This window comes from Chrysoperla carnea, chromosome 5 (genome assembly GCF_905475395.1).
Source record: "Chrysoperla carnea chromosome 5, inChrCarn1.1, whole genome shotgun sequence".
Lineage (NCBI taxonomy): Eukaryota > Metazoa > Arthropoda > Insecta > Neuroptera > Chrysopidae > Chrysoperla > Chrysoperla carnea.
Genome location: NC_058341.1, coordinates 66,430,778 through 66,486,590, shown reverse-complemented (window position 1 = coordinate 66,486,590; position 55,813 = coordinate 66,430,778). Strand labels below are relative to the sequence as shown.

General features: G+C 30.6%; 3 protein-coding genes across 3 annotated transcripts in view; 2 read left to right on the top strand and 1 right to left on the bottom strand.

The window, feature by feature from the left end:
• The first annotated feature begins 15,078 nt into the window (after nt 1-15,078).
• On the top strand, nt 15,079-21,319 carry LOC123301339 (retinol dehydrogenase 11-like). Its single transcript, XM_044884076.1, has 6 exons — nt 15,079-15,096; nt 16,798-16,969; nt 17,692-18,021; nt 20,278-20,567; nt 20,632-20,793; nt 21,266-21,319. The coding sequence occupies exons 2-6, from the start codon at nt 16,837-16,839 to the stop codon at nt 21,317-21,319; spliced, it is 969 nt and encodes a 322-aa protein (XP_044740011.1). The 5' UTR covers nt 15,079-15,096; nt 16,798-16,836.
• A 5,868-nt stretch (nt 21,320-27,187) lies between these two features.
• Nucleotides 27,188-40,632, top strand: LOC123301337 (retinol dehydrogenase 12-like). The gene is made up of 7 exons (XM_044884075.1): nt 27,188-27,283; nt 27,575-27,753; nt 29,951-30,280; nt 32,631-32,920; nt 32,982-33,132; nt 40,451-40,549; nt 40,610-40,632. Exons 2-7 carry the CDS (start codon nt 27,609-27,611, stop codon nt 40,630-40,632), a joined length of 1,038 nt encoding a protein of 345 aa, XP_044740010.1. The 5' UTR covers nt 27,188-27,283; nt 27,575-27,608.
• Nucleotides 40,633-51,783: 11,151 nt separating this feature from the next.
• LOC123301336 (cytochrome P450 3A19-like) overlaps nt 51,784-55,813 on the bottom strand; it is a 17,885-nt gene continuing 13,855 nt past the window's right edge. The window contains exons 5-7 of the mRNA XM_044884074.1: nt 52,679-52,919; nt 52,022-52,201; nt 51,784-51,950 (exon numbers count right to left, since the gene is read on the bottom strand). Of these exons, the coding sequence (XP_044740009.1) occupies nt 51,784-51,950; nt 52,022-52,201; nt 52,679-52,919 (588 nt within the window). The remainder of the gene's footprint in view (nt 51,951-52,021; nt 52,202-52,678; nt 52,920-55,813) is intronic.

Here is a 55,813-nt window from a genome sequence, read left to right as displayed (position 1 = left end):
TCCATTTGCTTTTGCAAAAGTTTCCCCAAGCACAATATTAAAAGTAGGCTGACTCAATATTGCCTGAAACACCTCAGGATCGTACGCTTTCCGATACTGTAAAGACACTTAAACGTCGTTTTGGCCATAAAGAGACCAAATTCGCCATGCGTCATAAATGTTTCAACCTTCTGAAACACGATGGGGAAGATTTCAGTGAATACGCAGCGCGTATCAACAAGCATGCAGAGAAGTTTGATATTGGCAAATGCACCGCTGACGAGTTCAAAGTTTTACTTTTCGTGAGTGGACTTAAGGCTTCTGAAGATTCAACAATTCTAGAAAGGCTGCTCATAAAACTGGACAAACAACATCTAGAAATCGAAAAGGCAAAAGACGATGATGCACAGAAGCTCATTCACAAGCTAAATCTACAAAATCTCGTAAATGAAGCCGAAAGTATCAATTGTTTGAAAATGGATAAAAGAAAAGTTGGTGGATCAACAGCAGTCGAAGTACAAGCCATTCACCAGCAGAAATTCCCCAGTAAAGTAAAATCTCCAAACTATTCAACACTCCAAGGTACAAAATCTCCGCCATCACCATGTACAGCTTGTGGTGCAAATCACTGGAAGCGCGAATGTCCTTACAGGGAAAAGAACTGCGAAGAATGCTCGCAGAAAGTTTACAAAACCGGGTTTTGTGATATGATGAAATATTTCAAGGCACACTTGAGAGGATACAGATCACAAACTAACCAGGTAACGACCAATGTTAATGTAGTATCAGACCGTAAATTTGTCAGCCCGATTGTCAATGGAGCAACCCCGAAACTTCAATTTGACACTGCGTCTGACATGACCATCATTTCCAAGACTAATTGGACTCTATTGGGACAGCCAACGCTCTCAAATACGTCGCGCCTAGCTCTAGCAAATGCAGCTAGCTCATCGGGCACAACTATCTCGTTGATGGGTGATTTTCACTGTAGTATCAAGCTCAATTGAAGAAGGGGGTTTGCTATGCCACACCACTCGAACTCAATTTATTTAGGATCCCATGGATTAATGTGTTTGATTTATGGAGAATTCCTATTAATGCTGTCTGTAATCAAATCAGCTGCGATAGTGAACTAGCTCAAGATGTTCAGAATCTATTTCCGAAACTTTTCGGTGATGGACTTGGTTGGTTTTAAAAAAAGAAGGTGTCACTTCAACTCAAACCTGGTGTCAAGCCAGTATTCCGAAATGCTCGACCAGTTCCTGAAGCTGCATGCAATGGCATCTCAATCGAACTGGAACGCCTTCAACATCTGGGACTTCAAATACACTTCGCCAACACCAGACCATATCTTCGCAAAGTTTGCCGGAAAAAAGGTTTTCCGTACAATAGACCTGCCTGGTGCCTTTTTCCAAGTTGAAGTCGATGACGCCTCTAAGAAAATCATGACAATAAATACCCACATAGAACTGTTCCAAGTAAATCGTCCACAACAAGGAATCAAGACTGCACCTTGAGAATTTCAAGCGATAGTTGACATGATGCTTAGTGGAATTTCTACATTTGGTTTTTTAGATGGCATGGTTGTAAGGGGCAAAAATGATAATGATCATAAAACACAACTGTTAAAAACACTTGAGAAAATTCAAGAATTTGGATTCAAACTGAATATTAAAAAATGCAGTTTTGGTAAGAAATCTGTAAATTTTTGCGGTCATATCATCGATGATGTGGGTATTAGACCTCAACCTGACAAAATTTGGGAGTTCAAATCAGTCTCTCGACCTGTTGACGCTAAACAGTTGCGTTCCTTCTTGGGATCCATAAATTATAACGGGAAGTTTATTAGATCAATGAAGGAAATAAGATGCCCTTTGGATGAACTGCTTAAAAATGGTATTGTGCGAAAGTATATAGTCCATTTCCGGTTGTCCGCCCGTCCGTCCGTCCGTCTGTGGACACGATAACTCAAAAACGAAAAAGGATATCGAGCTGAAATTATTACAGCGTACTCAGGACGTAAAAAGTAAGGTCAAGTTCGTAAATGAGCATCATAGGTCAATTGGGTCTTGGGTCCGTAGGACCCATCTTGTAAACCGTTAGAGATAGAACAAAAGTAAATGTAAAAAATGTTCCTTATCAAAAATGAAACAACTTTTGTTTGAAACATTTTTCGTAAACATCACTGTTTACCCGTGAGCGCGCCAATTAGGCGGAAATTTTATAATATGTACTATACTTGATTTACAGTTATGTAAGTGTCACATGTTTGCATGTGCAATGTGATAAAGAAATCAACACTGGCTATGCATGGTATTTCAACAATTAACTCAGTCAATTGTTTGTTTTCACTTGTTTTTTTTTTTTTGTTAATTCGGGTGAGAACAACTTTTTAGCAATTAAAAAGAGGGAGGGATGTAATCATCTCGAACGAGACTCATCATATAATTATAATCGAACTTCACTTAAGGTAAGTTCGTTTGATTTTTAATTATATTTCTGAGTCTCGTTTTTCAAAATTACATTGTAGATGTTTAGAGCACACTGTCTAGTATCAAATTGATTTTGATTTTCCAAAAAAATCCAATTAAATAATTAATTTTATAAATATTTTCAGTATTTAATAACAAAATTAGCTTAATAACATCATAATATTTGTATTCTCGTGTTATTTTTAATATTCTTGCTCAGAAAAGAGGGTTTTGACGAATAATTCTTTCCTTGGTTCTATTTCCGTTTGCAAAAAACTAGTGATTTCGTTGACCATCCTGCAGTGCTTTTAATTATATTTACGTCAAAGCCTTTTGATTCCGCAACTGAAGTAGACACGTGTCTCGAGCTATGTTCTGTATATTATTTTATCTATACTTGCTTCCATTAAACACCTTTTTATCCATCTGCTTATGGAATGTGAAGTTGTTTTATGATACGGTTTTTAAAAATTAGTAAATAAGTAGTCTTCATCTCCTCTTAGATTTTTGGTTTTTCTTAGATTTTTGGTATGGCATGTTTATGATGATATTCTTTTAAGATATTAATATGTTACATATTTTTATGAGTGACAATGTTATGTACTCTATGTGTTATAGCCAGGGCCAATAGACAAACAAATTTGAAAGTATGCAAGGGGCAAATAGGTCAATTTCTGATAGATCCCATTTGTCTATTATTCTTTGACAAAATCGATTATCCAATTCTCATCCTGTGTCTATATTAACTTTCCTAGACTGTCTGCCCGCATCGGCATTTTCACGTGACAGAATATAGGATGCTAGAATCCAAAATAATTTTTTCGCACTAATTCCAGATATCTCTAGCCAATTCATTAAGTTCTACGTATTGTTTTCCGCCCATACGATTAATATACGAGATTGCGGTAATATTATCAATCTTAACTAAAATTTCGCAATATTTATACCCCTAGCGAAGCACTTAAACGCTAAAAATGCTGCTATGACTTCTAAATGATTTTTTCTCATTTCACTACAATTGGCGCCCCAACCTGTGAGTAACGATCGGAAAAAATTTATAGTACAAGGTTAAAGGACTTAATCGGGTTTTTTGCTGTAGACATATTACTTAGCCACCAAATAAGTTCTTTTTTCACGCAGATTTGGATCCTCATCTTCTTTTCGAAGTTCTGGTCGTTGAGTATTAAAGCTTTCATTTTTTCCCTTTCTAAACTTTTCGTATAAAGCATACCGTAATCTACACCTGGGCACGCTGCAACTAATGCCACAATAAAACTAGAGCTCTGATACTGCATTCTCCGTTTCGTATTTTGGCCCCTTCGGTTTAACTATTACTAATTTACTATTCACAAATAATGGATTGATCCAAGAATATAGATAAATATTGATAGATCCAACAATGTAAAGCATGCACGGTATAGTATCCAATTATGACGTCACAAATCGAATGTGTTCTATGGGCGAAAAGGCACGGCGCGCCCTTCTTTTGCGTCATAAAATAATGCTCAATGGTTCGTAACATAGCAAGTTTCCGAGGATTTTTCTCATTTTGTGAGAGGGGGGAGGCGACAATGAAACAGTTGAAGTTTTCATTCAGCGAACCATTAAATCATTTACTATTCATCAACCCACTTCCCCTAATTATTCCAAATCATGTTTCTGTTGATCCTCCTAAGGTAAACCGAGGAGGAATCTATTGGGAAGACAGCTCAGGACGCAAGTAGCCTTTTATACCTTGAACGAGAGAGAAAGCCATCTCTCTTTTTCAAATTTTATTAACAAAAAGTAGGTCCTACCTCAAAGGAAGAGTTGGAACAATTAGTGAAAACCTTCATTATGGCATGCAATTAAGCAACCACAACTTCATGCCCGCAGAAATTAAAACTTCTATCTATAATAACAGAAACGGGTTTATACCTGTTTGTTTTTTAAAATTGATGAACCGCGGCTGACAAATGAGGGGGCTAGCGATCAAAATGAACCCCCTCAGTTCAAAGTAAATAGAATTGAAATTTTTAGTTAGTAATTCATTTTTTAAATAAAAATATTAAAATCAAAAAAAATGGCTAAGATTACTTTTAGACAAGTTAATAACGAAATTTGATTTTTCGGAGATATTTAGTCAGACTTCGACCTGAGGGGGTTCATTATGGTGGCTAATTCCCTCAATTGTCTGCGGCGGTTAATGAATTTTAAAAAACAAACAGGCATACAATTTCAAAACTTCAATTGCTTTTACTTTCTATTATTATTTCTTTTTTGTTTTTGTTTCCCTTCCCGCTCCCCCCAGTTTATAACGTTCCGCTTGTGAATGACGTCATCACATACCTGTTTGAATTGCAAATATTAATTTTAATTAATTATGCAAAAATAATAGATATTTATAAATCGTTATCGATATATCCCGAAAGAAAGAAACGGGAGCAATTTATTGATAGCAAAAATGTTAGGAAAAACTATCAACTTACTGAGATATTAGAAAATATAATTTAATATTCTTAATTGCAAATATTTTATTAAATGATAATTTAATAATTGGAGCAATTGTGAAATCTGATGGAGCATTTAGCGAGCAATTTTTTGATATATTATTTAATAAATTTTATTAATATTCCACGCTAACTATATTGTAGTATGTATTTTATAGTGTGAAGTCCGTGTGACTTCAGTCAGTTTTGGTTGATAGAAGCTGTTGTGATATATACGTATATCGTAAAACGAAATAAAGTACATTATCAGGACATTCAAATTGGTATTTGTGTGGAGACATTTAAACGGTTCTTATATTAGTGATAAAATTTGTGGGTTTTTAACTAAAAAAATACCGAGCAAAGCACTGTCATCCAGATATTAATAATTAAGAAAAAACTGTATAATAGACGTGGTCACTTGTGAATCCTAGTCTTTGATTCGAATTTTTTTACTTAATTATTCATTAAATAATACTTAAATAATTATTTAATACCTTATATTTATAAATATTGACCCTATACTAAGGTACGTATAACTAAGTGCTCCATATTCTGCGTCCTCTATTTCAAAAACGGTCCAACGTATAAAAAAAGGTTTCAGTCAAAATTTGTAGACAATTTATCCTCTGCAACTTTTATAGTACATGTTAATACGGTTGAAAGCAAAGACATATTCTCAAAGAACTGATTTGCGCTACCTTTGACATTGAATATGTAACTTTCGAGCCAACGTTTGTAAAAAAATTCAGCTTATTTCGTTACATTTTGGGGCAGAGTACTTTTTTTGACTAAGATGATCGGGTTAGAAAGTGTTTATAGCTATTAGTAGATATTATGTTAATGCTCGGTCGCCCAGGAACTATTAATAACAAGTGAAAACAAACAATTCACTAAGTAAATAGCACAAGAGCCCATAACGGCCAGAAATTCGTTATTTTATAAAAGCTGAAACTTTCTCTGTCTTTGCCCCCAACACAGGCAAGAACGACCATCGACTATAGAATTTGGATTGTGGTTACTTGGGCAGGTAACAGGTAGTAAAGCTGTATAAAATAGTACCTTAGTTTCCTTAAAGTATAAAGTTCAATTTTTTTATATTTTCTTCAGGATAATTTTAGAAATCACGTTATTCATTGCCGGACACTTTTGACGGTTTCAACCCCTTGCCGAACACCCCTAAATTGTAATAAATTATAGCGCAAGGTTAAGGGGTTCACTGGAAGTCTGCATCTTGGTTTTCGGGAATCTAACTCTGTTGATTCTGATTTGAGGAAGAATTTTTGTTTATTGAATAATTTGTTTATTTTCAATTTTACACGAAATTTTACATGTTTATTAAGATCCGAAAAGCGGTGATCGTGAATTTTTACCTCTCTTTTTCGGGTCTAAATCGAAAAATATGGATCCTAGGTAAAAATTGATAAGGATCAAAATTGTAGAAAATTTATCGTGTATAATTGAAAATAAACGAGTAATTCAATAAACAAAAATTCACCCTCAAATTCAAGATGGTGGATGAAGCAATAGGGCTAGAATCCCGAAAACCTAGATGTAGACATCCAGTGAACCCCTCCAACGATTTCCGAAAAATTTCTGTTACTAATTCCGGGTACAATTTAGGGGTGTCCGGCAAGGGGTTGAAACCGTCAAAAGTGTCCGGCAATGAATAACGTAATTTCTAAAATCATCCTGAAGAAAATATAAAAAAATTGAACTTTGTACTTTAAGGAAACTAAGGTACTATTTTATACAGCTTTACTACCTGTTACCTGCCCAAGTAACCACAATCCAAATTCTATAGTCGACGATCGGTCTTACCTGTGTTGGAGACATTTCCCGCTTTTATAAAATAACAAAGGTCTGTCCGTTATGGACTCTTGCTCTAAAATTGCATAATACTCTACTGTATAGAAAGTGTTAAATGTCAGTACTTGCAACAATTTTTTAAAATTAGAATAGTATAAAAAAACAACACAATTATGGCAGCCCATCGGCTGTCATTTATTTAGTCTTCGGAAATTTCAAAAATTTTCAAAAATATAAGTTTTTCGAGAATGTTTTACAAGACTATTTGAAACTACAAATTTTCAACTATCTTTTATAGTTTTGAAGAATAATGGACACAAAAGTTTTGTCCCAATTTGTGGCCTCGCGAATAAACAGTGAACCGAGGGTAAAAAAAAATTTTTCTCATCATCGTGTTCACCTTTCTATAAAAATAGTTAATAAAACTTTCTAAAGCAAAAAAAATTAATCCGATTGACCTAATTTTAAATATAAATAAAAACTTTTGACTGAGTTAATTGTTGAAATACCATGCATAGAAATGTTAGTGCTTGTATATTTTTTTAAATTAGAAGAATTTAAAACACCAACAAAATTATGGTGGTCGCCATTTACATGGTTATCGAAAATTTTCGAAAGTATTTCTAGATTTTTTTTTTTCGTCTTTTAAGAATATTTCAAAAAATTATAAGAAGCTATCTGCAAATTTTCAACTGTCTATCATTTATAGTTTTGGAGAAAATGGACTCCAAAATTTTGTCCTAATTTGCGCCCTCACGAGTAAAGAGTGACGTATAAGACTAATGCTTCAAATAAAAGTTGTTTATTTTTTTATAAGTATCATTTTGTACACTTAAACTTTTGTTTAACGGTTTACAAGATGGGTCCTACAACCTCAAGACCCAATTGGCCTATGCTCATTTACGAACTTAACCTCACTACATCCTTAGAATGCTTTAAAAATTTCAGCCTGTTATTTCTTTTAGTTTTTGAGTTATCGTGTTTACAGACGTAGGCTAACGGGTAAACAGTGAAGTTTACGAAAACATGTTTTAAACAAAAGTTGTTTATTTTTCAGAAGAAACATTTTTTATATTTAAATTTTTGTTTTATCTCTAACGGTTTACAAAACGCAATTGACCTATTTTGCTCATTTAGAAACTCGACCTCACTTTTTATGTCCTGAACACGCTATAAAAATTTCAGGTTGATATGTCTTTTCGTTTTTGAGTTATCAAGTCGACAGACAAAAGGACAGACAACCAAAAATGGACTAATTAGGTGATTTCATGAACAGCTATACCAAAATTTTGAACATATCATCAATATTTCTAAGCGTTACAAATTTGGGACTAAATTTAATACACCTTGATATATATTTCATATATACAGTGTATAAAAATGATCTTGCTGACCTTGCGGACCGGTAAATCTGGTTTCTGGTACACACAAAATGCATTCAAAATTTATTTCTCTAAATGTATGTAAATATAGAGAAATTAGGCAAAAACAAATATTAAAAATTTTTGCATGTTAATCACCTTGGAAAAAATAATTTTGAAGACCTTATCCCCATGAAAAAAAAAAGTTCATATCTACTGAACGAACGCATGATATGATTATTATTAGAAAGTATTTATTTTTTTGATATGTGTAGTTAAACTCTGTTATCTGTTATCATTGTTATTGTTTATTGTTGTATATTTTGTAAGTTATGTGTATTTTGTATCGGGTCTAATTTACTTGTAAGTACCTTTAAATTATTATTATACTCTGTAGATACATGGTTGATCACACTATACGTCTCAGAAGGTTATGACTAAACGGCCTGATTTTAATCTCATTATAACCAGCCACTTAGTTCATTTTTATATCACTTGATAACTTTTGTCTTAAATGATATGGGACATTCATTTTTATTTTTAAATGACGAAAAATTACAAACGATCACGGGAATTTTGAAAACTATTACGTTAACTTTATTTTTAAATTTAAAATTATCGGATAGTTTAATATTCAATTCAAAATTTAAAAAAACCAAATTTTTTTCATCTGTCAAGTGTGATCAACGTTTGTGAAATATTTTGTGCCATATATGGGATAAAAGTTATAGTGAGGTCATCAAAATTTTCTTTCAAGGCTAGATGGAGGGTTATGATTGTAAATTTTAAAATTATTTTCGTAATAGTTAATTTACATGTGTTGTTGAGATAAGCCATAATTTATCTTCTATACATATAAAATGTTTTGTCCTCAATGACTGACGGATCATTGCACAGCCTAAACCGCTTAGAGTAGAAATCTTAAACTTGGAGGGGTGTTCTTTATATAACGTAGGCATCCGATAAGACATCATTTTTCGAAATTCTACCCCTAAGGGGGGTGGAAAAGGGATGTGAATTTTGTATATGAAAAAACCATGTTAATAATTTTATAGACAAATATAGATCAACCTTTGCATATTTGTCATGTTAAATTCATGTGTTTTATAATATTTACGATAATTATGTGTTTTATAATTTTTTTGTAATATTTTTCTCACAAGTGGTAGGTATGTAGTAAATGCTTCTTTATAATTCGCAAGTCTGAAACAATTTATATACAGCTGTATACTAAGTTCTAACCAGCAGAAAAATTCCAGAAAAACCATTAAAGATATTTTTAAAGAAAAAACAGTATAATAGGTTTTCTTACAAAATCAATTATCTTAGAAAGAATATTTAATACAGAACTACTAATAGAGTTACGTTTCTACTAGATATTTACGTTTCTATAAAAAATTTAGTCATAGTTGGCATACTATGCACAAATTAAATAAAAAAATAAATAAAAAAATAAAAAACCCGACTTGTGTCGGGTAAAAAAATAAAAATCAAAAAGAAAAATGGTCCCCGACTTTTAAAGTCGGTATTTAAGCTACTTATTTTTTTTATTTGACACTTTGAAGCAAGGATTTCAAATACCTATTCAATGATACCGCATTTTCCATCCAGCCATTTGGATGATACGAGGTAATATAAAATTTACAAACAAGTATACTTATATTCAAGCTTTCCTTGCGTGGCAGTCGAGTAAAACATGTAATTAATATATATTTTGGTAGTCTTTTTTTAATTGATACCATTATCCATAAGTTTGGTTAATCTTTTTTTATTACTATTTCGCGCAGAAAATCCGCTATTTTTTTCAAACACTTATCTAAGGATACTTTGGATTTTAAGAAAAATATAACGATACCTTAACTATCGAAACCAATCGAGCCGTTTGGAAGGTACGAGGTTATAAAGAAATTAACAAACAAACAAATAAACATAAAATATACGCGCGAAAAACATAAGCGCGCACTTCTTTGCAGTCGGGTAAAAACTAGTATTGAAAGTTAATTATGATTTGTTTAAAAGGATTATTAATTAACATATAATGAATAATAATGAATAGATATGAAAGTACATGAATGTAATGAATATAAATAAATATAAATTTGAAAGAAAAGCAAAATATTTCTTTTGTTAACAAGTTTTGTAAAACAAGTTTTTATAGTTATCTAAATATTTGCTAATAACTGCTAATAGGCTAGTCAAATTTTACATTAACAAGTCAAAACAAATAATTGACTAAGCTAATTGTTGAAATACCATGTATAGACAATGTTGATTACTCACATTACATATACATACATGTCACACATACTTAACTAATAATAGCTGATAAATCCATATAATACATACTATTATCCATATAATACGCCTAATTTGCACAATAAAATGTCACACGCATATAACTGATATACCCATATGAAACTACCTACAATTTGCACATAATATGCGCCCTCACGGGTAAACAGTGATGTGACGAAAAAATGTTTGAAACAAAAGTTGTTTAATTTTTGATAAGGAACATTTTTTACATTTAAACTTTTATTCTATCTCTAACGGTTTACAAGATAGGTCCTACGGACCCAAGACCCAATTGACCTATGTTGCTCATTTACGAACTTGACCTCACTTTTTACGTACGCTGTAAAAATTTCTTGATATATCTTTTCGTTTTTGAGTTATCGTGTTGGCAGACAGACGGACAGACCAACGGAAATGGACTAATTAGGTGATTCTATGAAAATCTATACCAAAATTTTGTTCCTGGTATCAATATTTTTAAGCGTTACAAACTTAGGACTAAACTTAGTATACCTTGCACATTACATATATACATATATGCATGGTATAAAAATCGTTAAAATCGCAAGTAAACGGCTAGTTCTGATTTTTTTATATGTTGTTAGGACCACTACCAGTAGTATATATCCAAGTTTGCAACTTCGAAAGACCTCTGCTAACTTCGCAGAACTCGAAAAACCTCGAAATTATTGCCCTTTTTTTAGTTTCCTCAATTTAGAAAATATTTTCTTTAAGTTTTTAAAATAAAATAAAATTGCTACAATTTGAAATCAGAACCAGCTCTGTAGGTTCAATACTTACTGAGAAACAGCTCTGCAAAAATCCTTTCAAACTACCTTTAAACCATTGTGAGAACTAAACATATATTAAAACTAATTACATTTGGTATAACAACTTTGCCTATAATTTCAACCATAAAATGAGTATTTTCTCGGATATTAGAGTAGAAAATAGACCAAGTATTAAAGTTTCACTTGTTTCAAAAAAATTGCCAATTTTTACAGAGCTGTGTCTTGGTAAATATTGAATCTACAGAGCTGGTTCTGATTTCAAATTGAAGCAATTTTTTTCTTTTTTAAAAACTTTTCTAAAACAACGCATAGTTTTGGACTTATATTCAGAAAACTAAAAAAAGGGCAAAAATTTCGAGATTTTTCGAATTCTGTGAAGTTAGCATAGGTCTTTCGAAGCTGCAAACTTGGATATATGCTACTAGTAGTGGTCCTAACAACATATAAAAAAATCAGAAGAGCCGTTTTCTTGCGATTCTAACGTTTGATATGACTGGTCTATAATAATTATGTAACTATTAGCAATTTTGATTATTTAATTTTATTAATTATTTTTTTATTGAATAAAAGACTGTTGAACATTTGGGGACTGTTAGGGACCCAATAATTATTAAAAAGTAAGGTACTACCCTACTCTTTACTTTTCATATAGACTAGCCGAGTATAGTTTATGGTAACTAAAAATTTATCATTTTTATTTATATTAATTGATCTCATCGAACAATTTAATTTGTAATAAATAGACTAATATTTAGCCTTGTCAACAAGTTCAAATTGTTGAATTATAGAAATACTGGTCGTAAAAATAGGTGTGATAGCTAGTTGGATTTGTAATGATGTCTTGGAAAATGGGCTAGAAGCGTTTTTAGTACATAGTACAAAAATTGCAAAAGTAACAAACAATCAAAGGTGAAAAAACGGTATTTTGTTTTTTGCTATCTATTATTTATAATTTTAATTTAACGCTGAAAATAGATCTTTTTGCGTCTTTTTAAGATTATTCTAATATTGTTCAAAACGAGTATCTCACACTAAATAATTTTTTTAAGGTTTTATTATATTAATTTAATAATTTGAAAAACTTATGGTTTATTCTGAACATTCTTGCAAGAATTTATTGTATTTGGAAATTTATCTTAAAATTAATTTTTCAACAAGTTAGAAAATTGTTTATTCAGAAAACTGGATTTTTCGTTTTCATTGTATATACTAAATGAATGCTTAAATAATTGGCGTAAAATTTTTTGGCTTTGTGGAGCTCTGCTTATATATATACTTAACAAGATTACATCAAAAGAGTTTTACAAATTTTAATACTTTGTCTATAATTTTTTATTTAAGTGCTCGACTTATCATTTTTTATGTAACATTGGCTGATAAGTCCCCGGTCTGACACATAGATGGCGTCGCTAGTATTAAATGCATATTATTTTTATATAATAGGTTGGCTGATAAGTCCCCGGTCTGACACATAGATGGCGTCGCTAGTATTAAATGCATATTATTTTTATATAGTACCAACCTTCAAATGATTCGTGTCAAAATTTGACGTCTGTAAGTCAATTAGTTTGTGAGATAGAGCGTCTTTTGTGAAGCAACTTTTGTTATTGTGAAAAAAATGGAAAAAAAGGAATTTCGTGTTTTGATAAAATACTGTTTTCTGAAGGGAAAAAATACAGTGGAAGCAAAAACTTGGCTTGATAATGAGTTTCCGGACTCTGTATTTTTTCCCTTCAGAAAACAGTATTTTATCAAAACACGAAATTCCATTTTTTCCATTTTTTTCACAATAACAAAAGTTGCTTCACAAAAGACGCTCTATCTCACAAACTAATTGACTTACAGACGTCAAATTTTGACACGAATCATTTGAAGGTTGGTACTATATAAAAATAATATGCATTTAATACTAGCGACGCCATCTATGTGTCAGACCGGGGACTTATCAGCCAACCTATTATTTTTAACTTTATTTTTATTTTTATTTTTTTACAATGTACACTTAATATGGTGTTATTTAAGTGGGCTACATATGGAAAACTTTTTATACCATACATATATGTAATATGCAAGGTATACTAAGTTTAATCCCAAGTTTGTAACGCTTAAAAATATTGATGCTAAGCAAAAAATTTTGGTAGAGGTGTTCATAAAATCCCCTAATTAGTCCATTTCCGGTTGCTTGTCTGTCTGTCTGTCGTCTGTCGTCTGTCGTCTGTCGTCTGTCGTCTGTCGTCTGTCGTCTGTCGTCTATCCTCTGTCGTCTGTCGTCTGTCCGTCTATCATCACGATTACTCAAAAACGAAAAGAGATATCAAGCTGAAATTATAGCGTGCTTAGGAAGTAAAAAGTGAGGTCAAGTTCGTAAATGAACAACATTCGTCAATTAGGTCTTGGGTCCGTAAGACCCAGCTTGTAAACCGCTAGAGATAGAACAAAAGTTTAAATGTAAAAAATATTCCTTATAAAAAAATAATCAACTTTTGTTTGAAACATTTTTTCGTTTCAAAGTGTATAGTATGTAATTATGGGAATATCAGTTCTTATGTGTGACATCAATGTATGGGTAATGTGATGGAGTCATCAACACTGTCTATGCATGGTATTTCAACAATTAAATCAGTCAATTGTTTGTTTTCACTTGTTTATTATAAGCTTTACGGAAAAAAAGTTATTCCTTATAATAATCTCTGCTTTCGAAAATATTAACATTCAGCTTGGTTGCTGGTTAGGTGTTAGTATTTTAATGAAATTATTAGAACCATAAATAAATTCCGTGCATGCTCGTTACAATAGTATCTTCATTTTCCTTATAATTGTATATTTTGTATGAATCACATAGACTAAAAAAAAATTCGTAAGTTCGAAGATTTTACTTATCATAACAATTTCATATGAAAATATTTTCTTGTTTTCATACTTTTAAGAGCAAGATTTTTTAAAAGAGTCGGGGTTTTAGTTTTCGAACTTTATTTTATTTATATTTTGCTCAGATGTTTTTCGAATTTCAAAATTTATAATGCTTGTTTTGTCAATATTTAGCAGCCATTTGTTTGCTGTGAACAAAGTTAATAATTACTCAAGTAATAACATATTCTGAGCTAGTGCATCATGTGTATGTTGGCTTATGTTTAGGACTCTTAGGTCATCTATCTATATCTATAAAATGCTTTGTCCTGAATGACTGACGGATCATTGTACAGCCAGAACCATTGATCGCTCACCGACTTGAAACTTGGAAAGTGTGTTCTCTGTATGACGTAGGTATCCGATAAGAAAGGATTTTTCAAAATTCACCCCCTAAGTGAGTAAAAAGGGGGTTCGAATTTTGTATATGGAAAACCCATGTTAATAATTTTATAAACAAATATAGATCTTGTCTAGATTACTAGACAAGATATTTGTCAATATTTAGTTTACGAATGTGTGTAACATATTATATCAAAATTAGTCGAATAGACCACGATGTAAATATCGTGTGCATAATTAAATGTAAACAACAACAATAAGTAATAATAATAAATAAGTGGATAAACAAATTTAAAAAAAATTCATTGAGTTGAAAAAATTGCATTCGTGTCTAGAACTAGAATAGCCTAATTGGTAGGGCGCTTGAGATGAATCCAAGAAGTCCGGGTTCGAGTCCCGGTTCGAGTGTATTTTTTTCAATTCTCTTTAATCAACGTATGCATGTTTGTCATGTTACTATAGTTTTTTTTCTTTAAATTCATGTAGCTTTTTTTATATTTACAGAGAATTTTAATTTTTCTACTCTCAAGCCGTATGTTTGTAATCATTATTTATAAACTCAAAGTCTGAAACTTTATTTTATCGATGTACGAAATATTTGAAACGATGATTATACTGCTATATATTTAAGGTTTTTTTTTTTTTTTTTTTTTTTTTTTTTAAATCATTGAAGGTATAAATTTGAATTATTTTTAAAGGAAAAATAGTATAATATATTTATAACAAAAATCAACATCTTAGAAAGAATATTTAATACAGAACTACTAATAGAATAACGTTTCTATAAAATGTCTATTAAATTTTTTTCTCCTCTCATGAGCACACTATGTTCCTATTTTTATTCTAAGTGTTGAAATTGGAATTCAATTTATGTTCATAAAAATAAATAAACACGAATCAAAAATAAAAATAAAAATCAATCACTCCAGTTTTTAATCCAGAGACGGAAACTGTATAAGGTCGATCTTTACCCATCTGATAACCCGATGAGACATATTTTTTATAACGAAAAGTGTTCATGGCTATTTTTAATGAAATAAATTTTAACGTATTTTTTCCACGAAGGGTGTAAGCCTATACCATTATTTTTTGTAACTAAATTATCTTTTTTCTGATATTAATTTGGATTGGTTAACAGATCGATGTAGTTACCTATATTGGCTTACACCTGTTCATTTGAAGTCAACAGATCTACAACGGTCTGTTAACCAATCCAAATTGATATCAGAAAAAAGATAATTTAATTAAGAAAATGATGGTATTAGCAAGCGTTCATGGAAAAAATTGATTAAAATTAATTAAAAATAACCAAAAAAAAGTCAAAAGTTAATTAAAAATTTTATTGTCTCATCTAATTATCTAATGGGTGAAGATCAAAAAAACACCGTCTCTTGTATTGAAGGTATTTTTTAAAATTTATTCAGTGAGGGGTTCTAAATATAGTTGAAACTTTGCATGAAACTTTATCAATATTGAAGTTGCAAAAAATGATATATGAGCTCATAGTTCAAAAGAAAAGTTTACTGTATTAATTACTATTTTCAAAAAATTCTTTGTTCAAGCGGCTAAAATAGGAGGTGAAAGTTTATATGAAACTTTGTCATTTTTTAAGGCAGGATTGTACAAATTGATATATGTGCTCATATTTTGAGAAAGAAGTATACTGTATCACACTTTTATTTCATTTTTCAAAGGAGCACAGCGAAATACATCACCGTATGCCGCCTTATTTTCCAACGGAGTGTCAGCTTCAAAGCTGACATTGTGTATGTTGCAGTGTGTATGTTCATTCATTGAGTTGAAAAAATTGCATTCGTGTCTAGAACTCGAATAGCCTAATTGGTAGGGCGCTTGACATGAATCCAAGAAGTTCGAGTCCTGGTTCGAGTGTATTTTTTTTTCAATTCTCTTTAATTAAGATTACTAGACAAGATATTTGTCAATATTTAGTTTACGCCTTGTATGTAACATATTATATCAAAATATAGTCGAATAGACCATGATGTAAATATCGTGTGCATAATTAAATGTAAACAACAACAATAAGTAATATATAATAAGTCTTGAAAATTGTTTCTCTAAATAAATCAACGATTCATTAAATGAATCATTTATGGAATACATTGAAATGAATCATTATCACGAGCGAAGCCGTGGGCAAAAGCTAGTCTGCAAATAAAATGATGTCGGAATGCTCCAAAAAATGGGGAATATCGTTCACGTATATAAGAATACATTTTTATATGCATGTTCGAAATCTATATACTCGGATACGTTTAACCCCAAAATTTGAGGAGGGAGAATAGAAGTTAAAATCCTAATTAATTATATACATTCACTATTTATTCAATCAATAAAAATTATTTTGTTTTAGCTTCCTATTCGATTAATCGTTGTTTGGATACATTGCACAATGATCGCTTTTGGATTAATACTAATTGTTCTAATTGTTGTTGTGAAAATATACAATATGGTAACTAAAGGACGATGCACAAGTAAAGCAAAACTAAATGGAAAAACTGTTCTTATTACCGGTGCTAATGGAGGTAAGTAATTTTACACACTTAACTTATTTCAAAACTGCCTTTCAATATTTCCAAAGTGCTCAAAAATCATTAATCATTGATAGACAAAGCGTACCTACTGCTCAAAAAAGTAGTTAATTTACAAAATAATTCGTTACAGGATAAACTAAGCAGGAAAGGGCCAATAAAGGGGTTACAAATGTTGGGAAAAAAATCCAACAGCTGAGTGTTTGCCGGTAAAGAAGGGTGGCAGTTTAAAGGAGTGGTAAACGGTTTTTTGCGATTTTCGGCGTAAATACTGTATTATCAAAAAAAGTTAAACATAATAGTTCTATACAGTAAAAAAATCTAGAATTTATATTTCTACACCTTTTAACATTACCTCAAAATTTTCGAGTCCAACGCAAAAAACCATTTTTTTTGGATTTTAATTTTGTATTCCGCGAAAAAAATGCAATCGTTATGTAATTTGGTACAATTGAATCTATTTCAATTCCTAATAATACCTTCTATTTTTTTGTTTTTTCAGTTCAGTAGTTTCTGAGAAATTAAAAAAGACCTCTTTTTAAAGTCACTGAAAAATTTTTTTTTTTAACGATAGGCAATTTCTGTGCAGGTCATTTTCTTTGTAAAGACATCAAAATTCATATAACTTGATTTTATAATATGATTTTTTTTCTGCAAAAATTATTTATTTACAAATTACCAAAATTTTATTTCACTTCTTCCAAATATGCGTGCAGGTATTGGAAAAGAAACTGCAATCGATTTGGCGGCTAGAGGAGCAAGAGTTATCCTTGGATGTAGAAACTTAAAATCAGCTGAAGATACGAAACAAGAAATTATTTCAAAAACTGGAAATACAAATATTGTGATCTATCCAATAGATTTTGAATCATTAACGTCTGTACGAAAATTTTCAAAACTAATTCATGAAAAGGAAAATCGTTTGGATGTTCTAATAAATAATGCTGGAGCTGTTGGATTGGGAAATAAAACTACTGAGGATGGTTTACATATTCTCATGCAAGTAAATCATTTTGGACCATTTTTATTAACAAATTTACTTTTGGGTATGTTCTTGATTTAAATATTACAATTTAAAAAAAAAAGAAGGCGAACTAATAAAAGGCAATTAAATATTGAAAAAGATGATAATCTCCTAAGCACTGCCAATGGTTGATTAAATACAATATTTAAAGAGAGGTATTTGACATCAATGTTGATAATTTGGACACACACGTTTAAAAATGTTTTTAAGTAACTTATCTACGTGCTTTTCTAATTTCTTACTCTTACGTACTTCTCTAATTAATTAGACCAATCAAAATCCTGTTGAAATAGAAACCTTAAGAAATGGGATCTTTGTAAATTTTATTGCCCTTTTTTATACATTGAGCACCACACTCTTGAATTGTTGCTGCTCACAGAGATGTTTCTTGCGACAAGATTATCTGAAAAGAAAAATCAGTTTCATTTACACTTTCCATTTTTGTATTGTAACACGATGTTGTTTCTTTATATCTTGCGAAAAATTGGGATTTTTAACCAAATTTTTTTTTGACAAAAATGGAAAGATAAGTTTTATGACAAAACTGTTTTTATTTTTTCATGATAATTTTAAAGTTATAGACAGTTTTAAAAGAACTTTTCAAAAGAGAAACGAAATCGCCCGATAAAAAAATGTTCGCAAAACATCGTTGTGACGTAATAATGTTAATTGAATAGTGTACACTTAATACAATTATTAATTAACATTATGACTTGTGCCGTAATAATGTTAATTGAATAGTATACACTTAATACAATTATTAATTAACATTATGACGTTACACGATCTTTAATGAATATTTTTTTTGTCGTGCATTTTCGTTTCTGTTTTGAAAAGTTCTTTTAAAACTGTCTGTAACTTTAAAATTATCATGAAAAAATAAAAACAGTTTTGCTATAAAACTTATACAGGGCGTTCTGTTATTAACTGCAGATCGTGGGCCTACAGAATAAGCTCATAAAGACGAAGGAAAAAATTATTTACCAATTTTGGATCTGAGCCCTAATTTGGGCGCTACAGGTATGACAAAAATTGATAAATTGGTAAATTTACTGACTATCATTCGATAACCAGTAGCCAATGATAATCAGTAGACATTAGTAAATTTCATTTAATAATATTCAAATAAAGAAGGGATATGAACTGATTTCAATTGCATTATATTATTTTGAAAAAAACATTTAAAAAAAACGATTATATTATTTCAATGGTTTGGTCAAATCCCACTTTTTTTTATTATTATATTTTTGCAAGAAAATATTACCTTATTATTAGTAAAAAACAAATTACGTCACAAAAGGAGTGTTTTTAATATAATGTAAACAAACAAAATACACCTTTTGTGACGTAATTTGTTTTTTACTGATTGCGTTTTAAGTTTTAATAATTTTGTTTGTTTTAGTTAAATTAAAAACACTTTTACTGTGACGTAATTTGTTTTTTACTAATAATATAATTTTTCTTGCAAAAATATAATGATAAAAAAAAAGTGGGATTTGACCAAACCAATGAAATAATTTTTTTAATGTTTTTTTCAAAAAAATATAATTCAATTGAAATCAGTTCGTATCCCTTCTTTAGTTGAATATTACTAACTGAAAATTACTAATATCTACTGATTATCATTGGCTGCTGGTTATCGAATGATAGTCAGTGAATTTACCAGTTTATCAATTTTTATCATACCTGTAGCGCCCAAATTAGGGCTCAGATCCAAAATTGGTATATAACTTTTTCCTTCGTCTTTATGAGCTTATTCTGTAGGCCCACGATCTGCAGTTAATAACAGAACGCTCTGTATATAATCTTCCCATTTTTGTCAATAAAAGAAAAATTTTTTTTTTTTTTCAAAATCCCAATTCTGTAAAATGTTTCAAATCACCTAAGAGTCCTAAGTGATTTGTTGAGGTTTATATTTTCAATACTAAATTAAATAAAAGCAAAATTTACATTATTCTTATTATGAATCGATGAGTTTAAAATTAGCAAAAAAGTGAGAGGTTTTGTGGGAACCTCGCAGGAATGTTACTTTCTATTTTCCGTGATTACAATTGTAGTGTGACTTTTGAAAACTAAAACTACTGGTAATCCATATTGGTTTAGTTTCAACATTCCCGATTTCATTTCAAAATGTATCAGTTCCATTTTGGAATGCAAACTTACCCTTGACATAGCCCCTTCATGTGTGCACTACTCGTATTTTTAGGATATTTTCTTTTGTTTTCCCTTAAACTACACAATAAAGTATGCAGATTAATAAAATTTGAATGCTTTTTAGATTTGTTAAAGAAATCTGCACCCAGTAGAATAGTGACGGTTTCTTCATTGGGACATATATTTTCATCATTAGATCCAGATAATTTAAATAAACCTAGATCTGATGAACTAAAATATTTTAATTCCAAATTATGTAACATCTTAATGAGCAACGAATTAGCAAGAAAATTAGAGGGAACAAATGTGACATCAAATAGTTTACATCCTGGTGTAGTTCACACGGAAATAATGAAACATTTACCGTGGTACAAGAGGCTTCCAGTGTCGTTTATATACTGGTTTTTCTTTAAGGTTGGTCATTTTCAAATGCAAGAAATAATTAATTCTGTTTAAAAATTTGTTATTTTGTCTGTAGAATGCTAAAGAAGGTGCTGAAACCACAATTCATTGTGCAGTATGTGAAAAAGTAGATGGAATTTCAGGAAAATATTTTCAAGATTGTAAAGAATATTGGACATTACCTATCACCTCTAATAGAGAACTAAGTGTGAAAGTTTGGAATAAAAGTATGGAATTAGTAAAATTACAAAAAAATGAAATTCATTATTAAGAATGTAAATTTCAATAAAATAGTCAGAAAAAAAAACTAATTAATTTATATCTTACAGTTAAAGTAATCCTTAAAATTTCATATCACTTATTACAACAGAGAATCAGTTTTTTAAGTCAAATACATTCTTGTAAAATACTCCGCGCATAAAGATACGAATAACGTCCATAGCAAAAATTTTGCTAAAACAGTCGCACAATATATAATGCGCAGCAAATTGGCCTACAAGAACAAAAGAAGTTCTCAAATTGTAATAATGGAGATAAATTTCAATTCGATGACAGAGGAATTACTAGTCGAAATAATATCGGATTTGAGCGTCGTAAATAAAGAATTCCAAAATGAATTTTTGTTTATTAAATTTCGACAATATTAAGAATTTCGTCAATACCTGCCTCAAAATCGTCGATTAAATGAATCTGTTAATAATTCTTGACAGATTATCGGTGGATTTTGGAATCTGTTTAAGATTATCGGTGGATTTTATTTGTAATAGAATAGTTTTATTATTCGTTGTATTCTTTACTAGCTTGAAATCCACCCGCTTCATTGGGCTTAAAACTAAAAACCACCGCTTTTTTAGCATCCACCTCTCTTGATCCTACTTATTCCCCTTCCATAACACTCGAAGGGATTGTTTAACACAGCTAAAAAATATGCACAGTTTTCAATTTTTTAAAGTGTAAAATAGTCATAATTCATTGAGCATATCAGAAAAGATAGCTATGAATTTTAATTAAATTCATTTATTATATTAAATTTTTACAGAAATCTTTAATTTATGATCATAGATGGAGCAGTAAAATGTCAGATTAAATTAATTTTTTTTTTTTTGAATATATCTTTGTAAATTATAGATCATGTGTTATTTTGATGTACGAGCTTTTTTTGGTAATAATACAAAAAATTTATTTTAAATTATATTCTCTTCATCATATTTGTCTTCAAACCCAATCCTATCATTTTCTTCTTCAATTTTTTAAATTTCTTCTGCTTCTGAGCCATTTTCCATCTATGCTCTAGCTTTTGTTTCCACGTAACGTGATTCTGGAATTATAAGTGGTAAAGTTTCACTTGAAAACTGCTTGCTCCTTTTTTTGACTTTTGCCTTAAGCTATCTTAATCTTGCCGTACCATAGCCTTAAAAGAAGAGGCGCAAGTTCGCGTAAGATTATTTTCCATATACATATTATACAACACATAAACTTTACCTTGTTACAAAAAAATTTGACCGACAAAACTTGATACATAAACTAAAAGCTTTCAGTATGATAAATTTAATTAAAACAGGTTAAAACAATCAATTGACTATGTTAATTTTTGAAATAACCATGTATAGACAGTGTTGATACGCACCCGTTATTTCTTTATAAGGAAATTTTTTGACATTCAAACTTTTGTTCTATCTCTAAACGTTTACAAGATAAGTCCTACAGATCCATTGATTCTAGACCTATGTTGCTCATTTACGAACTTAACCTTTTAACGTCCTGAGCACGCTATACAAATTTCAGCTTAATATCTTTTTTAGTTTTTGAGTTATCGTGTTGTCGGACAGACGGACGGACGAACATTCGAACTTAGGACAACCGGAAAAGGATTCTACAAACAAATATACCAAAATTTGGCTCGCAGCATCAACATTTTTAAGCGTTACATACTTGGGTCTAAACTTAAACATAATATAGATACTAATATATATTTCATATATACATGGTATAAAAATTACTTTTTTAACAGCAAATAAGAATCACAAATATTTAATTACTAGAGTGATACCCACCCGCTTCGCTGGGTTTAAAAGTAAAGATTGGTAAAGATTGCTCTTGCTTACCCCCTTTCTATAACACTCGAAATAATGGTAAGGATTGTTTTACTCAGGTAAAATATATGTATGGTTTTCTAATTTTTTAAATGTATAATAGTAATTATTCATTGAGTATATCAGAGAAGATGGCTGTGAAATATTTTATATTGTCTATTTCTACAGAAATCTGTAATTTATGCTAATGTCGAATTAAGGTAGTACCAGCATGAAATCACTTTTCGACAGATTTGGCCGAATTTTTTTTCTCGGGTTTATAATAGCTTTATTTATGAATTCCTAAAATTTCATAATTTTTGACCGTTTAGATCGCGAGATATTTAAAGACAAAGTTCGCGATTTTGAGGGTCATGTCCCATTTAAAGCATGTAAAATGTCCGGTCTCTCCAACTATTTTTTATGATATTATTATATATTGAAGAAAAAGTAGAAAAAAATGTTTATACAATAAAATTCTAAAAAAAAAATTTAGAAATTAATTTTCACTTTCGAGATATTAATTTTGACGTAAATTGATCGAAATTGGGACGTTGGCATAATTATTTCCCATTTTAAACGGTCAAAATTTCTGAAACTTTGGGAATTAATAGTAAGCATTATTAAATTCTTAAATTTAATTTTTCGTTAAATTCTGTCGAAAAAAAAATTGTACCATTGCTTTAACATAGAAACTGCAAATACCATGCTGGAACATCGTTAAATTAATTTTTAAATTTTTTTTAATTTTTTATTAATATATCTTTGTAAAATATATCTCATGTGTTATTTTGATATATCAGCTATATTGCTTTTCAGTTTCATTAAAAACCATTAGCTAGTTTTAGCATGAAAGCGTAACTAACAAACAAAGAAACAAACAAACATGCTTATTTTAGCATTTATAATATAATTATATAGAAGAGATAGAGATATTAATAGAAACATTAAAATTAAATACCTATAAATAAAGCACAAATCTGCGTCTTCAGTATCCAATATAAATCACAAATTTACTTAATTGCATTGTTAAACACAGCAAACATAAATTTAATGGCACGGTAAATCGAGAGCGACAACAATAATAACATGAATCTGTAAGAGCAGGGAGATTGCTGAACAAAACAGGCGGGGGACGAGGTTGAGGTAACTCCAAGTGGCCAAAAACAACCTATGAATTTCAGCTTGATATCTCTTTTCGTTTTTGAGTTTTTATGTCCACAGACGGGCGGGCGGACGATGATTTTTTGAACGCTTAAACCAAAATTTTGTTTCGTTCATCAATATTTTTTAGCGTTACATACTTAGGACTAAAATAAATATACCTACTTTGATATATTTCATATAAACATGGTATAAGTAGTAGTATGTTTCAGAAAATAAACTATTTCTTTCAGAAAATAAACTATTTCTTTCAGAAACTAAAATAAATAAATTGTAATACTTCAAAAAATAAAAATTTTAAAAATTAAAATTATTTTGTATTTAATTAAAAAATTTTCAGATATATTAAATTGCTTTCTGCTCATTATTTTACTAAAGGTTTGTATTATATACCATGATGAAGCGTTTGTGTATAAGTTTGACGTTATTAAACAAGGCAGGTGATTTCAAAATTAACTAAAAATTTGCATGATGGAGGCTTGATTTCACGAAAACAAATTTTGAGCATAAAATTTTAAGCAAATTCACATGTTAAGTATTGATTTCCCCGAAAAATCAAATTTTGTAAAGATAGGCACCATTACTATTTTTCCTAGAGAATGCGGACGTGTTTGCCAAAAATTTCGTTTTTCAGGAAAATTCCGCGGTATTAAAATTGAAACCCCAAATTAACAAATTTATGAAGGTCATTGTTGTAAAAAGAATGTTGGATACCCTGACGTCAATGAAAAAAGGCATAGACCAGTAATTTTTAAGTTCCAACAAAAAAAGGTTATTGTAATGGGTCCTATATTCGAAATCGAAATTTACAACATATCTTTACGTTTCATGGTTAGGACAAGCCATTAACACTAATTTGGAAAACGATTATGTGTGTGTACGTACTTACGTCCGTATAAATTTTTTTCATCGTTGATATAGCACAAACAAAAAATGATATCGACTTCGTTGAGGCGTCGATAGAAGTGTATTATTGGCAATATGATCCGAAAAGAATTTCATAACACTCAGACCAGCCGTTTCGAGTCGGTCGAGCTTTTTCTTAAATTTTATCCTGATCGATATCGCGCTAACAAAAATGAAATTGATTGGTCGAATCGTTTCGAGCTGGTCGAGTTTGGACCTGGTCGTTTCTAGCTGGTCGAGTTCTTTTTATAAATTTTTAATATGCTGGGAAGTTATTCGTGTAGACCTCAAGGGTCGCATCAGACTCTACCCACGGCTTGTTATTTTAGGCTTAAGGTTGTTTATGACTACTATATTGAATGGTTGACATCGTCAATGATGTTCCCAACAGAGCATATACAGAATGTTCGATTTACATCTAGGCATATAAATATCACGAGTATGACAGAATACATGCGTTAAGCAATGCATCTAAGTAAGAGGTATTATATACATGTATCGAAGCTGCGATATGTGTTGAGACAGTTGTAATACGCTTGGAGAGTGGGAGTTTCTTTAGTTGAATAGATGAACTACAACAAATGAGCCACAATACAAGTCACTTTTGAAATTTTATATAATACCTTTAATACCTCTTACTTAGATTCATTGCTTAACGATAGATGTAAATCGAACATTCTGTATATTAACTTATTTGGATCATTATTGATATTTTATCATGTTCGCTTACTGTGACATAGACCGTGCGACAGAAAGAGTTCCCTGTTAAATGATTAATACATACTTGAAACTTCGTGAGTGGCTTCCCTTTGGCGAGTCTATCAAATTTCTCTACGACATTTTTCGAAAGTGCTCCGTTTTCAAATGAGCATGATAACGGCATATTTAAGCTATCGGTCTGAAAAAACGCAGCATAGAATTTATCGGACACTATGACCACTTGATTACATTAATAATTATTAAACAATTCAGCAAAAGTGAACCATGTATGTATTCAAAAACAAAAATACTTAAGTACGGCATGATCAACGTGGTGGACAAGCTCATCGGTGCAGTATTTTTGACGGACAAAAATACTGCACCAATGAACTTGTCTACGATCTCGAATGCCGTACTCTAGTATTTTTGCCTTTCAATACATACATAGTTCATTTTTGCTGAATTGTCCGACAAATTCATTGCAGTTTTCACAGATCGATAACTTAAATATGACGCTATCATGCTCATGTGAGAACGCAGCACTTTCGAAAAAAGTCGTAGAGAGAAGTTTGGTAAACTCTTCAAAAGGACTTACTAAGTTTCAAGTATGTACTAATCATTTTACGAAGCACCCTTTCTGTATCACGCTCTAACATGTGGTGAATTATTTATAAATTTAAAAAAACCTCTTTCTTCTTTCTTTTATTTGTTCAATTCAACAATTATTATTTTTAGTATACAAATTTGTTTTGGTTTTAAAATATTTTTTATTTACCTAGAGATATATAGGGGAGAGTACAGTATCAGGGATCAAAATTTATATATACGTGATTTTTAAAGTATAGTGATGGAACAAGTTGTCTCTCCATATATCACTAATATCCCTACACTCTATGTTTTGTTGTGAGTTTAATTATTAAACAGTTATCGATAAAAACTGAAGATCAACGCTATACAATAGTATGTGTTATGGATCACAACAAAATGTACCGTGAAACACTTAAAACAATTAAACCAGAAGGCTCTCCCTTTAACGTGTCAATCTCTTTTTCAAGTGTCTTGTAACAGTTTCTACTACCATTTTTATGAGCTCGGGAGAACGAGCCATTTTCCTCACTTTTGCTACGCTTAATCTATAAAAAAGGACACTACCTAGCTAACCTTTTTGCATGGTAACTTTTAACAAAGGACCAAATAATTGTAAAATTTAGGGCGTACCTATTCTCATGTATCAGTGGTACAGCACATTGTTTGAACCAAGGTACATGGTAACTTTTAACAAAGGACCAAATAATTGTAAAATTTAGGGCGTACCTATTCTCATGTATCAGTGGTACAGCACATTGTTTGAACCAAGGTACATAACGATGAGACTTTTCTTCCCCTCCTCGACATTTTAAGTTATGTTTAAATTTACAATATGGTATAAAAAAAACCTACCGATACCGATACCAAGCGATTTAGGTGGAAATGTGATTTAGACTACAAAACAAATTAGTTAACTTGTAAATAAATGAATAGAAAAAGTGTAATTTTTTACTTTGAAACAGTTAAAAGTTTTGTTTCTGTTCAAGAAAACTTGAGACAAATACACGTGAATAAAAATAATAAATCTCTACGTAGCTTGCCTTCTTATAACTATAATTTGTATATTGTGTTCGGGGTACTACTCTTTACCCAACAATGAAATACTGTCCTTCAAATTTGCCCTTTTAAGTTAGGTAATTTTTCCTAGACAATAATATTTTCAACAGATTTCTGTTTGAATCTAACTGAAATGTTGGTTACCTATTGTAACACAAACGTGAAAATTTGTAAAGTAGTTTTGATTTGTGTTTAGTTTTGAATTGGACAAACGTAGAAATAATAATTTGATTTTTCAGAATTGTAGGGTATAGATTTTTTTAAAAGTTATTTAAACTGCTATTTTTAAGAACCATTTCAAAACCATAAAAAAAATTTTGACGTCTTATTACATTATAAAAAGTAATTTGTCTTATTACATTATAAAAAGTGTCTATTTTTAAGTGCCTATTCGAAATCTGTTAAATCCCGAAAATCCAGGAGGGAGTTTAATGTTTTTTCCCTGAATCGATTACAATACCTTCTATTTATCATTTTTTTGCAAAAACGAGAATAGAAGTTTAAATTAATCATATATTCAATCAATGAAAATAGTTTTGCTTAGGCTTCGTGTTCGTTGGTAGAAATCATGGATACATTAGCCTTGATCGCTTTTGGAATAATACTAATTATACTTATTAATGTGAAAATATTCATAGCGGTGACTACAGGACGATGTACAAGTAAAGCGAAACTAAATGGAAAAACTGTTCTTATAACCGGTGCCAATTCAGGTAAGTAATTTTACTTAAACGAACTTATTTTAAAACTACCAGCCTTGTAGATTTTCAAAAGGTTTGCTAAAAATAAAAACCCATACTTGAAATTTAGAAACCTTCATAAAATTTAGCTTATTTAAGGGATAATTACTTTATTTATTTCTTTAAGTAAAACTAATATTTTTGAACTACCCCTGGTAGAAAGTGTCCGATCACTGTTCGATTTGCAACCAGGGCTCGATCGGGGAACGAAAAGAAGGCCCGATGACGTGAGCCATGTAAGGTGACAGATCGGAGGCTGATTCTACTGCCTCGATTATCGAAAACCCTACAAGATAAGTAGTATCTTGACGCCGAGTATCTTAGGATACCGATACGGACCGGGTAAAATGTAGTGAATCCGAGTACGTGTTCCCGAACAGGCACCCGCAGCAGCTGAACTTGCTACCCGATTGCTATTGACCCAACCAGGCAACCAACCCGCCAAAATATCCTTAACACCAGTGTAAAATCTGATCGAGCACCCACCGTGGCTAAATCAAGTAGCCCTGATAGTTGTGAACCAGATCAGGAAAGTAACTTTGTAAAATATAGACAGCCCTGTTACATCAATCAAATCAGGTACCCTTAGTTATTAAATATACGTGATTGGATAGTTTTTTACCTGATCTGGCAGCTGACCGGGTAAAATGTACTATTCCGATTCCTATTGGAACAACTCGGCAAAATATCGTTAACCCAATGTATAAACTATAAATCTGATCGGGAAACCAACGTGGCTAAATACTAATAAGGCCGATCACTGTGCATCGGGCCAGGAAAGTAACTGTTTAAAATATAGAAAACCCCATTACAATAACCCAATAAGGCACCCTTGGTTATTAAACATACGTGTTTTGGTATTTTTCCATCCGGCTGAACAGCTGATCGAACAGAATGTTATAAGCCCGGATACGTGAGCCCGAGCAGGCACCCGCAACGGCTACACGTACTTTGAGAAATTAACAACTATTATGTTGCTCTCGCTAGAGGTATGTTGAAGTTTCATGTATATAAAGTAATAAACTTCTTATATAAAGTTCTCTGGTTTCTCTTCAGAGCTTTTGCCTTTTAAAAAGTAATTATTACTCAAAGGTATTAATTAATATCGTTTTAGTAATTACTTGAGATTTTGCATGCAGCTAAGGAAACGCCGACTCCGGTCTTTAGATTACCACCTGCTTAAAATGCATTCATTTTGTCGGACTAACAGCCGGAGTAATATTAAAAAACCCGATCGGGCCTCGTGATCATTTTCCGATCAGGCAGCCAAGCAACTGCCAGGTCGGTCTTCTAATTTTCCCTCGCCGATTATTCTGATCGGGAATTAAAGGTAAGGCCCTCTCAAAACGCATTACAATCGAGTTAATATCCGGGTCGGTTTCTCAGACTCTTATATAAAACCAAGCAAATTGTATGGAACACGGTCACGTACCCGGAATTATTTCTACTAGGGATTCAAGAAATCACTTCCGATATATGTAGGAGTGTAATACAAATACAATTACATGCATGGAATGCGAAGTTGGATACGTTGAGGCAAAAACGAACCGAAGATAACTTTTTTTTCTTACGTTAAATATGTATATAATTAAAATAAATTGAAACGTAATGAATGAAAAATAAATGTTCCGTATAAATTATTTTGTTATAAAGGTTTCAAATTAGCAAATAAACATTTTAAATTTGATGACTGGTTAATTTCAATAACAGATAACATGTTTTATAAATGGGATTTGCAAAATTTAATTAAAAATTAAAGTGGTCAAAATATTCCCATAGTTAAGATGGTATTTAATAATAAATGACACGCTAGGCTCAAAAGTGTTAGTTTGACATTTTTTTTCGTAATCCACCAGACATAGAGGTACGTCTAGAATTTCTCTAATATCACTTTTATACACATAAATTTATTAATCCCATTATAATTTTTTGCATTCTGCTCTTAATTGAAATAATTGAGAGTTTTAGGGTAAAATTTCACTCAATAAAGGTACTATGATAACTCAATTTCTCAAGAATTAAAAAAAAAATACTTGTTAGTCTCAAAGATAATACAAATCTAGAAGGAGGTAGATCGATTTTGTTATTTGATTTTTTTTTTTTTGGACATACAAAATAATTTACTTACAAAATACCAAATTTTTTTTTTCATAATTGCAACTGTGTGCAGGTATTGGAAAGGAAACTGCAATCGATATGGCGGCTAGAGGAGCAAGAGTCATTCTTGGATGTAGAAACTTAAAATCCGCTGAAGATACGAAACAAGAAATTATTTCAAAAACTGGAAATACAAATATTGTGATCTATCAAATAGATTTTGAATCATTAACGTCTGTACGAAAATTTTCAAAACTAATTCATGAAAACGAAAATCGATTGGATGTTTTAATAAATAATGCTGGAGCTATGGGTTTGGGAAATAAAATTACTGAAGATGGTTTACATATTATCATGCAAGTGAATCATTTTGGACCATTTTTATTAACAAATTTACTTTTGGGTATGTTCTTGATAACTGATTAGAATATGTCAATTAAAAAAAAAAACAAGGAAGGCGAACTAACAACAAGCAATTAAATATTGGAAAAGTTGTATTTTTAAGGTTGAATGAAGCCTGTTGAATAATTGAAAGCACTGCCAAGGGTTGAGCAAATATTTACCTATATATTTAATGATCAAACTCAATAATTTGGACACACATGTTTAAAGAAACTTCACCACGTATTTTTCTTTTCTAACATCTTCCTATCACGTACTTCCCTAGCTAGTTAGACCAGTCAAAATCCTGTTGAAATAGAAACCTTGAGAGATAGTATCTCTACAATGTAATAAAAAAGTTCAAAAGTTAATTAAAAAAAAAAAAAAAAAAAATATATATATATATATATATATATATATATATATACCCCTTACTGAAACTGCCCCTTCCAACAAAATTACTTGGAAAGAAACTCCACAAAATTGTACAACGACATTTTAAAGTAACCATAGTACCACGATAATCCAACTAACTTTCTGATTGAAATCATTAAATTCAGTTTCATTCACACCTTCCATTTTTATATACTTAATGATTTTGATTTTCGATTACCGAGTTTTTACTATGGAAAATCTGCAGATTCACAACCTTTGGCAAAATTTGTTTTCTTCCTCTAACTTCTTAGCTATGCGCTGTAGAAATCTGAAAAAATTGTCGAAAGTAGTATTCAAGAAAGGCTTTCAACGAAGAGGGACTAAAAAATTTTGGCTTTCAATTTTTATAAACGTAAGGCATCATATAGCCTAAGGTTGGCAAGGATTTTGAGAGATAATAAGAAATGCCCCGTTACATTTTTTCGACATGTGACAAAATATCCCTATCGTTTGTAACTATAATTCTTGTGATTAAAAAATCTGAAAAATGTATCGATATGAGTACCTATACTCGATAATCCTATTCAACGGAAATTATTTTGAACTTGATACGTAAATGAAGGAGGGAGATTGGCCAAAGACCCATTCAATGATATATAACTAAATATTGTTTCTTCATATTATATCTTGCCAAAAAAAGGATAAAATGTTTCAAATCACTTTGATTTGTTGAGGTATATGTTCTAAATACGTTTATGAATCCTTAATATTTGCAATTATTATGGATAGGTGAATTCTAAATAAGCAAAAAAGTTAGAGGTGAAGCGGGAAGCCGGTAGGAATTATGTTCTTTCGTTATAATTTATGCATTATTGAATAACAAGCACGAAAGGAAATAATTTATTTTTGAAGTTATACTTATTTAGACGCGTTATGAAAAAATGATCACAGTAAGTTTTATGAAGCGTGAAATGTCACAATAGACAAAGATATTATATTTGTTATTACCGAAGAAGTATACCTTCATATGGTGGTACATAACTTCACACTTCCCTTTTTTAAACTCCCAGTACGGAAAGTTATTGTAATGGGTTCGATTTTCGAAATTTTCAACACATCTTTCAACGATTCGTGGTCAGGATAAGGCATTATCACCAATTTGGAGAAGATTTATGTTTGTGTGTCTGTGTATGTACTTTGGGGGTCATTTTTTTCCTGACCGATATCGCGTGAGCAAAAACTGATATCGAATTCGTTGAGTTGCCGATCGAAAGGTATTAACGACATTATGATATAAAACGAATTATCTAAGATTCGGTCGAGTCGCTCAAGTTTTTTTTTTTTTTGTAACTCTTTATTATACTGGGAAGTTATTTATGTGAGGAACACAAGGGCTGCACCAGATCCTCTCCACGGTATGTTTCTTATTTTTTAGTCTCACAAAGTTAAAAATGGGGAACTCTTTGTGTAAAAAATTAGAAGTTAAAACAAATCTATTGACACGACGACTTGCTGCATAAGAAACAGACAAATTCACCATGAGACCATGTTTTCATTGAGAATACTATTTATATTTTAAGATAATAAACTAGAGGAAAAGTGTCGGTCGAACACTTTCTTTCGTCTAGTCCTCATCCGCAAACGCGCGATAAGAAACATAGTATCAAAGCGGTAAACGTTACGGTTGATATCGTTCTTCGATAACCATTTCTACATTAGGTGAAAGTTTATTGTTGATTCAAAAATGATTCAGTTGCCGTGATTTCTATTATAAGTGTTATTTTTGAAAACTAAAATTGCAAATAACTGTAATCCAAATTTTTCTAATTAAAATTGAAGGAATGGGTGGATTAGTTCCAAAACTATCGATTCTATTTTAGAATGTACCGAGATCTCACCCTTGACGTAACCATTCAATGCGTTCACAAATCGCATTTTTAAGATATCATTTTTTGTTTTCACTAGAACCACACTAATGGATCAAATTTGCTTTTTAGATTTGTTAAAGAAATCTGCACCCAGTAGAATTGTGACGGTTTCTTCAATGGGACATAAATCTTCATCACTTGATTCAGATAATTTAAATAAACCAAGATCTGATGACTTAAATTATTTTAATTCTAAGTTATGTAACATCTTAATGAGCAACGAATTAGCAAGAAAATTAGATGGAACAAATGTGACATCAAATAGTTTACATCCTGGTGTAGTTCACACGGAAATAACGAAACATTTACCGTGGCACAAGAGGCTTCCACTGTCGTTTATATCCTGGTTTTTCTTTAAGGTTGGTCAAAAAAGGCAATAAATAATAAATTATGTTTAAAAATTTGTTATTTTGTTTGTAGAATGCTCAAGAAGGTGCTGAAACCACAATCCATTGTGCAGTATGTGAAAAAGTAGATGGAATTTCAGGAAAATATTTTCAAGATTGTAAAGAATATTGGACATTACCTATCACCTCTAATAAAGAACTAAGTGAGAAAGTTTGGAATAAAAGTATGAAATTAGTAAAATTACAAAAAAATGAAATTCATTATTAAGAATGTAAATTTTTCAATAAAATAGTGCAAAAAACTAATTAATTTATAACAAACACCCCTAAGAGATTCCTTAAATTTTCATATCACTTACTATACAGTTTTCATTCTCACTGGCTGAATGCCTTTGGACATCAGTCCTGTGCGGATCCTGCAAGCCATTATGTTTCGACCCTTCTAGGATCTTCGTCGTTCGGTTAATTTTTGTACGCCCTTCCATTATCCTACGGTCACTCGTATATTGCTGACTCGGTGATGTTGGTTGATGGACCCTTTCATGGTACTACTCAAGACTCTGTGCTGGAATCTGTTAAGCTCAATCAATTAAAACTAAGCCAACCTCATTGGGTTTCCCATGACTTCCCCTATAATAGGCATTTTCAATTCCATTTGAGTGTAAGGAAGTCCCGTTTTCTTTATTTCCTCTTACAAATTTTCTGTGCATTTACTGATGTCACCACTCTCAATAAATAGAAAATTATTGCTTACTTCAACCACGGCAGAGCGACGTGTTTGACAGAGTAAACGGTTTGAGACCTTTCAATTCAAATTCATCTGGTTTTTGCGTTGGACCCGAGCGGACTTATTTTTCGCGCGGACTTTCACAGACTGAAAAACATGTCTGTGAGGGCCTTTTCAGTGACAATATTCAGTGAATTTGGTTCGTCAGCACGGTAGTGGGGACACAAATTTAAAAAATATATCTTGATGATAATAAAAATATATCTCAATTTTGATGATAAATTATATTATAACTTGACGATATAAGACGAAAAGAATAAATTTTTCGATACCTGGCGTAATTTTCAAAATATCGAAAATTGAATATTTTGTTTAATTATTCAACTTTCAATATTTCGAAAACCAAGACAAATATCGAAAAATTTTATTCTTGTTTTTCGTCTACATTCATGAAGTTATAACAAAATTCATAATCCAAATTTAAAATAAGATAAAAATTATTTCAATCTTAAATCTACTCTGCTCTTACATCCCTTATATGGACGGAGACACTTGGTTTTTTTCTTTTTTATGCCATTGCTTATATGTTGACTTTCTATAAAAAAGTTTTTTTAAATTTGTTTTCATCCATTCTAAGTGAAAATTAACAAAAACTTTCAAAATATGTGGTCCTTTTACCCCGACTATACAATGGCGAGGGCTATGTGTTTGATCCATATATATGTATGTTCATCTGGTCAGACCTACCTTCTAAACTGCTTATCATAGTTTGACAAATGAGGTATCGTTATAAGCGTCTTGATTGCTCGCTGGTTATACTCAATGTGGCGTTACATTTAATTGAATATGGCTCCCTCTAGAGGATATAAAGTTATGATCGAAAAGCAAATTTCGTTTTAATGATAGCGTGTTTGGTATCAAATTAAAGGGCGTAATTAGTACTTTTCAAAAATATATATACATGTATATTGTTATACTTTATAACGAAATTATAACCACAAAATAGTTGTATTGTATCTATTTTGTCGTCTGCTAAGTGTACCTATTTTGTCATCTGCCTACCACCTAGCTTCTAAACTGCTCTTCATAATTTGACAAATTAGGTATCGAAATAAATTTCGATTTTTTGCCCCAATTTCCTAGATCAATTTTTTGTATTTTATAAATACGTATTTCGACTACCAAGTAGTCATCATCAATATGAATTAGCTAAACGTTTTTACTTCGTTTTTCTTCTTTTTTTTTGACAATTTCAAGCATTGTCATCTACTTTTGAGCTATGGATCAAATTTCAAGTCTCTAGCTCACGGAGAAGTTAGCTTAAAATCAATTTCAAAATTCCATTCGGGCAAACAAAAGCGAGTTAATATCTAAAAACATGTTAGTAACTTTAACCTTAAATTTAATAATTATTTTTAAGATTCTAGAGAAGGATATGAAAGCACAATCCATTGTGCTGTGTGTGTAAATGTGAATGAGTTTACCAGGAATAATATTTTCATGATTGTAAAAATTTTTTGTCTTCATCAGCAACTCGTTATAAAAAATTACATCTGAAAGTTTGAAATGAAAGTATGAAATTGGTAAAATTGTTAAAATATTATATATATTTAAAATAATTTATTGAAAAAAAAAAATAACGTGCCAAAATTACCTAAAATTAGATTTGTTTTGACCTAATAATATTGCCTATGAGCTCAGATTCTAAAACATTTCCCAATTTTTCATTCTATTTACTAATCTTAACTGTAATACCCATTGCCTAAGCAATTACAGCAGAAGTGTAATTCTTTAGTCTTCATATTTTTTTAAACTTTTAAAACTTTTTGCACATGGTTGAAAGAACTTCGCAGCTCACAAGTATATTTCTAGGATCTCTCTAATTTGAACATAATGTAATAGATACAAGAATACGAGATTAAGCAGGAGAAATTTTACTTTTCTATAGATAAAATAGTAGCTAATGGTAAATATTAATGGTAAGTTCTTGGGGAATTTTGTTACAACTCTTAAAATCAGAAATGAAACAACTCTTAAAATCAGAAATGAAATTAAAAAATAAATTTAATTATTGCATAATAATTAAATTTTTTTAAATGTTGATATACCATTTCGTCTATACCTGTGATGAATCGGATACTTGAAATACCATGTACAGACAGTGTTGATTACTCTGTCACACAACACATACTTACATGCCACATATACATAACTGATATTCCCATATAATACATACTATATAATTTGCGCCCTCACGGGTAAGCAGTGATGCTTACGAAAAAATTTGTTTATTTTTTTATAACGAACATTTTTTAACGGTTTACAAGGTGGGTCATGCGGTTTACAAGATGAGTCATGCCAACCCAAGACCAAATTGACCTATGTTGTTCATTTAGGGGGCGTCCATAAACTACGTGAGATGATTAAGGGGGGGAGGGGGTCGAGTCAAATATCATCTAATCTCACGTTGGGGAGAGGGGGGGTCTCGACAAATATCACGCAATTTTTTTTTCTGATTGAAACAAAAAAATATTATACTATTTTGTTGAATTTAATCCAAATTGTATGTACATGTTTAAAATTTAATCTTAAGCGTTAACGTAATATGATTACGATTATTCACTAATTCGTTCGGAAAAAAATTATTTCATTCATACTTCGACGTTATATATCTACTGAATGTCGAACCACCATATTTATTTTATACTAAATAACTGAATTAGAGTAATTCTTTTTTTTTAATCACAGTAGACATAATTTAAGTATTCTATTCTTAACTTTTTATTACATTTATAACTCTCAGCAATATTGATTGGTAGTCTTAACTAGTCGTAAATAAAAGCACAAACCAAATTGTTTTTTTCTTTTTACAATAAACAATCTAACGCGTTTACGTAATAAACCCACATTCTGAAAAATCTCACGTGAGATTGGGGGACGGGGGAGGGGGTTGACTAAAACCTCACGACATCTCACCAAGGGGAGAGAGAGGGAGGGACAGAAAATTTAAAAAAACACCTCACGTAATTTATGGACGCCCCCTTACGAACTCGACCTTATTTTTACGTTCTGAATATGTTATAAAAATTTCAACTTGATATCTCTTTTCGTTTTTGAGTTATCGTGATGACAGACAGGCAGACGGGCAACCGGAAATGGGCTAAAGAAGTGATATTATAAACGAAGATGAAGTGATGAAAATTTGTAAGTGGCTTCAACTTGTAAGTGCAAAAGATTTTGGAAAAAAAAAAATTTTATTTTAATATTTCAAAAAAATTTCGAATACTATTACAGATCTCGTCCGAAAGACCGCCAGAAAAAGGTTAGTTTTTTAAAACTTTTCTAAGTAATTAAAAATAATGCAAACATTGATGATCAGCCCTGTCTATATGGGATATTTTCACAATTAACTCAGTCAATTGTTTATTTTCGCTTGTTACATACCTATGATAGCTGTTTTTATACCATGTATATTTAAATGAAATATATCAAGGTATACTAAGTTTAGCCTTAAGTTTGTAATACTTAAAAATATTGATGCTACGACAAATTTTGATATAGGTACTGAATTAATTTCCGGTTGTCCGTTCGAAAGTCTGCCCGTCCGTCCGTCCGTACGTATCTCTGCCTAACATCACGATAACTCAAAAACGAAAAAAGATACAAAGCTGAAATTTTTACAACGTGCTGAGGACATAAGAGTGAAGTAACGAATTGATATGTGTCCATTTTACTTCCCGAACAGCTGTGTTATTCGAGTGGGTATTTTTAAAGATTATTGATGAACAAGCACTCCTTGAAAACGTGAAAAATAATAAAAATATCAATATTCTAATAATTAATCTAATTTCAAGGAAAACAATATCATCTGAGGCCGCATCATCCTACAAACCTTCTACCAACATCGAAGTTTTTCTATTTTCCTGTTCCCGTCCCGTAGAAATGTACACCTTCTCCGTGGTCCAATGTTATAATCCTCATCAATCTGTTCACTGCATAAAAAATCCGTCTCTACCCATAATGTGCATTAGTTGCAATGAAGACCTCTCCGATATCTATAATGATTTAAAAAATTGTGGCCTCAGATTTCCTCTAAATTGCAATTGCATTTCCTCCAAAACCCTACTATACCAGTATTCAAGACCAAGGTAATATCTGGGAAAAATTTATTTAACGCAAAATTTTCTCAGGAAAATGTTAAAACTGGACAAATTGATAATTTAATACAGTTATGAATTCAAATATGTATTTCAGTAAACTTGAATAATGAGTGTAGACCAAAACAATGAAAAAATTAAAAATGCCAATTGTGTCATGAAAATTGATTTATGGGTATAAAAAAATATTCTAAGTAACTTTTTTGAATAGCTTTTTCGATATCTCTAACCACCTCTGACGCTAGAATATTAAGAATAGGCCCTGTTTGTCAATTTTTAGTAGGCTGAGTTTAAAGTTCTGACATCACCCTGTAGGTATAACTGAAAAAAATTTCAAATCAATGTTTTTATAAATAACGAAAATATGAGGGTTTTCATCTTAAATGCAACACACTTATTACAGGTTACTTATGCAAATTTAGGGTCGAGTATCCTCATTTTTTTTGAGAACAGTCTGATTAAGATGCAACACATTTTGTTCGTAATTTAATTAAGAAGAAAGCCATATTTTCGAACTTGCTCCATGATCCCCCTATCGTAGTAAGCCCCCCGAAAATGTAAACATATTGCGAACATTAAAAAAAAAGAAGATAAGTTTATGTGTGGGGGTTTTCGGCGTCGTTGAATTCAAATCGGAATCTGATAATAGTCATTTTTGTCAACAAAATAAAAGAAAAATTAATAGGGAAATAGTGCTATTAGGGGGGGGGGTTGAGGTAGCTGAATCGAAATATGCACTCAAAAAAAGTAAAAATTCAAAATTGCGGCCGGATAATTCTATTTCTAGCCAAAAATACACATGTTGTTAATATATTTATAAAAAATGATAAAATTTACTTATTTAATATTAATTCATGACGTTTTTTGATTTTCATCTTTTTTTTTCTTTGTTAAAGAAAATTCACCATTCACATCCACTGCCACTTGAGTCACTAATTTCTGGATTATCGATACCAATTAGTGATTTACGTGACAGTAAATGTGAATGGTGAATTTTCTTTTACAAAAAAAGCCGATATTTGAAATTTTCACATGCTTTGATTTCAGATTTGGATTCAGCGACCTCAAAAACCCCCTCAAAAGTTTACTATAAAAGGGAGGTCGTGGGACAAATTAATATAATATGGCCTTTTGCTAAACTAAATAATTATGAACAAAATGAGTCGTTAAAAACTCTATTAGCCTACACTAACTGTAAAATTTAACATCATATCCTACCAGTGAGCATGATGGTTTATATTTAAGAATGAACGTACGAGCTATTGACTATAGGTTTTAGTAATGGTACGAATATTCGCGTATTTTTCGCAATTAACAATTGCATTCGCAAAAAACTATGCGATTATTTGGCGAATGTTTTTGACAAAAAATTATAATCATAAATTTCAAAATAGCCTAACTTCATAAATATGGGCTTCAGAATATAAACTTCACTTTACACATATTTTTAATCACTTTTAAATTTTAATGTTGGACAAATGCAATTATACTACTCAAAAAAAAAAAACAACATAATTTTGCTTTTAATGGACCAATATGGTTTGTTTTTAATGGACTTATACGACGGACCCTTTTACGTTTATGCAGAATAATTTGTACGTTCATGACTTATACGACTATGACGATTTACTTGGTGATTATTTGACCAATATCTCTTCTAATATTTGTTTAAACAAGAAAATGATAATAACTTAACTTTTAAATCTACAAATTTCCTAAAACTTTTACCTCAAACTTTTTTTTCTAAAATTAATATTTATGACGTTACAACGCTTATGACGTTAACAAATTATTATCATTTTCTTGTTTAAACAAATATTAGAAGAGATATCGCTTTAATAATCAAAAAGTAAATCGTCATAGACGTATAAGTCATAAACGGTTAGTGATACAAAAAAAAAAAAAAAATTATTTTACAAATAAGGTTTTATCTACAATAAAGGTAATTACCTTTTTTGGTCTAAAATGCACGATTATGGAAATATAGCCTAAAACGGTTTTCCTCAAAATGTAAGCACTTCCCTCGACTATTTTTATAAGGATTTTGTACATTTACTTTCAGTACGTGATACTGAACCTATTTAAATAATAAAATAACTCCTGTAATTTAGTGCATTTTGGACAAGAGAAATGAGTTTCTATATTACCTGTAGTATAATATAAAAGAATTAATTAAGTTAATATATTAGAATTTGTGAGCGCTTCATTTGAAAGCTAATCCCGAATATTAGAAATAAACATTCGCATTTGCATGTATAAAATTCAACATTCGTCTCATCACTAATAGGTATCATCTACCTTTGCAAATACCATTTCCTCCTAATACTTATTAGGTTACTACAATCATAATGTGTAATTCTAGTAAATCAGGTACGTATCAAATGAATGGTACGATTACTTCATTGTTAAAAGTTACATCACAAATAACACATCAGAGTTCAGAGATAGACTTTCACTTTGTAAATCAACAAAAAAAACCAAACACATGCGATCAACAAAGTTTTTTAAATTAGTATTAAAAATTAGTGAATAATAAATAAAAATTGGATACTTTCTTGTTCATATGTTATTTGTTCATAAATTTTGTTTATTTAAATAATTTATAATTCAAAATGTTGAGTATATTGTTGTTAATTGTTTTAATTTTTATAACAATAGTATGTTTTTTAAAACTATATGTGATTGTTACAATGGGACGATGTACAAGTAAACGAAAATTAAATGGAAAAACTGTTATTGTTACAGGAGCTACATCAGGTAAAAAATTATATTTTAAATTACTTTCTTTTTTTTTTTTAATTATTAACGTAAAAACAGTATTTATTGATAATGGCAAATGATTTTGTACTCGCGAGGAAAAAGGAAAAATGAAAAAATTATCTGTCATAATCATGAAAATGTATGGTCAACGATTAAATTTAAATTTTCCAGTTGGATCGTTACGCTGTTTTTTGTGTTGTTGATCTAAGTCATTTCCCAATCACACTCTATTCTGGAGTATTTTAATTAATACGGAGTGCGCATTTAAGATGAAGACACCCTCACACTTTCGTCATTTATAGGAATATTGATTTGAAAATTTGCACAGAAATATAAGGGAAGTGGGTTACATTTTTTTAAGATAACAGAGACCTTTATATCAGCCCACTACAAATTGACAAATAGGACAAATGGTTAGAGATATCGAAAAAAATTATTAGAATATATTGATTTTCATGACAAAATGCACATTTTTAATTTTTCATTATTATGGTCTTTACTCAAAATTATTACTATTAAGTTTATTTTTAAATATGGAATGTAAAAACTGGACAAAATGGTAATTTAATAGTGTTATGTATTCTAATATTTCAATAAGCTTGTAAAATTATAAATGCGAATTTTGTCATGAAAATCGATATATGGCCATAAAAAACATTCTAAGCAATTTTTTTCGAATAATTTTTTTCGTTCTTAACCATGTCTGACGCTAGGCAAAATTTTAAGAATTTGCCCTATTTGTCAATTTGTAGTAAGCTCAGGTTGAGGTTCAGGTTTTTTCTAAATATCTTAAAAAATGTGACTCATCCTCCTGTATGCCAGTGCAAATTCCTATAAATGACGAAAGCGTGCGGGTGTCTTCATCATAAATACGACACACTGTATAAATTGTTCCAAAAATCGATAGAAAAATGAATTTTAAGCAAGAATTGCTTTGAATAATTTGATCAAATCCATAAATTTTTAGTTACTTGGAATTGAAAATATCGCTTTCTCATTAAAAAAAAAGATGCTTCTTTGAGTTTCTTGTCACAACTGTGAATAATTGAATTACGTATACAGGAGAAATCGAAACATGACCAATTTGTATTTGTTTATACGAATTTATTATTTTTATTGGCGAAACAACAACAATAACTTGATTATTGACTGTGGTAAACAAATTTAAAAATTATTTCCATAAAAAAAGGACGATAGCTTGTTTAATTTAAATACAACACAGGGTCTATGTCAACAACAAATGTAAATTATTGTAAGTGTTAACTATCATATACCAACAACTTTCTTATAGCTAACTGTGTACGGTTTCATAAAAACTCACATTTTTAGATCTGATAAAATCAGTTCGATTCTTAAAATCAGTGTTGTATTTACGTTAAACAAGTTATTATCGTTTAAAACTTGTAATTCTTTAGTCATAATTTTGGGATAACCTGTATACGTAATTCAATTATTCACAGCTACGACAAGAAACTTGATTAGTAGACACCAAATTAAATTTGATTTGAAAAACTGATACAATTAAGAAACTCTACGTTAAAATTATATAATTTTTTAGAAAATGCAGAATATTTCAAAAACCGTGAAGGTTAAGTGAAGTAAAACTTAACGAAAAACATCTTTATTTTGATGGAACCTGAAAATGAAATGATAAACATGGGTTCTATTTAAAAAAAAACAACTTTGATCCATTCCGTGTTCCGGTCACCCTGTATTACGAAAATAATTTTAAAATGTAACGACAATAAGCCTCCATTTAGCCTTGAAAAAAAGTCGTTTAGCCATAATCTTACGTGTCGTATATCACAAAAATTTTGAGATTTTTTCGTCGAATGCAATCGTCGAATGACGTAGGATAAACATAAATTACATTGTAAATATTTTTCCCCAGTTTCCGAGGTGTCCCACTTGCTTGAAGTAGGGTAATGTAATTAACGAACATAAACCAAATAAATTAAAGGGGTCCAGAAACTTGCATTGCCTAAGGGCTCTTATCGACCTTAATCCGTACCTGAACTTTGCTTTGCTCTGTTTGCACGTATTCAATCGACCATACAATTTTTATAACTACATGCATTATAGTTTTGTCGAACATACTTGTATTACAATACTTCCTATAAGCACGTGGAAATAAAAAGTTGGTTAATTTATAATCCGGGAGCTACCGATAGTGTTAAAGGCGCCGTTTCGCCTCTTAAAATTTCTGCCTCAAGGCAAAATGTACCAATAGGAGACTAGAGCCAAGAGAAGATGTTCTTCACAAATTATTTTTAGAATTTTTGGTTCATTCTCTTTGTTCCTATCAATATTCTCTAAAGAGCTTTCTTTGATTCACAAACTTTGGAATTTTTTTATTTCCTGTTTAACGCATAATATCATAATAAACCAGCCGTGGTGGTTATGATCTTTGGATACCATACCAAAAACTGTCTGCTGGACAGTTTTGCCAAAAGGTTACTTTTCTTACATTTTACATAACTTTTAAATTACTTATACAGGTGTCTAGCTAAGTTAACTACATGTGAAAAACTTGTTTATCATAAGGTTTACGAAAAAAATATATTCTTTATAAAAAGCTCTGCTTTCAAAAATATTAATATTCAGCCATTCACTTTTGACATAAAATGTATAGGGTGCCACAAAAAGTTCGATAGGTTAACACTCCTTCGTTTAGAAATGTAGACCATTTAGAACTGATAATAAGGGAGACGATTCAAGAAATCACTTCCGATATATGTAGGATTGTATTTAAACTATTTTGTAACAATTGCAATTACATGTATGGAACGCAAAGGTGGATACGTTTAGGCAAAAACGAACGATATGAAGTTGTCTAAACTTCATCGCGAGATCAAATAAGGCGAATGGAGCCACGAATGTGAATAACTACCGTACGGGGTTGAATAGTAAAGTTGACACAAACGCATGCGTTGTTTGTATGAAAGTAATATATTTTCAAAAAAAATTTCAAATTTGGTCTTTTTGAAATGCAACATAGTTTTAAACAATCTTTTTTTGATAAGTTCTACCACTTATAAATATTATAACAAGTACTGATGTGATTGTCACAACCACATGAGCAGGTTGGTTAGGTTTATTTAAAAAATAATAATAGATTTCCTTGAGTCGGGATTGAACCAGCGACATATGTAATATTATTGATTTTAGTGTCTTAAGTACACCGACTGCGCTATCGATGTTTGTTTTATATGTACCAAAATATCTAATTTATTATAAAAATGAGCAATTCGATTCAAGTTTATTTCCAACTCTTTGTCTATAAGAAACAACAACCTCAATGGCTCAACCTCACATTGGTTAGACATGACTATGTGTTCGTATTCAATTTCCGTCAATAAAATACATGACTTTAAACTAGAATCAATATCTTTCATAGAAGTAATGATTTTGTTTATTTAACTTCAGTGATTTTGTATCAATGAATTCATATTTTAAATTAAATCCCATTCTATTGTAAATACAAATATTTAGCTGTACTTGTTCCAATCATTAGGAAATTCTTTGAAAGTATTTTTACTTTATTTCAATATAAAACGGCCAACTTCGGGATGAGGTTGTCATTATTTTAATTTTATTTCATTGTATTCATTTATAAATTTTAGTAAAATTTATTCTCTCGTATATTATAACTAGCTAAAAGTATAACCTCTTGTAATGGCTCGCGAATAGTATCATATAAAATAGATATTTCTAAAATAAAATTATACTTCAATTATTGACAAATATTTTTAATTTAATTGTTCCTCAACAAACGTTAATTTCTTTAAAACATCATGTTGTAAACCAGGATCCATGTTATTATCCGCTGTGAAAATATTCAATTTATTTTTTATTTTAAATTTATGAGAAATACAAAAAAACCCATCTTTATTAATTTGTAAATCAAACCAACGACGATGAGATACATTACATACTTCAAAATTCAAATTCTTTTGAGCAATCTCAAAATTTTTTGCAAACATTTTAAAATTAACATCATCTTGATAAAGATATAATTCTTCTTGATCTTGTTTTCGTCGTTTCCGATCATCACCCATTAATGATCGATTACGATCACCCTCTTTACGACCCGTCAACGTACGACGTCGTTTCATTTTATTGCTTTAATAACAATTAATTAATAACTTTAAAATTATAATAACTATAATTAAATTTTTTTATTACTTGTATTAATATCACTTAATTTTTTTAGTTATTCTACTGTAGAACTGCAAAAATTAATTGTTTATGTTTTGTTATCACGTTTTTTGTATTTTTCATTATGACGTTTTTAATACTTGAAAGAATCTACAGATGGCCACTCAGTTAAAATTAATATTAAATGTAGCCAATTATATATTAGTATTAGATGTAGCTCATAGATGGTGCCACTGTCTCTGCATATATTTTGATATATACATTGTAATAAATAAAAAATACTGTTGTTTGTTATTATTTATATAATTTTTTCTAAAAATAATGAGTGATAACACAATATCTAGACATAAATATGGAACTACTATATAGCTATTAGAGGCTCGCTTCGTTCGCCTAATAATTTCCATTTTGCTTTAATATTTACCGAGAAGTTTCAAATTTTCTGTTTCTTCCACCTTTCAAGTTAATGGATTTATTTATTTGTTCGGGATACATGATCATAACGTAAAGACAATTATTTTTATTATTACTTATTATTTTGTTGTTCACATTTTAATTATGCACACAATATTTACATCATGGTCTGTTTGACTAATTTTGATATATAATATGTTACATTCAATCGTAAACTAATTTGACAAATGCTTGTCTAGTAATCTTAATTAAAGAGAATTGAAATAAAGTGGATAAACAAAGTAAAAAAAATTCATTGAGTTGAAAAAATTGCATTCGTGTCTAGAACTCGAATAGCCTAATTGGTAGGGCGCTTGACATGAATCCAAGAAGTCCGGGTTCGAGTCCTGGTTCGAGTGTATTTTTTTCAATTCTCTTTAATTAAGATTACTAGACAAGCATTTGTCAAATTAGTTTACGATTGAATGTAACATATTATATATCAAAATTAGTCAAACAGACCATGATGTAAATATTGTGTGCATAATTAAAATGTGAACAACAAAATAATAAGTAATAATAATAAATAAAGTGGATAAACAAAGTAAAAAAAATTCATTGAGTTGAAAAAATTGCATTCGTGTCTAGAACTCGAATAGCCTAATTGGTAGGGCGCTTGACATGAATCCAAGAAGTCCGGGTTCGAGTCCTGGTTCGAGTGTATTTTTTTCAATTCTCTTTAATTAAGATTACTAGACAAGCATTTGTCAAATTAGTTTACGATTGAATGTAACATATTATATATCAAAATTAGTCAAACAGACCATGATGTAAATATTGTGTGCATAATTAAAATGTGAACAACAAAATAATAAGTAATAATAATAAATAAAGTGGATAAACAAAGTAAAAAAAATTCATTGAGTTGAAAAAATTGCATTCGTGTCTAGAACTCGAATAGCCTAATTGGTAGGGCGCTTGACATGAATCCCAGAAGTCCGGGTTCGAGTGTATTTTTTTCAATTCTCTTTAATTACAATTATTTTTGTTTTCGTTTTCTGACAAAAACAATAGCTTTCTATCAGACAGTTAAAAAAATACATGTTTGGAATTTTCAATTAGTTCACAGTAGTACCATCAGAAATATTACAGGTAATATCATATTTATAGGAATTTATTTATATTTTAATAGAAGATTAATCCAGTACCAAGTTATCTAATTTGTCTTTATCCAAGTCCTTATCCTCGTTTAATGTCTGGAAACCAGCGTAAAACAATAATTTTATCACAAAAACTATTTACTTTAAAATTTTGAAAAAATTACAGGATATAGGGAGAGCATTTCTCAAAGTGTACAGGAAAATCTAAGCGAAAAGTATATTATGATTTTAAGGGGATAACATATGAAAAAGAGTAACACTTCAATAATCGCAAACTATTTTTAATTAGTTAGTGTATTAAAAAATAAAGTTATGTAAAATTATGTAGAGCTTATGATTTACAATACTTATATGCAGAACACGTGAACAAATCCTATCATCACGGGATCAAAGGTTTCCTAATGGTTGACGCGAGTGCTGACGGGTTAAAATTTTCATTTGAAGGTTCTTTATATCGATTTGCCGGCTGAAAGCAATAGCTTTCTATCAGAAAATTAATAAAATTTACAGGTAACATTTTGTAGGTTTCTTCAATGCTATTTAAATTATAATTTTGAAAGGGGACAACGATAAGTAATTTGATAAGAGCTTGACAACATTTATAAATCGATTCTAACAGTATTTATTCAAGTAACACAACAGAAATTTTATTAGTGTATAATATAAATAACATTTAAGAAAAGCTAGATTAAGTTGAATTATTGAAGAAATTGTGGAAAATTGATAATCCATTTAATCTACCGAGGCGAGTGTTAAATTTTACAAAAAGGCTTTCAGCAAACAAAAATACGTTGTTACCTAGAGGTTCACAAATCTTCAGTTTTTTTTTTGCAAAACATTTTTCGTAAGAACTTTCCTCTTGGCTGAGGGATTATGATAGAGCGGTTTTTCGGGGCTTAATCTCTACGTCTAGACTTCTTCGATCATGATATTTTAGCAGCAAGTGGAATTTTTTAATTTTTGATATAAATTGGCTCTTAAAAAAATCGAATAACTAGGTCCTATCTGACGTCAAAACATGATGTTTTCCCATCAAACTCTGCATCTTTGGTTTAATTGTTTTTTTGATTGGTTAACTATAAAACTAGCTATTAGCCATTATGTAGTTTTATAGTAGTATTATTATATTGTAATTAACAAAAAGTAAATACGTGCAAATATTTGTAATCATCAAGAACCTGAATCTAAATTTAATTGGTATGTCTTGTAAAATAAAAATTTGATTGTATTTAATATTTTACGCTGATATTGAGAGGAATCCAATTTAATTCTTAACAATAAATAAATAAAAATTAAAAAAAAATTACATATAAATAAAGGTGCAGCTTCGCACAATAGCGATCAAAACACAACGAATATTTGTTGTATAAAAAACACCATACAACGAATGTTTATCAAACATTACCTACACATGTGATTACACCAAATAAAATCTTACAAAAAAAAAGCTAAAAACGCGATACAAAGCTGGCATCTGATACTTAATTTTTTTTAAATTGATACTTTGAAAATTTTTTCGAAAACTAATAAAAACAAGCGAAAGCAAACAATTGACTGAGTTAATTGTTGAAATACCATGCATAGTCAGTGTTGATTTCTTTATCACATTACACATACAAACATGTGACACATACATAACTGATAATAAAGTATAGTACATATTATAAAATTTCCGCCTAATTGGCGCCCTCACGGGTAAACAGTAATGTTTACGAAAAAATGTTTCAAACAAAAGTTGTTTAATTTTTGATAAGGAACATTTTTTACATTTAAACTTTTGTTCTATCTCTATCGGTTTACAAGATGGGTCCTACGGACCCAAGACCCAATTGACCTATGATGCTCATTTACGAACTTGACCTCAATTTTTACGTCATGAGTACGCTGTAAAAATTTCAGCTCGATTTTCGTTTTTGAGTTTTCGTGTCCACAGACGGACGGGCGGACGGACGGACAGCCGGAAATGGACTAATTAGGTGATTTTATAAACACCTATGACAAAATTTTTTTCCTAGCATGATTATTTTTAAGCGTTACAAACTTGGAACTAAACTTAATATACTATGTATATTTCATATATACATGGTATAATAATGAACGGAAGGCGATGTTACGTTGCTTTTTTGCGAGGAGAGTGTGATACTACATTTTGTATGCAAAAAAAATTGTTCTATCTGCGTTATACTTTAAAAACTTAAAAAAATCCAAAAATTTGTAGCACAATTTCTTTTGCTTGCAAAACGTAGTTTCACACTCACGAAAGCGGTCAAAATAATATACCAAAAAAGCAGCATATGTAAGTATAATCAAAGATAATAAATTAGAACTCTAAGATTTTTCGAAATAAGTGGAACACTCCGACCACACATACGTTGTACGACGAAAATACGCTGCAAATATTTGCTATGCATCACACATACGATGCCTATATTGCGTATATTGCGTGGTCCGGCTGTTTGGTGTTTTTAATCTAATGAAGAAAATGAAATCGTTCACACATTGGTGGCATGAGTGCTGTATAAACAAATTTTCATTATTGTGTGAAGCCGGACTTAAAAGTAATAATATTATGGTATTTTAATTAAATGTTAACGGAATTTCTATATTTCTGTAATAACTGTAAAATCAATGAATAGTAGGTATAATATTATTTGTTATATTTTATTATATTTTATTATAATTTATGTTCTTATTAAATAAATTAATTTTTATACTCTGTATATATGTAAGATATATCAAGGTATACCAAATTTAGTCCCAAGTTTGTAACGCTTAAAAATATTGATGCTATTAACAAATTTTTGGTACAGGAGTTCATAAAATCATCGAATTAATCTATTTCCGGCTGTCTGCCTGTCCCTACGATAACTTAAAAACGATAAGAGATATAGTGCGGTCGAGTTCGTAAATAAGCAATATAGCTCAATTGGATCTTGGATGCGTAGGACCCATCTTAAACCGGTAGATAAAGAACAAAAAATTAAATGTAAAAAATGTTTCTTATAAAAAAAATTCATAACTTTTGATTAGCAAATTAGCAGAGAAACTGTGGGCTTTCTGTGTGTACCAGAAGACGTCTCGTCTTCGTTTGGCAGGTCGTTTTCAAGGACGGCACAAAGGATTCTTGGTCTAGGTGCCAGGGACCTACATGCGGTACCCCTTTTTTGTTTTATTATTGTTATTATTCAATTAATCCATAGGCGTGAAATACGGTGGGTTTTAAATCTAAAAACCCCACGTACAACGCAAATGGATTGATGATAAACTTTTAAGTGGGTTTTTTTTATCCTATAAAACAATGTCAATATATCCGATTTTATCAAAAAAGCCTTTTCCACTCAGATTTAAGTTACAAAAAACAATTTCAAATTTGCAATTTAAAAACCGCCGCCCAGCAATAAAGTATTTTAAGGTGTACCATATCTGGTAGAGGGTTTTACAGACCTTTTAGACCACCTTGAATAACAATTTTTTCCGCTACTTTCTACAATCTGCAGCGACCCCATTTCGTTGAATTGAGTCGGAACTCGGTATGTAGGCTTGTGTATCTTTAGGAAGGATCTCAAGAGTTTTATTTTTTTTAATTTTGTGCCTTGCAGTAGTATGATCTTAGATCCCCCTCTACGCTTTTTAATGCCGATATTTAATGGCAGGTCCGTGCACAAGAATTAAAAAAAGGGGAAGGAGTCAAAATTTGTTGGGTTATAAAGTTAATAAAAACAAGAAACTCTTTGTTAGAGCAAGAAATCATTTTATTATGAAAAAATGTGATATTCAGTCACTATTTTTCAATAAGTTAATTCTGCGAGTTACAAAAAAAAAGCTTTCAAAACCCTGTGCGCATCAACCTCTGCATCGTGCTGCATATTGAGCGAGACTAACCTGTTTAGCTGATTTTCAGACATTTTCGGTCTAATAAGGTATGTCTTTAGACGACACAAAGTTGAAAAGAAGCGTAAATTCGCCGCTGTTGCCACAGGCAAAATTGTCAGAACACAAAGCATTTGGTAGACATTTGAAAATGCATCTTCATTGCAAATATCGAGTGCTTCGAGTGAATTTTCCTGTCCTGTCCTGTCCGTCAATTACTCTTCTCGTTCGTGCGTTTCTTGCTCTGATTGATATTATTATTATATTAACTTTTACAGCATCCTAATACTTACATTTTCGTTTTTAATAATTTCAATGCGTGGTTTCTTACACACAAAGCGATGAATATATAGAGTTCTAAAAGTCAATTGAGTTCTAGTTGAATTTTGGAACGCACAAAACTTCAAAATAAAATTGCGTCAAAACGAGAAAATTGATGGTGTTAAAACAAAATTGGCAGCGAAGTATGAATTTTCGAGTCTATTTCACTTAAAGAGATTGGGTAGTAAAGAATATATTGTTAGTTGTTTATCTAGAAATGAGGGGGGGGGGGGCGAACTTTCCTATTACATTTGTTCAAAAACAAGAAAAAAATAAATTACTCATCTAATAATAAGAAGTATTTAATAAGGGAGAAATATATTCTTAGCAATGAAGCTCTTCTTCAGACTAATTTTTTTTATAGTAGATATATTATATTATGATAAATAACTAACCAAAGCATGTCAGTATGTGAACACCTTTCTTTTCTCTTGTTAGGTAATTACCTACTTATAAATAATTTTATATTAACTTCTGCAGACTAATGGTAGGTCCACACGATACCAACTTCACACAGATTCCTATAGAATTTTGTCTTCGCAACAAATCAGTACAAACAAAAGTCGGTATGATAATAAAGACTGAGCACAGAAGTTGAAAGTATTCCCATACTAATGATAAGTCTGCACATACATAACGTCATCATATTTACATGAACATTTTTACTCAGACTTTCAGTCTGTACAGATATCTGTACAAACAATAGTCTGTATCGTGTGGACCCATCATTAAACATTTTCCCACGCCCTAGGGAAAACCTTTCCAAATACAGGAAAATGGTATTTTCAAGGGAGAGGCTGAGGGGACAGCAGTGAAACTTCATATCAGGGTTTATATCAAAAAGGTCTTAGGTTGATATGACTCTCCTCTGGGAAAAATGGTCAAATCAACCCTAACCAAAATTGATCAAATATTATTTAAAATGTCTTTTTAAGTAACTTTTGTAACTTGGTAATCTTTGCTTAACCTCACCCTTACCAAACTACATCCTTCTAAATATTATATTAAATCCAATAAATACCTAAGCCTGTTCCTCATTACCGTACGATTTCAAATATACTGCTTCCTAAATAAATAAAAATTAATGAAGCCAAATTATTGAAGTTAAGAAACTGAAGCTTTTCCTTGTTTTTAAATAATTCTTACAATTGGCTGCTTTCAATCAAAATATTACAAGAATAATATATCAATTTTATAATATAGTCTTATCCGATGTTTCGGACCGTTTATTTAAAATTTGATGAGGCTTATTGACATATAGAAATTTCTAATAAAAATTGACTTTATTTTACTTAAATCTATTTAAAATTACAAAAATAACAAAATATGTTATAATTTATATCGTGGAGTGATTCGTACTTTGTGTCCATTAATTAAATTCAATGATACTCCTATTTTAAAACGTAAAGTGTTTGAATTTATATCGGTGTGAAATTCATACCGACTTAATAATGCAACCAATGTTGTTTTCATAAAGATCCATGCATATCGTTTACCTAAATACAAAATCAATGAAAGTTCTTCACAAATGTACCCTAATAAATGATTTTAATTTTATTTTTCATACCAATACAATTTCTAGGACCAGCACTGAATGGAATGTACGCGTATGGGTGACGATTTTTTATATTTTCTGGTGTGAATCTTTCTGGATCAAATTTTAATGGATTTTTCCAATACTCAGGATTTCGATGGATAGTAAATGTTGGAATTACTATATTTGCTCCTTTTGGAATTGTATAATTGCCTAAAGATATTAATAATTTTTACAATAATTGTTTTACTTTGAAACAATAAACCGCGTTCAGAAAGTAGTTGAATTTTGCAAAAAATGTTGAATCCAACAACTCATGTTCTCAAATTTTTGGGGCCTCAGTAAAGATAAATCATCCGATCAAACTAAAACTTTGTAAAATATACATTTATGTGTAAATCTTTTGTTACTTAAATCAAAAGTCTTTAGTTTTCTTTCTCTGCTAGGTGCAGTCCGCCACCAAATTAACCACGAGTAACATAAGAGTAATTACAAATAGTTAATTCATACTAATGATGACCACTTGGTAGTCGAAATACGTATTTATAAAATACAAAAAACTGATCTAGGAAATTTCGGCAAAAAATCTAAATTTATTTCAAGTATATATGTATATTAGCAGATAAAGTGATTCGTATTTTGCATATTCAACTACCATCAAAATCTTCTTACGTTACAAGGAAATTGTACCAATTTTAATATCTTGGGATGCTTCTCTTGCAATTACTGGAATCGTTGGAGTTAATCTCAATGATTCCTTAAGAACCATATCCATATATTTGAGCTCTGGTAAATCGTCAACATTGATTGAGTCTACATTTATGTCACCAACAACTTCCAATATTTCATTATATAATTTTGTTTGAATGTCTTTATATAAAGCCAAATGTAATAAAACATAGCTAAGAGAAAGTGCTGTTGTATCATAACCCTAATAATAGTGAAATTTGTCAATCGCTTAATATTTTTAAGCCTACCTAAAAGAGGCTTAAAAATACTTCATTTAAATGAGGGAAAATTTCCGAATACCCTACTAGGGATTGGAAAAATATAATATGTTGAAAATGCAAAAAGTTTTCGAAAAAACAAAACAAAAAGATCTTTATCATTTCAATCGCCAATAACTCGGCCAATAAGTGACTTTTCGAAATATACTTAAAAGACACTTTTTGCTTAGAATTTACAATTTTCAACATATATTTTTCCACGCCCTACAAGATGTGGTTACCACTCCCTAGAAGGGCTGGTTACCAACCCCTGGCCAAATGCACCACTCGACACCATTTTACTTTTGTTTCTTGGGATTTTATCTACTTACCTTCAAAACAGGTCAATCGGAGGTTTAACCCTCGCTTACTGGAGTATTATCATAAGAATATCAGATAAGAATATGTTTTCATACTTTTTAGAGCAGAATTTTGTAGTGATCGGGGTTTGACTTGTTTAGCTTTTTTATTTAAATTATTTTGGGGTTTAAAATATTGTTTAATTTATTTTTTCTATATTTTTTTATGCCTATAATCACCGATATAAAACTGATTTAGAACATAGCGACATAGAACGCGACATATGACGCTTGATTGTCAAATTAATGAAATCGAGGTTAGCAGTAGAAGAGTCAGGTCACTTTCAGCACAGTTGGATGGTACACTTTTCAAAAAAGGGCAAACCTAGGTGAATGTTGGAAGCCTCGGAAGTTGGAGGGGATAGATGACGTCATTGACCAATAGTAAATCAAGATGGCGTTGGGAGGTGTGGTGGGGCGTGGCTGACAGAGCGTTAGTGTGTTTCTTGGCGAAAGTGGGGCTTAAAGTGGTGGGCGTGGTTTTGGAAGTGGGGGTTAAAGGGGGGCGGGAATTGGACGTTAGATGAGATAATCGAGCCCACTTTCAACCCCAAAGTATGGTACACTTTTCCAAAAAGGGCAAACCTAGGTGAATGTTGGAAACCTCGGCATTGACCAATAGTAAATCAAGATGGCGTCGGGAGGTGTGGTGTTGGGGAATAATGGCTGCCTAAGCATTGATGACGTCATTGGCTTTGACCAATAGTAGCACTGTAAAAATCAAGATGGCGTCGGGAGGTGTGGTTGAATTGGTGGGGAGGAATGGCTGCCTAAGCATAAACGGGAAATTACCAGGTGACGTCATTGGCTTTGACCAATAGTGGTGCTTGACGGGGAGTGAACGGGGGGCGGGACGTTGACATTAGTCAGCAATTTTCAAGAATATGTTAATTTGACCTTGAAAAATATTGTAATTTGACACTTTAAATATACATGATAAAATTCAAGATACGTGACCGGATGTTAATATTTTTTTATGATTAAGCAATGTAATATGACACTTGAAATTTACATAATAAAAATACATGTTCAAACTTGTTTGAATGGACTTTGATCTTAAAATAATTTTACACGTGTCAGCAATTTTCAAGAATATGTTAATTTGACCTTGAAAAATATGATATCATCATCTTGTTACAAGTTCAAACTTGTTTGAAATAATTTTACATGTGTCAAAACACGTGACCGGATGCTAATATTTTTTTATTGAGTCAGCGATGTAATATGACACTTGAAATTTACATAATAAAAATACATGTTCAAACTTGTTTGAATGGACTTTGATCTTAAAATAATTTTACACGTGTCAGCAATTCTCAAGAATATGTTGAAATAGATTTGACCTTGAAAAATATGATATCATCATCCTGTTACAAGTTCAAACTTGTTTGAATAAAAATACATGTTCAAACTTGTTTGAACATGTTTAAACTTGTTTGAATCGCATTCGATCTTAAAATAATTTTACACGTGTTATGAGATTAGATAATAATTTCTGCTGGTGGGGGATTTTTGGAGTGGTGGTAATCATATAAAAAAGGCGCTCGACATTACTGTAATATCAGTTTTCATTAAATTTTCATAATATTAATCAAAATGAATAGAGCAGAATTAAAATTTTTCATAATATTAATCAAAATGAATAGAGCAGAATTAAAATTATTTGATAGTTGTTTAGTGCGACCATGCATAAAAATGGACGACTTACCACTGAAAAAAAAATTAAAAATACTAAAAATGGAGCGGATTCTAACGAAACATGGGCCATCAATAAAAGTTTCACTGGATATAAGCCTAGATGGTACAGAAAACGAGTGGGTTTTTCTACCATCTAGGTTTGCAGTGTTGACGGACAACATGATTAAGTTATTTAACACAAAACCGGGGTATTTGATGGTGGAGGAGAAAATTGGAAGAAGTCACCAACTGAGACTGCGCCTATTCGAAGACGATGGTGATAGTGATGATGATGATGATGATGACTATGTTCAAGAACATCAAAATTTTTAACAAATCATTCCTATATTGAATTTTATTACTGCAAGATATATATATATTTTATTGTTATTGTTATAAAAAAATTGTAAAGTTTAGGTTTTTGATATTTAAAAAAAAAAATAATACTAAATAAATTATGGATATTTTTGTAAAAAATGGTGTTTATTTCAATTCATTACAATTATGGGGTACAATGTCGCTACAAAATCATATTGATCTGTTTCAAAATTCGGAGATGATTTACCCAGAATATTTTAATGTGAGTATTGTTTGATAAGATCTGTTTAGAAAATTGTAGCCAAATATTTTTATAGATGGAATTTTATCAACTTATGGAGGCATGTCGTTGGAGTATACCTACAAAGTTAATCGACACATTACGGTATTCTTATTTAGAAGTTGATGATTGCTTTCATATTGCTGCATTTATAGTAAGAAATTGTTTGGATGCAATCTTATTTGTAAATTATGCGAAAAAGTTC

Coding starts and splice junctions, on each gene's coding strand:
- LOC123301337 (XM_044884075.1), top strand. CDS start 27,609: ATGGATACATTAGCCTTGATCGCTTTTGGAATAATACTAATTATACTT. Junction 30,281..32,630: donor ATTAACAAATTTACTTTTGG/GTATGTTCTTGA, acceptor TTTGCTTTTTAG/ATTTGTTAAAGAAATCTGCA. Junction 33,133..40,450: donor TGAGAAAGTTTGGAATAAAA/GTATGAAATTAG, acceptor TTATAACAATAG/TATGTTTTTTAAAACTATAT.
- LOC123301339 (XM_044884076.1), top strand. CDS start 16,837: ATGATCGCTTTTGGATTAATACTAATTGTTCTAATTGTTGTTGTGAAA. Junction 16,970..17,691: donor TATTACCGGTGCTAATGGAG/GTAAGTAATTTT, acceptor ATATGCGTGCAG/GTATTGGAAAAGAAACTGCA. Junction 18,022..20,277: donor ATTAACAAATTTACTTTTGG/GTATGTTCTTGA, acceptor AATGCTTTTTAG/ATTTGTTAAAGAAATCTGCA.